General features: G+C 35.3%; 6 protein-coding genes across 6 annotated transcripts; all 6 read left to right on the forward strand.

The window, feature by feature from the left end:
• Positions 1–9,983: 9,983 nt before the first annotated feature.
• Positions 9,984–10,794, forward strand: LOC130936777 (uncharacterized). Its single transcript, XM_057866930.1, has one exon. The coding sequence runs from the start codon at positions 10,063–10,065 to the stop codon at positions 10,528–10,530; it is 468 nt and encodes a 155-aa protein (XP_057722913.1). The 5' UTR covers positions 9,984–10,062; the 3' UTR covers positions 10,531–10,794.
• Positions 10,795–12,606: 1,812 nt separating this feature from the next.
• LOC130933624 (uncharacterized) lies at positions 12,607–14,837 on the forward strand. Its single transcript, XM_057863246.1, has 2 exons — positions 12,607–12,946; positions 13,027–14,837. The coding sequence occupies exons 1-2, from the start codon at positions 12,607–12,609 to the stop codon at positions 14,835–14,837; spliced, it is 2,151 nt and encodes a 716-aa protein (XP_057719229.1).
• Positions 14,838–33,502: 18,665 nt separating this feature from the next.
• Positions 33,503–35,508, forward strand: LOC130933625 (endoglucanase 25-like). Its single transcript, XM_057863247.1, has 3 exons — positions 33,503–33,890; positions 34,032–34,976; positions 35,057–35,508. Exons 1-3 carry the CDS (start codon positions 33,503–33,505, stop codon positions 35,506–35,508), a joined length of 1,785 nt encoding a protein of 594 aa, XP_057719230.1.
• A 1,350-nt stretch (positions 35,509–36,858) lies between these two features.
• Positions 36,859–37,977, forward strand: LOC130936380 (GATA transcription factor 15-like). Its single transcript, XM_057866444.1, has 3 exons — positions 36,859–37,108; positions 37,239–37,338; positions 37,426–37,977. Exons 2-3 carry the CDS (start codon positions 37,243–37,245, stop codon positions 37,654–37,656), a joined length of 327 nt encoding a protein of 108 aa, XP_057722427.1. The 5' UTR covers positions 36,859–37,108; positions 37,239–37,242; the 3' UTR covers positions 37,657–37,977.
• Positions 37,978–44,826: 6,849 nt separating this feature from the next.
• On the forward strand, positions 44,827–45,908 carry LOC130936693 (uncharacterized). Its single transcript, XM_057866824.1, has 2 exons — positions 44,827–45,031; positions 45,108–45,908. The coding sequence occupies exons 1-2, from the start codon at positions 44,870–44,872 to the stop codon at positions 45,657–45,659; spliced, it is 714 nt and encodes a 237-aa protein (XP_057722807.1). The 5' UTR covers positions 44,827–44,869; the 3' UTR covers positions 45,660–45,908.
• A 9,712-nt stretch (positions 45,909–55,620) lies between these two features.
• Positions 55,621–56,073, forward strand: LOC130933626 (uncharacterized). Its single transcript, XM_057863249.1, has one exon. It carries the CDS (start codon positions 55,621–55,623, stop codon positions 56,071–56,073), a length of 453 nt encoding a protein of 150 aa, XP_057719232.1.
• Positions 56,074–72,089: the final 16,016 nt, after the last annotated feature.

The following is a 72,089-nucleotide window of genomic DNA, read 5'->3' on the forward strand; positions in this document are numbered from 1 at the left end:
TGGGTGGCGACGAGGAGGTGGGCTCAGCCGGTGGTGGTCGCTGTTGCTGTCGATGGTTGGTGGGTGAACGGAGGCTACCACCGAATGCTCAATTAGGTTAGGGGAAAGGGGGAAGAAAGGGGGGATAACTCAGATTAGGGTTAGTGGCTTAGGAGACTTTAGCGAACGCCTTTCTCCCTTTTTTTTTAAAATGCCAAAACGACGTCGTTTGGCGTCTGAAGTTGCAAACCACTGAACCATCAAAAAATCGGATGGTTCTTCCGGTTCGTCGGTTAACCACCGGTTCGACCGATTTTTCTACCAATTTTTTGCCAGACGGTTTTTAACGTTACCCGGACCGGCTAGATAACCGGTTCCCAGTTTTTCCGGTTAAATTGGCCGGTCCGGTCCAATTTTCAGAACCATGGGAATAGCTTCTCCCATTGCATTAAGCAATACCTGTCTACCACCCGATGATAGAAGATTGTGCTTCTACCCTTAGATTCTTTTCTGAACCTTCTCTTTGATCATACTAAAGGAAGCCTTTTTCGATTTAGAGACTGTATAAGGCAAACTAAGGTATCTATTTTGTGTCCCAATATGATTAATATTCATAGAGTTAACCAGTAGTGTACAAGTAGTGGAGGTAGGGGTGTTCGCGGTGCGGTTTGGTTCGGTTATTTGAGAAAAAGTCATCCAATCCAATTTTATATTTATTCTTTGGTTCGGTTGGTTCGGTTTTTTATCAACACCAACCAAATCAAACTAATTAAAATCGGTTTGGTTCGGTTCGGTTCGATTTTTTCGGTTTTTCAAATAATTAAAAAATATCCTGATCTAAACTTTTATCTATACCTGGTGTGCTAAAATCAAATACCATAGCAGAACTCAAATCAAGAACAAATATTAAAAAACCAAAATAACAGACAATCAGTAATCACAACTAAAGAAGAAGTAATCAGATCCAAAATCCTAAGCAAAATTCAAAACAAAACATACAATCAAAATAAAGAAGTAATCAGATCCAAAACCCTAAGCAAAACTCACAACCAAGAACAAATAATCAGTAATCAAAGCTAAACATCAAAATAACAAATTAGAACATATACAAGTATCAGATCAGAACCCAAAAACAAAACAACAACAAATAGTTAGATCCAACAAATTTAGAACTGCTAATTAGAGATGCGAAGAACCAAAGAACTATGAAGATGACGACACAAGGAGGACAACAGGAGGATGACAATAGGAGGAGACGACGGCTGTTGTGCATGGAGGAGACGGTGGTTGCTTTGCGTGGAGGAAGGGCAGCGCGGAGGAGAGGGAATCACAATGAGGAAGGGAAGGGGAGAAAGGGTCGCGTCGAGAAAAGGGAAGCGCGACGAGGAAGGCCACCGCGAGGGTGCTGCCCGACGACGTCAGGGGCTTAGAGGACGATGGCGTGTGAGGGTGGGATGTGAAATTTTCTACGGTGTGAAAAAAGAGAGTGGAGAGTAGGGAGAGGAGAGAGTTAGGGTTCATGAGTGGCAACTGTATCTTACTGCGGGGGGTGGGGGTTTGGTTTTTATATGGGGTTTTTTAGTAAACCAGTTCGGTTCGGTTTGGTTAGAGCTTTTCAAATCAAAATTGAAAATCGAACCGAACCGCAAAAAAAATTACAAAATATCATTTTTTTCAATTTTTTATTTTTGGTTTATTTGATTATCGGTTTTTTTTTTGCTCGATTGGTCAGTTTTGTTCGGATTGGATCGGTTTTAAACACCCCTAAGTGGAAGGAGTGTTGTGGCTAAAGAAAATCACAAATTTATTAAGATTTACCCTCTGACAGCTGATGCTTTTATAAGAATTTAATAAATGCAGGATGTTTGAACATGCCTCAGGATTATCCTTACGGAATAAGATGGAATCATCAGCAAAGAAGAGGTGGATGACCTTGGGGCATCGCTTATATATCTGAATACCCTGAATTAGTCTGTTTTGTTCTGCCTTGTGTAGCAAGAAGGAGAGGCCTTCTGGACAGAAAAAAAAAAGCTAGGAAGATAGATGATCTCCTTGTCGGATACCTCTATTTGGTTTGAAGAAACCATAGGGTTGTCCTTCCACAATGACAGGATAAGAAACAGTTGTCACTAATTCTCGAATCCACATAATCCACCAGGAGTCAAAACCAAACTTCTCCAATATGAACCAAAGAAAGTGTCATTCCAACCTATCATATGCCTTACTCATATATAATTTTAGCACCATTTCATTTTCAAGTCCTTTTTTTCTTCAAGTAATGCATACACTAATGAGCAATTAGAATATTATTAGAGATTAATCTACCTTTAATAAAAGTACTCTGCGTAGGGCTAATTAGTCTATTAATTATACCCTGAAGTCTATGCACAAGTACTTTAGAGATAATCTTGTAAAAGACTGAGGATAGACTTATTGGTGTTACTTGAGTCATATCTTTAACATCAGAAATCTTGGGAATAAGACAGATCTGAGTGTGGTTAAAACCCTTCAAAATTTTACCCCCTGAAAAGAAGCTCTTAACAGCTTGAAACACATCACCACTAAGGATGTTCCAGAAGCTTTAAAAGAACTTTGCTGTCATGCCATCATCTCCTGGAGCACTCTGAAGATGAATGCTAAATGTTGCACGTTTCACTTCTTCCATAGTCACTAGTCTTTAAAGCCTACAGTTCATGTGAGCTGTAACCTTAGGTTCAAAATCAGTAAACAAAGGTTCAGGGTTCTCATGACAGGTGGAGGAGAAGATGTCCTTGAAATAAGATTCATCCACAAAAGCAATACCAATATTTGAAGTAGCCACTCACCATCACTACCAGTTAGTTGCCAAATTTTATTCCTTTGGCTTCGATTTTTAAATTTCTGATGGAAGAAAGTTGTATTTTGATCACCAGATTTGAGTCATTTGATTCTAGACTTATCTTTCCAATAAGATTCTTTATTTTGCAATGCCAAGTTTGTCCTCTAGTTCTGAAATGATGTCGCCTCCATGAATTCCTGCTAAACGAAGTTCCTCTAATTCAGACTGTAGTGAATCAATCTCCACTTTCAAATTAGATCTATTTTCTTGCTGCCATCTGAAAATCTTATGCTGACAACGCTTTTTTTTAGCTAGGATATACATGGCTAAACTATCAATCTGTTCGTGCAAAACCACTATAACAATATGCCTTAATTCATTATTAGAACACCATCTTTTTTGGAATTTGAATCACTGTTTAGATCTCTCAGTTCTCGGATTAAAGTCTAAGAGAAGAGGGTAATGATCCGACCCTGATTCTGACAGTCTAAGAACTAATGCATTAGGATAAAGTTACTGCCAATCAACTCCTACCAGAAATCGGTCCAGTCTCTCCTCCTATATCAACTCATCACCATACCACCTATTCGACCAAGTGAATGGTCTTCTGACCATACCAATATCAATCAGGAAATTATTGTTAATAAAACTATTAAAAGTTTTAATAGAAGAAGGAGATTTAACACCCCCACCTACTTTCTCCAATTGATTAGAAATTGCATTAAAATCACCCATTAACACAACCTTACCATGAACTGTTGTGTGACTGAATTTAATTCAGCAAACTGAGCCATTCTATGTTGATTATTTGAACTGAGATAAACACCTAGAATACCATAGGGATCATTAGAATTAGCTGTCAAAATTGATGCCGTAATGAAGAATTTACATGCTGTAAAATCTGGACAGTGTCATCCCTCCATGCCATTGCCAAATCCCCAGATAATCCATCTGGATCTACAATAAACCATTCCTTGAAACCACAAGATCTTAGTTTTCCTTCAACTTGTTGAGATTGATTTTTTTTACAAATAAAACCAACCTCGGAGGAGTAGGATTTACAAATCCCTTTAAGATTGTGGATTGTCAGGAGTCTCCCCAAATTCTGACAATTCTACTAGAGCAGTTTCATATTCTGTTGGGTGCCACTTGAAGGCTGACACCCTCCACCATCATAGCATCAGGGACAATATCATTATGACAAATTTTCTTTAAAATATCTTCAGTTACGTTACCTCCACTCCTCCGTTTGAAATCTATCATGGACTTTCTGGCAAGTTGTCTCAGGTTTGATTTTTTATTCTCCTTTCCAAACTTGGACATGACATTGTTATTGTGGTGGACATTATTCAGGGGATAGGATATCTCCAATAAAGCATTAGAAGAATAATTAGTATCAGTAGTTGTACCAATGTTATCTGATTCACCCTCATTTTTAGCTCTAGAACCCGAATTGGCAGCAATTTTTTCATTATTTTTTTTATCATCTTGTATACTCAATTTTGAGAAACTATTAAAAAGTCAAGCAGGTGGAGATTTTTTCTTCGGTTGAGCTGGAACAGAATCATCCTGAGGCTGATTAGGATTGAAGAAAGCTCTCTTTTCAGTTAAATGCCTTCTGACCCGATCTGCCTTAAGTTATTCACCAACTCTATCTTTCTTGATATTATTTTGGGCAGAATCATCAATAAAAGATTGGTGGTTCTTAGGTTCATGCCCCAATTTCGTATAATAAGTACAGAACACTCCTATATGTTCATAGCGAACTCCAATTTTCAACATTTTCTTATTAGGATCAAGCAATTTCAGTGTATCCCTTACTCTTTTATCACCGTTCAGTTCCACTTACAGAGTGAATAATTGATGATTTCGGAGAGAGAAAGAAATATATGAGATGAGTGAATTAGAAGAGAAAACCAGCGTAGGAATGAATTAGAAGGGAAAACAAAAATTAGAAAACCAAGTGGGAGTGAAATAGAAACAGAAAAAAATTAGGAGAAGAAAGTAAAAGGAGATGGAAAAAAAAATTGACGAAGCAAGGGCTAAGAGAAACGAAACCATAGAGGCGGCATAGTAAAATTCTGACAAAGCGTGAAAAAAACCCAAAGGGTCGCTGATCAAACTCTCTTTTGATTTCGATGGGAGTTAATGACATATATAATATCAAAATAAGATGTATGTAAATAGATTATATAATATAAGATGTATTATAGAAATATATTGATAGAAAATATATTTTGAAGTATAAAAATTGTGTATAATTTTTATTAATGAAATAATACACGATTATTTTTCATATCATATAATTCATCGATAATAAAATATGTTAAATATTTCAACAATCTTCTTCTCAATATAAATCAAAAGACAGTTTTAACAATAAATTAATTTTCTATTTTTGTTTCTGAGTTTATTATTCATCACGATATATTTATAATTAAAAAAGATCTCTCAATTGTAGCAATTGAAATATAAATATTTAATACCAAGCGAATCAAACGATCAATCAATCAAATGATACGTTAAAAACTTTTTTTATCTTCGTTAATCCTTGATATAACTCATAAATTGTGTACACATTATTTAATTCAACATGATTAAAAACATCAAATTTTATAATATTAAATGCGAACATTTTTTTTTGGTCACTTAATTCAATTGGATAAAATTATTCTATTATTTCACTTATTTTTTATATATTAAATATTATTAATATTTATATAATAATTATACTAAAATAAATACTAAATATATTTTTTTAAAAAATAAAATTATATAATAGATAATAATTTATATACTTAATAATTTTTTTTTTAAATTTGGAGGCCAAGGCTTTCACTTGCACCCATACGTCCGTCCATGCTAAGAATGCCCTCTAATAAAAACGGGTAAAGGGACAACAAAGTAAAAAAAAAAAAAACTATCGCTCTTCTTGATAATTAAAAGAATAAATGGCTCAAGATTTGGAGTGATAAACGGACCAAAATCTGCTGAATTGGCTTTTGTAATCTACCAAAAAAAGTGAATTAAGCTAAAAATTTAAAACCACAAAACTTAAAAAGCTCACCTAACCCATATTGTCTAATCTGTGGGCTTTGGTGGGTGAGTTTTTTCGACGGGCCAATAGCTGTTTTTTTGTCAATGCATTTTTTTTTACAAATTTCTATCATGTTATTGATCTACAAGAAAATGAGTATGATAATTGACGATGTTTTATGTTATATTTTAGATTATATTTTATGTTTGATTGATATAAATTTGAAGATGTTTAATTATATCTTTTAGACAATGTTTGTTTTGTTTTGGACTTTGGACAATGTTAGTTTTATTATTTTATTTCAAAAAACTTGGTTTATGATTATATTTATTACATATTTATAATTATAAAGACTTTAATGTTTATGAATTTAGAAATTATAAATTTATTGAAATGGTTGTGAATTATATATATTTTTTAATATTTAATAATTTATAAAAAAAAAGATTTGACAGGCTTGCCCGCTAACCTGATCAAGCCAAGGTAGTGTGTCGTTAATAAAAAATGGGTCAAGGACTAACGTAATACTTTTTAGTTTTTACCAATTTCAGATTTATAATTAGTGCAATTAAAATTTCAGGGACGATTTGAGTGCAACACACTAGTCGACTACTTTTGGATTTAACTCTTTAAGGGTGCGTTTGTTTTAAGGTTTTAGGACAAAGACTGGGAGAGTGAAACTCAATATTATGTTTGTTAGTATAGAGACTGGAATTAAAATTTTAGTCTTTGTCCCCAAAATTTTAGTATTTCAGTACTTTTAAAAGATGAAGACACAGAAAACTGAATTTTTTAAGAACGAAGACTAAAACTTTAATAATATTTTATATCTAAAATACTCTCTTCTAATTAATTAATTCAAACTTTATCTTTTATGCAAATCAAATTAGGACTTCATTTTTAGGAGCCTCACTCTTTCAACTTTTCATTCCTTCTTCCAAGACCAAGTTGAGTCCAGGAAGCATTTGTCTCAACTTTTGAGAAGTTACATTCAGCTTTGCATTGAAGTTGATATTATCATTGTTGAACAACCCATTATCGTGCGGATTAAACAGAGAGTTATGGATGCTGTAAAACAACCCATTGAAGGCGATGGTGGCGACGTAGACTTAGAGGCGCACAAACGACAACAACGACACGACTCTTGGGAGATATTTGGCAGTGCAATGGTGAAATGTTAGAGACTTATAAACGCGCCGTTGTCGTTCAGAATCTTTGGCGGTGCTACTCGCGGCGGAAAACACTAGAAGATTCCTTCTCTTTTCGGTTAAAATTTTAGGGAGTAGGAGAAATGGACTAGATTCTGTTAGACTTGCATTTGATTGATGAAAAAATAAAATTGGATTTGGATTAAGATAGCATTTTAAATTTAAGAGTATTTTTATAATTTCAAACATTTCAATTTCTAATTTTATTTCAAACCAAATAACATATTAAGACATAATTCATTCTTATACATTTTTACTCTAAACACGATACTAAGATTTATTTCAATTTTTATCTCTCAATCTCAGTTTTTAAATTTCAATTTCTCTACCAAACCTTATCTAAAAAACACCAACTCTCTTTCTCTCGTGGTCAGCGAACAGTGATGATTTGCTGTTTTCAGTCAGACTACCGGTGGAGAAGGCTTATAATTTTAATTCCGTACGTGGACCACATTGAAATTTTGGGGCATTGGGACTTGGGAGTTGCCCCTTGCCACCGGCTACCAAGAAATGTTTTACTATAGCCAAGCTGTAAAACAAAATGTGATCATGTGATGTTATGGCTCCCAATATTCCATCATTTTTGTTCACACTAAATTCAATACACGTTAAAATTGTGTCAATGTTATTATACACTATGTTCCGCATATGGTGTATTGCTAGTCTTTTGTGTTGATTTTGTAAATTGTAAAAGAAAAAGTGTATGGAACGATATTAATTCAACCAACCAACTAATTAAAATAAAAATAATTATTTAAATCAGTCTCTCAAAATTTTAAAATATATAAATTTATTCTTTTAAATTTTAAAATACATAAAATAATTATTAACGTTTATTTTTATTAGACAATACTATTTTTTTATTAGTTACTAATGATAATTGTTGATATAAAATATTAGCTTGTATGGTCATTAAATGTCCACGTATACAATCTGAACAAATCAGTTCCAACAATAAAGTACAAAACAGTTTTTAAAGAGTTTAAAAAATTTTAAAATAATCCTTAAAATTTTTTAAAAAATCTAAAATAATTCTTTCAAATTATTTGTATATAATTATTTTTAAATTGATAAATTTTAATTTCTAAAATTTTAATCTATTTATATCTAATTTAATTATTCATATATACAAATAAATGTATCCTAAATTTTAATGAACTCATATTCATTTTTTATCATACAAAATATAAGTATTATATTCTATGATATTTTTTAACGATGAAGAGAATGAACTAATAAAGAATTTTCATTTAATATACAAATTTTCACATAAACAATCTCGATCCTCTTCATCCAGTCTCCTGCCGCAACCATTGACGCATTCAACAACTCCACCACACTACTTTAGAACTCTAGATTGCTCATCAAGCCACACCGGAACGATGCCGTTGCCGCAACCTCCATACATCCCTCTCCATCATTGTCGCATCTGCTACTCTATCCTGTCTGCATCCTCAGTTTCACCACCGGTCCGAATCTTTAACTGGATGTTCTCTTTCAATAATTTTAAATGTTTCTTTTTATTAGGTTTTGAATTTTCTTTTTGTTAGGTTTTTAGATATCATTATATCAATATTTGTTTTCAATTATTTTGGATTTATTTTTGTTAAGTCTTACGTATTCTTTTGGATAATTTTGAATGTTTTTTTTTATTAAATTTTGAATGTTTCTTTTTATTTGGTTTTAGATATTTTTTTTAATGATTTTGGAAGTTTCTTTTGTTAAATTTTAAAAGTTCTTTTCCAATGATTTTGGATTTTTCTTTTCCACTAAACATCCACAAGAAGAATAGACATTATTCCACCGTTGATGCTCATGCCGTCGCGAGCTTTGCCGCAAACAAACAAACGGACCGTCGATGCGTACAACGATGAACAACTCCTGGCAGGGAAAGATGCTGCTGGGGAGTAATGATTCACGCGAGGCTCATGGTCATTGCAGTTGCAAACAGAAGGAGAGACGGCGGTAGGGAAGCGCACAATGCTGAAGACTGAAGAGTGATGATCAATGGATGAACACAACAGAGAGGAGGAGTGGCATGTAAATAGGCATAATTGAAAGGCAAATAAGCGTTTTATTAAATAAATCAGCGTTTTGTTATAAATTTGGATGGTTTATTAAAAAGCTGGCAAGAGAGAATGTTGGTTAATTCCAGACATTTTAAAAAAAAAAATTATTCAAAATTTTACCTTGCAACAGAAATGATTAATCAAATGAAATCGGTTTCACTTTAGAAAAACGATTTTGTTTTAGTGGAGAACCAATTAAATTTTCTCATCTTATATGAATTTAATCGAAACTATATTAATGCATATAATTTCACAAATGTTGATGTCGCATAATACATATTTAAATACAAAATATACATATATATATATATATATATATATATATATATATATATATACTAGTAAATGATTTGGTGACGGTTCTTTTGTGTGTAAGTAACATTTTTGAAGATCATGGGTTGTCATCGAAGTATAAAGAACCCTAAATACAAGCAAGAGGTTCGTGAATAATACATCTAAACTAACAACATTCTGGGGAAAAGAAATACTTAAAGTGAGTGGTTATTGGAAACAGAATTCCTTTTTTTAAGTGCCGAAAAGAAGACTGGTTGAAATTAACCGAATGCATCAATGCAAGCAACAGAAAGCAGTAAGAAAGAATCCCAATTCATTGTGTGTGTTCCAAATTCTTCGCCTCCAAAACCGCCCTCTCACATACATACATACATTATATTTTGGCTCCAAGCTTAGGCACCTACTCCATCCAATCAACTATTTGAATTTCATACCATATTGTATATTGTATATATTTGTTAGCCGTGATTAAATATTAACCTATCTTAGTTACACGAAATTAAAGCAGTGCGTGCTTTGTTGTCGCATTCTATTTTAATAGTAATAACAATATAAAGTTAATTTGTTGCAACATTTTAGGTGTGCCTTAATATCATTCTCCCCTGCCTCTGCAGGGGGCGATCACCATCCCATCTGTGTCTTGGAAACTAATCGATAATGGAAGGAAATCTTGAGGCAAAGGACGGTGGTGGCACTCCGCGTCGAAAGAGGGTGCTTTCCATTAAGGGGGCCCTCTCAAGAATTAAGAGGAAGAAGCTTGGAGGCTCCACCAGATCCCTTAGCAGCCTCAGCCAATCTCCTTTTGATGGTGACGGTACCCTCAAGATTCCATCCAGAAGCAACAACACAGACTTCTTCGCCGACGACTCCTCCTATTCGCCGTCTCCGTCCAGCAGCAGCCGCTATTCTTCCAACCAGGCGCTGAACGAGATGGTGCAGGGCGACGACGACGGCGAGATCAAGCAGGACAATGTGGTTGCTGTTTCTCTTGAGGATGGTGATTCGATGATTGATGCTAAGGCTGACGAGTTCATTGCTCAATTCTACAGGCAGATGAGGTTGCAGCGCATGGATCACATGGATCCTCTCTACAGGGAGCGCAGCCACAGATCCTTGGGATGGTGATCCATCTTCAATCAAACAACACAAACAAACATGCTTCTTCTTCATTATTATTATTATTATTCTGTTTCGGTTATACACTACAATTCCCTTTCACATGTATAAGATTTAATGATTTAGTTTCACTTTTTTTTCTTATTTATGTTATTGGGGAAATTCAAGTTTCATTTGGATATATTAGCAAAGCTAGCGGCGTGTTTGTTTGTGTGTGTGAAGATGAAATGGAGAGACAAGCATGCATACCATGGACCTATTTGTAATATTAGGGCGGAGAAGAAACAAATGAATCAAAATTATTGTGTTATTTATTTGTTTCCTTACTGTGAAGGAAATGCCATGGGTAAGTATTATTTACCATCATCTTGTGCTGTTCCTTTCTGGGCCAGTTTTCAAAATAACTAGATTAATGTCCATTCTTAGAAGAAGGAACAATGCCCCAACCCAGAGAGAGGAACTGTGTACACTAACATAATGTGTTTGGACACATAAGATTAAGAACAAAGAAATCCTGTTTTTTTTTTTTTTCAAGGATCAAACAAATTTAAACGCAGCCGTAAAGAAATAATTTATTAAAGCCGGTATATCAACCTCTATAATAAAATCCTTAAGAATGCGTCGAATTGTTGGTGTAACATTGTCTCTATTCTTGATCATTTGAAAAAAGATTTTTCATGTTGTATAAGTTCTCTTAATCAATCAATTTGGCATGATCTTTTGAGAATATTTGTATTAATTCTGTCTAACAGATAATTTGGTCACTTTTTTTTATCTCGTGACATCAAAAATTTAATTCTTGTCTTCTTGATATTGGGCTCAATCTGATTGATGGTGGGTCTCACATTTTTAAAAAGTTTATTCTACTAAAGATGGTTATAATTGGTTCTTGCAAAAGAACTTTTATTGGGATAATAATGTTAATTGAAATTGGTTGTAGCGTTTTAAACTCTCAAAAAAATATCAAAGTTTTTGTTTGGCTTTGTATCCTGGAAGCCTTGCCCACAGCATCAAAGTTTTTGTCAGATTATAAGATTGCTTTTAATGTCAAAAGACTTGCGCACGACCTTCACAAGTCCAGAAATCTTCAGACTCAGAGCACTGATCTTGTTTGGGTTGCTCCTCCTCCTATAAACATGGTCAGAGCACTGATCTTTCAGGATCATAATCTCGCCGGTTTCAATTGTGTGCTTCGAACGGAGAATGGCTCTTGGATAAAAGCTTGCTCTGACTCTCTTTCAATTTAGAGCATTTTCCGGAGGAGTGAACTATTTGCCATTTGGAGGGGCTTGTTCCTGTTTGGGAGGGTGAATGCAAGTCAATCATTATTGAAATTGAGGCTGATTAATTTAAATATGGAAAGCATTATGGTGTAAACCCTGAAAATGGAATAACTGTGTGTATAACACAAAGATGGACGTGTCAGATGGAGGAACAACACGCAGGGGGCGTGTTGTGTGAACCACGTGGGGGGCGTGGAGGCTACGTGGGTTGATCTGGTTGGGCCAACATGGCAGCACGCGGGGGGCGTGCTTAGTCAGCACGCAGGGGGCGTGCTGACGTGGCAATCACGGGTTGGATCATAATTGGAAACACGCAGGGGGCGTGCTGATCAATGGTTGGCGGGGGAGCACGTGGGGGGCGTGGTGACGTGGCGAACAGGCATTGGTCCACGCATGCAACACGTGGGGGGCGTGCTGAGTCAGCACGTGGTCACGTGTTAAGTTCACCTCTCTATATAAGGCAGAGCGCGGTGGGAGTTTGCATAGTGAAGAAGATTTGAGTGTGTTTTGAGTGTTCTTTGAGGATATTGTTAGTGTAATGGAGGGAACCGCAAATTTGGTGGTGTATCGCAATGGTGAGATAATACATAATACTCATGAGGGAGTGAGGTTTGTGTCCCAGAATCCATTTTCGTTTGTGGTTCCATGCACGATGACGTTAATGGAGCTGCAGAACGGCCTCTGTCAAAGCATGGAGAACGGTACATTAATGAGAGTGAGCAGAATTCTGTATCGAAATCCGATTGTAGTTTTTGGTGGTCTAATACAGTTTGATGTCCTGCCGATTTCTGATTAAGCGAGTATGGAGAATATGTTTCAAATTCATCGGCAGACTCAGATGCGACACCCACAGATTGAGTTGTACGTTGAGTTTGAAACTGTGGAGGTTCAACATGATATAGACATACATGACGATAGAGCTGCAGTGGACGAAGGAATGAATAGTGACAGCGAAGAGGAGTTCGAAGCCACTTATGAGGCCGGCGACGAAGATGAGGATGGTGACGTGGGAGTTGAGGCAGCAGCAGAGAATGTAGTGGTTCATCCGTCTAGCAGTCAACCGATGGACGTTCCACCTTTTATGTGTGAGTTGGATCTCGAGGCCATGCATGCCCCCGAGTTTTCGGAAAATGCAAACATAGGTACGTGTTGACTAAATAATAAGTTTTTGTTAGTTTAGACATTGCCTTTAGCAATAAATGATGATTTTGACTTTCTGTAGGCATTGCTGATCCTGAGGACGGAGAGTTCCGGATTGGAATGGAATACAGTAGTAGAAAGTCGGTCGTCGCAGCAATTAGAAATTTCACTATATCTAAAGGAGTTGACTATGAGGTCTATGAGTCTGAGCCACAGACGTTCTATGCAAAATGCAAGATGTACGGGCATGGATGTGACTGGCTTATCCGAGCTAGCTTGATACGGAAAAAAGGTTGTTGGGAGATACGAAGATACAATGGTAGGCACACGTGCACGATCGGAACGATTTCACAAGATCATTCCAAGCTGGACTCAGATACAGTTGCTGATGCTATAAGGCCATTGGTCGAGACGGACCCGTCCATCAAGGTGAAATTTATAATTGCGGAAGTCCAGTCAAGGTTCAACTATACCATTAGTTACCGAAAGGCTTGGTTGGCAAAGCAGAAGTCCATAGCCAATGTTTTCGGTGGTTGGGAGGATTCTTACCAAGCCTTGCCATGGTGGCTCTCAGTCATGGTGCAGAAGATGCCTGGTTCAGTTGTCCAAATAGAAACACGACCACTGTACAACGGGAATGAGGAGGCGCAAGGTGTAAAAATACTTCATCGTGTATTTTGGAGTTTCAATCCATGCATTAGGGCATTCAGGCATTGCAAGCCCCTAGTTCAGGTTGACGGCACACACCTATACGGAAAATACAAAGGTACACTTCTAGTTGCTGTTGCACAAGATGGGAACCAGAACATTGTGCCTATCGCCTTTGCCTTGGTGGAAGGGGAGACAGCTGATGCGTGGCACTTCTTTCTCAGGAATCTGCGAATGTATGTTGTTAGAAAAGACGGCGTGGGTATGATCTCAGACCGACATGAGTCAATAAGGGCAGCAGTAAATCGTTCCGGTGGCGACTGGCAACCTCCAAGAGCATGGTGGATGTTTTGTATAAGACACATCGGCAGTAACTTCTTAAGGGCATTCAAAGTCCCTCACTTGCAGAAGTTTGTTGTCAACATAGGGTATTCAAGAACGGTGGAGGAGTACAATATCAACTATAAGAGGTTGGAAGAGCGAGGCGAGGCATATGCTAGGTGGTGCGATGCCATTGGACTAAGACATTGGGTATTGGCATTCGACGAGGGACATCGATGGGGGCATATGACAACGAACCTTGTGGAGTGCATTAACTCAGTGTTGAAGGGTGCCCGTAATCTACCTGTGTTGGCGCTAGTCCGAGCAACATATTATAGGTTAAATGAACTTTTTACGCGGAAGAGTGCCGAGACTCACGAACGCAAGCGTGCCGGATATATGTACTCCGCATTTGCGCAACAGCGGATAGAAGCAAGTATGCATCAGGCTGGGAATATATTTGTGCACCGCTTTGATAGACGAAATGAGGTGTTTGAGGTGCGCGAAATGACTACTGGAAAGGTTCTAGTTGTTGATCTTGCGCGACGGACGTGTGACTGTGGGCACTTTCAGGTTGAAAGAATACCATGTCGCCATGTTATTGCTTGCTGTGCTAACCAGCGTCTCGATTGGCAGTTGTATGTGCATGATGTGTACAAGATGACAGAGGTTCGTAAAGTATATAAGTTTGAGTTCACACCATTAGGTGATCCCGATACATGGCCTGCTTATGAGGGACCCACATTGGTCGCTAATCCCGCGCAGAGGCGAACGTCTAAAGGCAGGCCCAAACTGACCCGATACTTGAATGAAATGGACTCACGCGACATGCGAGGTCCTCGGATATGCCGTCTCTGTGGTGCTCAGGGTCATAGTCGGAGTAGGTGTCCTCATCGTGCTGGACCGAGTGGTGCTGCTTCGTAGTTTAATATTGTCATGTTCGTATTTTCTAATTTATATTTTATTAGTCGATGCTTTTGAAATTAGACGTGTTTGTATTTTTCAATTGAAGTCTATACATTGATATTAAAATGGTACCTTAACATTGTCATTAACTTATTACATAACTTAATAAACCAAACATTAAACTGATATACAAAACAAACATTAACTGATTACATAACTTAATAAACCAAACACCAAACTGATATACAACACAAACATTAACTGATTACATAACTTAATAAACCAAACATTAAACTGATAGACAAAACAAACATTAACTGATTACATAACTTAATAAACCAAACATTAAACTGATATACAAAACCAAACATAAAACACGATTCACATTAAATTAACAACCAAAGCTCACTTCTTTCTAACGAACCAGTGCAGTCCCTTACGCATAATGCCCGTCCCTAAACGCGATGGAGTATACCTATCAGGTGGATTTCGCTCCGTCCGTAGGTCATATGGGTGACCTCGAACTGAGTCATCCACCACCGGAGCTCCCGAACCGCCTGCCTCTGTAGGAGCGGCTGATGCACCTGTCGGAGCGGCCGACCCGCCTACATCTGTCGGAGCGGCCGACCCACCTGCATCTGTCGGAGCGGATGGGCCGGGGTTGAACATGTCAACAACTGCGTATGCCCGCTGACGCTGGATAAAACCACTATCACATGACGCACTCTCTGACGTGTGGTCAGAAGTACGATCCCGCAAACTATGTCCCATATCTACTGATGCCCTACGTGGATCAGCCAGCACTGACGGTGAAGGGATACCACTAAAATCTGACCAGCCACCCAAACCAGCATCAGTCCAATGCTGTAGTTGCTGATCTCCGGGTCCGTCGCCAGAGAAGTCAAACCAATCATGACCGGCAGGGATGGTAAGTATGGGATCATGAGGTTGAGAGGGGTGGCTGTGCTCGGACTGCTGAGCGTGGTGGCTGTGCTCGGACTGCTGAGAGTGGTGGCTGTGCCGAGACTGCTGAAAGTGGTGGCTGCCCTGAGTGTGATGGCTACCATGACTGTAGGCCGGTGGCTGTGGTATATAATAAGGAAACGGCTCAAACACTGCATGCTGAGGTGGCTGTGCTGCATGTGGCTGTGGGGCAGGTGGCTGTGGTATATAATAAGGAAATGGCTCAAACGCTGCATGCTGAGGTGGCTGAGGGGGATGTGGCTGTGGATGATGAGGAACGTACCCTGTCAATCTCAAGAGATGTCCGTAGGAGCGCATGTACCAATCCCGGTACTCAACCGTCGATAAAAAATCCCATGTCGGAAGGGGGTGCAGGTCTCGCAGTTGGCTGTGTCGCCTGTTGGCCCACTCCACTATCCATGGCCCGTGCAAAACTGTCCAGTCATGAAGCTGCACGCCGCGCAGAACCATGCAATGCTGGTCAACTGGAATATCCCTAGGTACCCTCGGAGGAGGTTGTACATATCCAAACTGACGCATCACTCGGTCCGCAGGGTGCCACTCGACACACTCGAAGGACAACAACGGAGCAACGATGTCACACACCTCAAGATGAAGATGCAATTCGTCGGGGATGATCAACCCATCATAGGGCCGCCACTCAAACTGCCACAGTATTATTGGTATATTAGAACCCTAACAATAATGGTTGAAGAGACGAATCAGAAGAAACATAACTATTTACCTCCTGCATATAGTCTATATCATGCCTGAATGTCTCTACGGTCTTCGATGTCCACGCTGTGGTCCGTTCCGAATGACTCCATCTGAAACATTGTTAGTTGAAATAAATTAAATAACTCGTAATATGTCAAACATACATCATCAAAATAACACATAACTAACATAACACTTATTACCTCCTGGCAACTGGTATCTCGGCCGGTGGAAGCGTTTGTCTCGGTACGGGAGCAAGACACGGCATTCGCTCCCATGCCCAAACAAACAACAAATTCAGAGGGCCATCCATCTCCTTTGTATCATATCGTGATGCACAGCATAGTGCTCTGTAAAGATGTGCCAGACATGCTGACCCCCAACTATAAGTATGGATCCGCTCGAAATCACGAAGCAATGGTAGATATTTCGCATGGGCATATGCGGTCGACTTGTCCGTGAATAGAGTCGACCCTAACAAACAGAAGATCTGACATCTCACATATCGCCTGATGGACTCCTCAGTGTCCAACAGCTCGGCATCTCTAATACGTCGAACCCAACCCAGCTTTATATAGGACTTCGCATTTTGACTGACTGATGGCACACGACCGAATATCGCTATGCCCTGACTTTGAACGAACTCGTTACTGCTATCTGTCCATCCACTGACAGGCTCTCCATCAATGGGTAAGCCGAATATATTAGCGACATCCTCTAATGTCACTGTAACCTCACCGATCGGCAATACAAAGGTGTGGGTCTCAGGCCTCCACCTTTCAACCAGAGCAGCTAACATGGGATGAAATCCTCTTATGACTCCAATTTTAGATACGTGGTAAAATCCCGTGACGCATAAGTGGTTCTCTACCAACGGATTCCACGTCTGTGGCGGATCCAGTTTACGCACCAACAAATTCCTGTTAAGCTGCATCAACAAAAATATCTGTTACATTAATTAAATAATAATCCTTATAAATATATTAATAAACATTCACATATTTATTAAAATATTCAACATAGCTTATCTATTTATTTATTTATTTATTAAAAAATTAAATTCTTTATTCACTTATCCTATAAAATATTTAATCCTTACCGACAATTTTTTTTTTATTGCTATAATATTTAATAATAACATCACGTATTATTATTATTATTATTTATTTTTCAAATTATTATTTCTTCAATTTTTTAATAACAACGTATGTTTTATACAATTTACACATTTAATTTATTATAATATTTATTTATTACTATACGCAATATATTATGTTTAAAACGTAAAAAAAAATTATTTATTCCTGAATATATTTCCTAATAACAATATTAAAAAAATAATATTATTATTATTATTAACGTTTATTTTATAAAAATATTATTAAAATATTTATAAAATACACAAATTAATATTCTCATTACAATTTATATATACATAAAACAAACATAAATACATAAAAAAAAAATTAAATACAAAAAATAATTAAAACTTGCTAACTTACGTAAATAGGATGATCCAAATAGTTGATAATATGTTCTTCGGGCGCCAAGTAATTACGCACCATTTTTTTTTATTATATCCCTTAAACTAAAAAAATTATTTTTTGCACTACAGTCACTCACTACTACTACTCACTAGTCACTCACTACTACTACTCACTACTCTTACACCGAGTCATTTTTTTCAACTCCAACTCACTACACTGAAGAAACCCCAAAGCTAACTTGCTTCTCTTCTCTCATTTCATTCCTTCAGCATTCATCGGTTTATATAGAAGAAGGAGAAGAGTTTGCTGGTTCCGGAGAGGGGGGGGGGCTGTCCCCTGCATGCAGGCAGCCTGCAACACGCCCCCTGCGTGGTGGAGCAGTGCCTTGGGACTCGGCGAGAATCTCTGCTGCGCTGCACGGTTCACCAGGCACCACGCCCCTGCGTGGTGAGTCAGCACGCCCATGGCGTGTTGATGGAGCTGCGCCACGTCGCAGGCACTACGCCCCCCGCGTGTTGCCACGTCTCTCCACCCCCCCCCCCCCCCCCCCCCCGTGTTGACCCTGCACCCATATTCCGGCAATACTCCTCTTTCCTCAATATTCAGCCAATACACCACTCTAACATCCATAAGAAAAATAATTTCTGTGAAATTGACTCCATGAATGTTTTTTTTTTTGTTGGTTCAATTTGATTTTCAGCAGCCACTTCGCTCTCACGGCGACTTAATAATAAAGATCAGAAAACTATTAAGACTTAATTGGAAAGTTTAATTCAATCTTGTTAAAAGAAAGGCTAATGTTGTAGCTGATCTGTTAACAAAGAAACAAATATGGAATGAAATATAAAAGAAAGGCTAATGTTGTCTTATTACTAAATTTTTCTTATTTTTGAGACTTAGTTTTCTGTTCTAACTTTTTCTTAAACACCAAAAGAAAAAAAAACTAGTGGTATAAAATTATAAAGATCAACACAAATGTTAAGTGAGCAAACTTAATTAGTAACTAAATTCAACTAACTTACACAGAGTTAAGCCCCAAAATGGTCTCTGAGATTGGCGTTTTGCACTGAAATCGTCATTGAGATTCCAATTGCACCAATTACGTCCCTGAGATTGAAAAAAATGCACCATAGTAGTCTCTGACCCATTTTTCATTAACGACGTGATGACATGGCATGATGACGTGGACTGTAAGTGACACGTGTCACTTCATGATTTGGCCACGTGTAATGGTAAGATGATGTGGTGACCAGTGATACGTGGTATGCTGATGTGGATGGTTGTGCCACGTGTCACAATGTTATTTGACCACGTGTCCAGTTGTGCCACGTGTCGCAACAGTATTCGTCCACGTGTCATCCATCATGTCATCGTTGTATATGCACCAAATTAGTCCCTCACTTTGCATTAAGTGACTCATTTTAGTCCCTGAAATTGAATGTCGTGCACCAAACTAGTCCCTTCACCAATTTTTTCTCATTTTTTTAAATTTAAAATTTTAATATCTTGGATAAACTAATTTCAATTCTATTTTTTCATATATCGTTTAAATACAAGTGCTTTTATAAAAAATTTTAAGATTTTAGTTTTAATTATATAACTTTTTTTAATAATTTAATATTGGTAAATTTTGTAATATATAAGGATGTTATTATAAAAAAATAATTATATGATTGATTAGACACATTTTTTTCATAAAAAAAAACATGTGTTTTTAACAAGAAATTAATAATTAAATAAATATTTTTTCTTATGAAATATACGTTTTCGTTATGTATAAATGAGCTAGATTGAAGGCACTTCAACCACCCTCACTACCACTTTTGATCTCTGCAGTCTAGACGAAAGAGGTCGGAGATGATAATGAGGAAAGCTTGAAATGCGTTCACGTCAACTCCAAGACAGCAGCTATTAGAGGTATCCGCAAGAAAAAAAAATATTTTATAAAAGTACTGAAAAAGGTTGAAGATGGTAGTGAAGGTGCTTGAAAAGCCTTCACGTTAACTCCAAGTCGGCGAATAGGGTATTCGCAAGAGAAAAAATATTTTATAAAAACACTTTTATTTGAAGAACGTGTGAAAAAATAGAATTGAAATTAATGCATTCAAAAATATTGAGAATTTTGAATTTATAGAAAAAAATAAGAAAAAATTGATGAAGGGACTAGTTTGGTGCACGACATTCAATTTCAGGGACTAAAATGAGTCACTTAATACAAAGTGAGGGACTAATTTGGTGCATATACAACGATGGCATAATGGATGACACGTGGACGAATACTGTTGCGACACGTGGCACAATCGGACACGTGGCCAAATAACATTGTGACACGTGGCACAACCATCCACGTCAGCATGCCACGTGTCACTGGTCACCACATCATCCTACCATTACACGTGGTCAAATCATGAAGTGACACGTGTCACTTACAGTCCACGTCATCATACCATGTCATCACGTCGTTAATGGAAAATGAGTAAGGGACTACTATAGTGCATTTTTTTCAATCTCAGGGACGTAATTGGTGCAATTGGAATCTCATGGACGATTTAAGTGCAAAACGCCAATCTCAAAGACCATTTTAGGGTTTAACTCAACTTACACATACTGTTTTATGTTTTCATGCCTATTCTAGTGGGACCTTTTTTTTAGAATAATTTCTGTATTTGCTCCATTGTTTATAGAAAGAAAAAAAAGGTTAGACATGCCAATTTTTCGTTTTTATTCAATCCCGTTAGGGAGTCAATAAAGTATTTATACAATGTGTATAATTGACTGTTTATTTGTCTCAATATGAGTTAAAAAATGAACATTCAAGATAAAATACTACTAATTTTTTAAACACAATACACTCATACTATCCAGAATAACCATCCGGGTACTAGAGATAATAAACATCTGATATCCTACTGAATCGAACATCTCTAAACCCCCATTATACACATTGTACAAATACTCAATTAGCTCTCTATACTTCTTCTTTCAACATAAACTGTTTTAGACCTTTTAATTACTCTCATACTTTTATTCTCTTTTCCCAAATCTTGTACGTCTAATCTTGAAATCCTTAATTTTGTTATTCTTTATCTAATTTTTGCCTTTTTTTTCCCCAAACTTTCTCTACACGTCATTATCTTTTTCCAAATTAGAGATCCATAATTTTCTTCACATTTTATCCTAGTTATTCATCATCAATCTTCAAATTCTATCTTTAACAATGGATGCTTGTAATGTAAAATTATTAAATCAATGTCAATTAGTTCCATTATCTCAAATAAACCTATCTTGCAGCTACTTTTTTGAATTAATTAAAATGTAATTCTAGTTTAATTTAGTTAGGACTTGTATTAATAGGTTGAGGGTTTTTTGGGGTTAAAATTCATGTGTTCGATTATGAAAGAATTTTATATTTAGGGGTAATTAATTTATGTATTTGTATTCTGTTTTTCAATGAGATTGATGACCATTGTGTTCAAACGTTAGAATGTCTTTCAATATATTTGAGGAAATAGAAAAAATCTATATATATTATATTGAACAAGTATAATTTGCTACCAAAAATAAAAAATTCAAATAAAAATTAAAAAAAATTGATAATTTAATATCTAATTAATTATAAAAAAATATTTGATAAAATTTATAAGTTTAAAAAATGATTTAAAAATATGAAAAATACTAAATTTTTTTGTCTTTTATGTAAAATTTGATAGGTGCCACCAACTACTGCTTTTTTTTTTTTTGGACAAGTTTTTTTTTTTTGGACAAGTAACTACTGCTTAAGCATGAATGAGTTTGATAGACATTTGTTATTTCACAAGACTCAATTTTTATGCCCAATCCATTTTTTTAGTGGGTTAAACAGGTCAGCGCAACGAATTTCAACCCATTTACTATTTGTGTGTGTTTTCATGCATTTAGACTATAATGTTTTTTTAATGAGAATTTTGAGCGAGTGAGAACTTGAATAAACTTGATTGAACGTTGATACTAAAAAGAAAAAACCTTCATTGTGTAACAAGCCTGTAAATATTAGGATAATCTTATAAGCTCGCCTAACACTACTATATATATACGATTTGATCATCGATCATATTATATTATGCATTAAGTTAAATTTTGCTACTTAAATTATTAATTTCATTAAAGGATGTCATTTGGTGAAGTAATTCGTATAAAAATTATCACTAAATATTTTTACCTTTATTTTAAATCTTTTATTAAATATGAATAAATTATAAAAATATTTTTTTTTAGAAAGAGAAGCCAAAATGTAAAATTCAAGGGGCCAAAATGTAGAAGTTTGTTTTGTTCCAATGTTTCTCAAGTTTAGAGGGCGACTGTCCCTCCCTCTTGTGTAGCTCTCGTCACGATGGTAATTAAAATATTTACAAATATTAGAATAAGTAGTTTAGACACGATAGGAATATGAGAAATTATTATTTTTTATTATTATTTAGTGATTAATTTATTTTTTTTATTTAATAATCTAACAATATATTTTATTTTATATTTTTAAATATTAATAATTAATTAATAATAAAAAATAATAAATTATAATTATCTTCTAATATTTATTTAAGTAGTTTAATAAAAAAAACTACCAACCTTCTCAATTATTCTCTTCAGAAAAATAATACCTTAGTGTGACTTATGAGTTATGAGTAATAAAGGACAGTATTAGTAACTGAGGAATTAGTGTATTTACATCCAAATCCAATTTCTTCTTTGTCATTTTTCCTTTAAAGGAAAGGAAAAATTCTACTCATCGCTCTAATTTCGTGGATGCTTCTTCTCTTCTTTGCCTCTTACAGAAACACAATCAACAACATAGAATTCCCATATGAAATTCATGGGAAAAAAAAAAAAGAAAAATAGTGTAAAACTTGAAAGGCATCATGAATTGATCATGTTATCCCATTGGCAACAATTACAGTTGTTTGGATAAAACGGAACCAATCAAAGACGAATAAAGAAAGAAACATACTCAACATACAACATCCACCTACTGCCACATCAGCAGAAGTTCATCTGACGTGGCATCATGGTGAATGCATGCTAGTAATCACCGGCGATCTGAGAGCACTTCTTCTTGATCCACCGCAGCCCTTTTCGGAGCGTGGCCTTCACCTTCCCTTCCACGCCGTAAACGTTGTACTTGGCTATCCTCTTCTTCCTCTTCGCTTCCGGATCGCCAAACCTCCACGGCCTCTGATGATCACTCGGCTGAGTTGACCCGTTCGTGTAGCTCTGACTTGAACCGTATCTTTTCCCGCTCACAACCTCCACCCTACCGTGACCCGACCCGTACCCGTCCATTGTGGGTCGCTGCCGCTGAGTAAAAGGGGCAAGGAGTTTTTATTTAGGGTTTCTGGAAGTGGAAGTAGTTACTTAAATTTGAAAGGGGTATATTGGGAAGGAAATATATATAAGCGAAGCACGGAAACGTGTCTACGGCGGGAATGTGTATGATCTCTGAAAAGTTGTCTCTGCACTTGGAATCTCGTCTGTTACGTATGTTCCATCATTAAACAAATAAAAAAGTACCTTTAAGGGCAAAAAAAAAAAAAAAACAACTCGAGAGCAATAGTTAAAAGAGTAAAAGACCAATCAATATTCTAACGCCGTGGTAAAGTTAAATGTTAAAACCCATGAATTGTCGATTTTTTTGTTGTTTCAAAATGCGTTGCTTTATATATGGCTTCGGGCTTCAACACGAAGGAACTCTTAATATTTTAAGTTCTCTACGTAAACATGAAGCAACTCAAGGAGTTGTTTCACCTCGGCTAATAACCAATGTGCTGGGATATCAAAGTTAATAGGAGAGAGGGACGCATCTTAAAATTTGTGGAAGAAAAACTGATAGAATTCAACTAAAGAATTAGAGAATAATATAATTAAATAATAAAATTATAATTTTTTAAAATATATAAAAAATAAATAATATTTGTTTCGAAAGTTACCTGAAACGTTGATTTGGGTCTAAGCGTGAGACCCAAACTCCCTTTAGGGCAGCATCCGACTTGTTTTGGTGCCGAAGTGCTGCCGTTCAAGTTTCTCGTAAGGAGGAGGGGATTGGTAAGTTAGCAAGGACTTCAAACAGAATTTTAGTAGAATAGAATGTGAATATAACTGAAGGGATGTTAGTGTATTTATAGAATTTATCTTTTAACGGAGGTAAAGATAGGATTTATTTGTGTGAACTTCTAAGAAAAGATCTTTTTTCGAGTTATCTTTTTTAAAAAGATCTTATATAAAAGTAAAAGTAATTTTATGTTTAGATATCTTATGCAAAAATATATTTTTATCTATTAATTGTGTTTGGGTATAACAATATAAAAATATTTTTTGTTTATTTATTATATAAAAAATATCTTTTTCTAATAAAAAAAAATCTTTTAAAAAAAATGTAAATTACAGTTTCTCAAAAAAAGATATTTTTCTGATTTTTCTAATACTTTTATTTTTACTACTAGAAATTTGTCAAACATACTAAAAAATAAAAAAGATCTTTTTTTTTAATCAAGATAATAACGCCCAAACAAGCACATAGTAGGAGAGATTCGTGGAGATAATTACTTATTTGGATAAGTGAAACTGTTCTTTGTTGCTGTGTCTGACATCTTTAAAGAGGTCGAGTTAACGGCAGAAGGCCACCCTTTTTGGGTGGACCTTTTTGTCCTTGTTGGGCCTGACTCTATATTTTGGGTCAGGGTATGAACAATATTCTTTTACATATTATAAAAAAATTAAAAATATAAGAGAAATCTTACTATTTTTCTATCACATTTTACTCACTAATCTATTATTATCTATCTATTATATATTACTAATTTTACAACCAAAATATGTCATATATGTCATGTTCTCATTGCAATTAAAATTAAATATTTTCCTCTAAAATTAAAGAATTCTCCCATCCTCTTTATTAATTTTAATGTACTACATATCTGTCACAACCCAAAGTGAACCATGACTGGCGCTCAAGAAAATAGTTCCCTAACAAGCCTAATAGATTTGAATGTAAGATAAATAAAAAGGTTACAAATATTTTTGATAAATTTACAAAACTGAATAATTACATATTTTTAATAAAAATAAAATAAATAAATATGGATGGATCCTGTGACATATGAAGCAGATGACGTCTAAGAATTCAACAAAGAATAGATACCCATTGTAGATTCTTGAATAGAAAAACTCACATAATCATACATTTATTCCTAAAAAATATTTTAAAAAAATAATCATAAAAATAATTTTATTTAGAAAATAATAATTTGTATGAATATGTGAATCAATAAGGAAGTTCTCATACAGAAATAAAATCGAACAGTCCACACTTGGGCGGCTCCACCTCTAAGGGTAGCCCTTTCCTCTCGTGTGTTCATACGAAATAACAGATCCAACGTGTGACCTACACGTTAGGCTAGCAATACCCCTGTTAGCTGAGGTCTGAGCCAGATGCATCTAGATTAACGTCATAACCGTCGTTAACTATGATTTTCTAATACGAGCCTCCCAAACCAATTCAAAACATATAATTTCGAATATAATCAATTCTACAGTCTTTCAAACATACGAGGTATCAAATTAAATAAAATCAAATAATACTTTCTCATCTAATCCTTTTCAATCATATTTTTTCAATCTTAAGGTATTTCAAACATATTTTACCATTTTAAAATAAGTGAGTACTAACAAATATTTCAATGCTTTAAAAACAGATATTCAAGTAAAATCAAACATTTTGAAAAAATGCAAAACTTCATCAAAAAAATATATATGGTCTCATTTATAGTTTTGAAAGTATAAACTTCATAAAAACGAATTATTTAATTCTAATAAATCAATTATTCTAATCAATTTAAAATCATTCAAGACAAATACAGTGAGTATAATTCAAAGATCATAATAGTAAAACATATTCACAAATTAGTCCCAAGGGACTGAAGAGACCAAACCGGGAGTTCCAAAATAAAAAGGTGTAGAAGGTTGAAGTAGACTGGAATGAAAGAGCACGAATTTTTGGGTCGGGGCAGTAGAAAGTTGCGGCTACAACAACATAAGCTTCATTCCTACCAATATACACACAAATCAAGGGAGCAATGACAGTATCATCGCTGGCAGCCCTAGTAGCAACAACATGGGGCAACCACAGTAAAAATGGCAGCGAATCCAACAAAAGCAAAGGCAGAAAGGGAATCAAGATAGGATAGAGTCAATAATAGAGCTTTACAGCAAGAGAAGGCAGAACAAGATTAGTCTTACCGAAGAAAATAAGGGGATGGAGCATCAGTCGCTCCGGTGATCCTCACGGCAAGGACAGAACCGGCAAAAGCAAAGCAGAGCTAGGGAAAACTTGCAGAATTTCCGCCAGTGGCTTCCGGCGACGTCAGCGTGGTTCCCGGTGACAAGAGGCACGGTGCCACAGCCTGCAGCAACGGCAGAGGCGTACTAGCTCCCCCTCCTCGCGAGACTCTCTTCTTTCTGACCATTGTGTTTCTCTTTCCTCTGCGAGCTCCTCTCTTTCTCTCTCTCTTCGAAGTCCCGTACCCACAACCGCAACTACAACAACGAAGCTCCCCTTCCAGCGGCAGGGACGGTCTCCAGGGGTGACGGCGAGGACGGTGGGACAGCACCTCCCTCGCGCTTCTTCCTTTCTCCTTCCCTCATTTCCTATTTTGATCTCCTTCTCCCTCTCCCTTCCTCGTCTCTCTTCTTCCTGATCCTCACTCTTTCTGCTTTTCCTGTGTATGCGCGTAGCATGTGAGGTGAGAGTTGAGAGTGTTATTAATTTTGAAATTAGGGTTAGATTTGGAAAAATAATAAGAGCAGTTTGGTAATTTTAATAAAAATAGAAGATAAAATAGTAATTAAAATGAAAATTAATTATTTTAGAATATCCTTTATTTATAAATTCGTTAATTAGTTTTGATTAGATATTCTAATTTTAAAAAAATTAGAGATAATTTAATTAATTTTCTTAGTTCATAAAAGTAAATTTAAATATCTTTAATAAATGATATCTCTAATAAAAATCTCAATTTAGTAAAATAAAACATAACTCATTCATAATTTAAAATTTCTAAAAATAAGAGGTGTTACAATGTCACTTTTTCATTGTAATTGAAATCAAATCTTTCCCTCCAAAATTAAAGAATTATTCCTCTCTACCTACTAATTTTACAACTAAAATGTGTCACATGTCACTCTCTCATTGCAATTAAAATCAAATCTTTCTTTCCAAAATTAAGGAATTTTTCCCTCCTCCTTACTAATTTTAATATGTCACGTGTCACTCTCTCATTGTAATTGAAATTAAATTTTTTTCTCCAAAATTTAAAAATTCTTCCCTCCTCCCTACTAATTTTATAACCAAAATGTGTCACATGTCATTCTCTCATTGCAATTGAAATCAAATCTTTTCCTCCAAAATTAAAAAGTTCTCCCCTCCTCCCTCTTCCTTTCTCTATATCTCTCATTTTTTCTACCACTCTATCTCTTTTATATATCATTATCAATAAATTGAATTAAAATTAAAATTAAAATATTAAAATTGAAATTAAAATATACCTATATTATGTATCATATATTACTATCTCAAATAGGATGCAATTACAGCAGGTAAAATATATAGCAAGTAGACATAGTAATTCAAATAGGCAAACTCAAGTAATGCAAAATTGCAAATTCAAACAAAACAAACATATATGCATATGATGAATGCCTTTCTTATTGGCCATGAGCTCACGTGTCGTTTACTTTTCCAAAGCGCGACACATCCGGTAGCTAACACAGACATTGTCTCTAGGTTGCGCATCCCTAGGAGGTGTTGGAAATAAGGAGTATGACCACAATCCAATCAATCATGTGTCAAATAATTTATTATTATTATTATATTAAAATGTTAATATAATAAAGTCCTTGATTAAATTTAGAGATTTATCATTGTGATAGTGATTATAATATTGAGAGATAAATCTTTTATAATTTAATCTAAATTGTTCTTGGTCATAGGATTATTAAAAAGGACATTAATAATCCAAAAAAGACCAATATATATATATATAATGGTCTTCGATGAAGATTAATAGATCTCATTTATTAAATTATATATATAGATGGTGCATATAGAGATATGACCATTGAACTGACTCACTTTGAGAATTCCTAATGGTTATAATTACCGCATATTTGTCAGTAGGATATTCTCAAGATGAACATAGTAATAGAGTTTCCTTTGACCTGCGACTGTCATAGTAATTAACAATGTATTTATTATACTTTGATTCCGGACACCTAATACCCTAGGGTGCTAGTTGAATGGATATTGAGTATGATTTAAATACTTGTAGAATTAATAATTAGTCAATAAGAAATCCGTCAACTCTCGGTAAATAGTTTGAGCTCTATGATTATAATGACTGAGAGGAATAAAACCTTGGCTAAGGGGATTGAATGAATGAAGAAATGAGTTTCTTAGGTCATTCACAGTTCATTATAATAATGGTAACAAGTTAGAGTTTGACAATTAAACCATACTCTAAAGGTTAACCAAGAGCTGGAAAGATGGAAGGAATTATACTTTGTTCTTCTGAGGTTCTTAGTAAAAATATATTACTTCATACTATCGGGTCGTTGAGGAGTGTTGCTAGACGCCAATCTTGATTAGTAAATTTAGTACGACTAATTTACTACCCGCTTAGTATTGAACCTATGGGGTCACACATTAACGAGTGTTCTAACCTTTGCTATATAGTTATTTAATTATTATTTTGATTTGATCAAATAAATAATTATATTAATTCAAATAGAATATTATTATATTCTTTACTAGCACCAAGAATATAATAATAGTATGATAATTGAGAACATTAAATGAGATTTGAGAATAATTAGTTATTCTATTTCTGAATTTGGATGAGATCTTAACTGATTCTATTTTCAAATTGAGTTATGATATGATTCATAAAATTTGAATGATTCAGATTTGGAATTTCAAGATATGATTTAAATTTGAATTGAGAATCAAATTTAAAATCAGTAACAAATCTCATACTATATATATGTACGTCAAGAGTACAGGAAAGTCACGAGAGAATCAAACAAAAGGGTTTTATTCCTTTACCTCTACGCATATAAATGTGTGTGAGCCTAATTCTTGGAGAAGAATTTTATGGCGTGCAAAGAGTTGCAAGAGGTTTCTCAATTTAGATCAGATTCATTGGTCAAAGAACTGACAACAAAGGTTGGTTTCGGTGTGGATACGCATAGCGCCTTCGTACCATCGAAGGAGAAAGTGATTTTTACTAGCGTACACAGGTGTTTAGATCTGATCTATATATTGTATATTATTGGAATAAAGTTTAAACACAAAAATAGATCTTTAAGGATTACTTTCTTTTCTTCCGCTGCGTGTTATGAACACATGATAATCCTTCAGGAGGAACTTTAATGAAGAAGAGTGTCTTTCCATCTTCTATTGGAGGTATCACGAATGAGCGTGCCTTTTCACATCAAAGGAGTGTGTCTTTCCACCTTGCAATTAGAAAGGAAAGTAGGGAAAAACAATACGAAGAAGAGTGACTTTCTACCTTCCCCACATCCACATCACGACAAGAGAGAGGAAATCTCTTATCCTCAACTTGCCAACCTCGTGAGCGGGATGAAACCCTCATCCTCACCACAGGCGGGATAAAACCTCCGTCCCCATCATGATACCACAACCACGAGTAAAACGGGATGGAACTTTCGTCTTTGCTTGGTGTAAGTGTCAACACAATTTTTGAGGTAACATGCAAGCGGGATCATACTCAGACCTTGTCATCTTAGCCAATCTGGCCATACTCTATTATCGCCAATCTCAATATTTACCTCTCAATTCTGTCACATTTTATTATTATTATTATTATTATTATTATTATTATTATTATTATTATTATTATTATTATTATTATTATTATTATTATTATTATTATTATTATTATTATTATTATTATTATCTTTATCAATCACATCTCATTCGACGTTACCAACACCTCATTAATTCAGTTAATACTTTGTAAAATCCTTCCAACTATCTCCTCAATTTGTGTAACAAACTCATCCTCAATCTAAGGTGTAAAGGCTCACTAACAGACCTTAAACAAGTGTACATGAGGCTTGAAAAGATGGAGGATTGACTTAATATTCAAAGATCTCATTTTTGGCTAAAACAGGGGGATCGCATACGCGAGACTATTTCCGCGTACGCGAGATTGCGAAATAAGGAGAAGTGCTCGCATCGCGTGTACTGCCCGCGCACGCAAACGTTCGGATTAACAGGTCCGCATACGCGAGACTATGTCGCGTACGCGAGATATCAAGGCAGTGAGCATCTCTCACGTTGGGTGTGCATGCTCGCGTACGTGACTCCCCCTTTTCTCTAAAAAAGTTGCTAAGTGCCTAAGTTGCAGAATTTCTAAATTTGACACCAAATTTCAAACGCGCATAACTCTTTTGTTTTAAATGATTTTTCATCCGTTCTTCGAACGGCATAAACTTCACAGACCAAATTTTCATTTGAAATAAGTTTCACATAAATTGGGGGACCCGAAAGCGGAGTTATGGCCCGCCAAATTAGTCAAAAACTCACTTTTACAAAAAATATCAAAACCTTTATTCTTTACAAATTCTCAATTCAAAACCAACCAAATCATAATCAAACCATCTCAAGCCATATCATAACTCACCAAACATCAACCCATCTCAAATAATATCGTTAGTTTTCAGCTTTGTTTATTTTAAAGACTCCTGTAATATGTAAATAGGTAATATATGGAATACACGTCGTACTTTTACCATTAGCAATATTATGATTTAAGCATGATATTTTGAGAGTAAAGATGTTACATTATGGTATCAGAACAGTCCTTCTCGTAGAGGTTGAGGAGCAGTTTGACTATACTTCATTGCATACTCTAGATGCCTGTCATACATTAGATCTTGTCAAGGAGGCAGAAATTAGAGTTTTATGCACATAACCGTCTTCTGATTAATGCTATTGGCTTACCTTTGCATAATTCGTAGTATTAAGTTTGGCCAACTTAATGTCGTTGAATTGTATATATGTGGATGTTAATAGATTGTCGAAAAAAACTTAAAAACGTTAAGAAACTAGTGATGACAGATTGAAAACATTAGAAATCAAAGGAAGTTAGAATTAGAAAGCTGTAGTTGCGTAAATGCTAAGTTACTATTGTTAGAATTTATTTTCTTTTTGTCTTTTTTATTTAAAATTTATATTTTTCTCAGAGGTCGACTTGTATTTGTTATTCATTTGAATAATTACAATGTATTAATAGTAATTATGTGAATATAAACTTGCTAGTTTATAATTTTGCTTGATGATTGGAACAAATTGAAATGAAAATTTTTGACGAATGATTTGAAATAAAAATAAAAAACAAAATTTATTGATTTTTTACTAAAATTAAAAATGAGTTACCGATATAAAGATTCGGTATTAAATAGCTAATATTAAAAAAAATCACGTAATAGTATTTCTAATAAAAGTACTATAACTTAAATAAGGTATTTTATTTAAAAGAACAATTACATATGAAAAGTAACATACCTAAATTTAGACCATCTATTTATAACATCGACCATTTTGATTAAAGCCAAGGTCATTTCCACCCCTAATCACCAGCCACCATTCCACCCATTTCACCTCACCATGCACCACTAAAACTACCTTCCTCAGCCATTCACCCATCACACACCGCTACCCTATAAACAACCCCCTCCCTTAAAAGCGACCCCGCCCCTCTTCTCTAAAAACAAACACTGAAAGCAATTTCTCTATTTCCATTTCCCAGTTTCTCAATCCCTTTATCTTTAATTTCTTGACACCCCACCATGCACCCCTTATTTTGGACAAAATAATTTCAAATATCATATACCACAAGCATGTTAAACAAACACACACAGAATGCTCCATAAAAAATAAACATTGTAGAGTGTCTAAGGCTCTATCTTCCAAATTTGATACAAGTATATATGCTATCTACAAATTATATATATGAGTTTCCTTTTCTCTTTTCCCCCTTGGTTTAAGATCACAGCACATGATAAATTGAATTCATTGCTATGCATGCAGTTACATAGAGTAGTGAAATGCAAGGTTCGAATTAGGGACACTTGATTGTTGTTGATTGTTGTCCTTTTTTATATCTACTGTAAGTTTATTATGAAAACTTTTGGGTTTCTTTACCAGTACAAGTTTACAACTTCTCCTGCTACTCCTCATTCTTAAAGCAGTACTCAATAGTCAATACTACTGATTAAAGCGAGTTTATACGCTAGATAAAGAAAACAAAGAAAAAGGGGGCACGTTTTGTACTGTTTTAAACGATCAAGGTACATGTAGAAACAGCAACGAAAATTTGAGATGGTCATGAGCTATGTTATGGACTTATGGTCATCACTGTGTGACATTATTAGGAGGAGAAGTAACAGCACGGCATAAGCATGCATAGGTCGAAGAAGGAAGCAATATGTGGTTGGCACTTGGTAGTGTTATTGTTGAGTGTTGGTGCCAAATTCTCTTTCAGACGTTACGTCGTAAATGTGAGATTTTTCAATTCCTCTTGGCACTCTTATCATCAGCGTATCAAATTCGCGCGGTTCAACTCAAGTATGAGATTATGATATTTTTCGTTTGCAAGGATCAAAATTTCCTATAGAATCATATATTTTTACGGTGATATTAAAAAGAAAATAATTTTAAATTATTTTATTTAATTTAATATTCATAAGATAAGGACTTATATGTTTTATTTTTATATAATTTAGAGATCTTAATATAATAATTTTTTTTTTAAAATGACAATGTGCAACACAAAATTCTTCGGATATTTATTTAAGTATATATTTTATTTATGAGAAAGTACATAGAGCCAAGGTCTAAATGTAGAATGGAGTTTTAGAGATGTTCGATTCAGTATTAGAGATATAACAATTAGTGTTACATTTTCCTATCTACTTGAGTTTTTGGAATGAGTGGTTCATGACATGGTATCAGAGCTCTAGATCCGAAAGGTCAAGATTTAGTTTATTGTACACTTAGACCATTGGCTCTCTAAGAGTACTCTTTATTTATTATATATGTATTTTAAAAATAATTAATATAAAATAAAATAAGTTTAAACTGATTTTAACTAGTTTTTATTATTTTTCAAATATTCGTGGATCTTTGATCCCATAAAGGGAATTTAATCAAGGAGAAACGGTAGTTGAGTGCATTCGAAATGAGGAAGAAACACCAAGTATGTACCAAAATTAAAAAAGAGAATCAGGAAAGATAAGAATGAAAGTAGAATGAAATCTGCAGGGCAATATTTCCTTATTTAATTAGACAGAATAATGAAGATTGATGGTGAAAAGATAAGAGTGATCCTGATATACGCTACTGCATACAAATGAAAGCGAAAGATTGTGGTGGCGTATGTTATGATCAGTGAATTTGGATTGAGAATGTCGGGAAAACACAACATATGGGGTGGTCCACTGGAAATAAACGTTGAGGAGCATGGTCTGTGGCATGAAGAAGAAGAAGAAGAAGAAGAGGAGGAAGAGTTCCGGCGGCGAAGGAGGGGGTTGGATAGGGCGCCGTATGAAGCACCATCTGATGAAGTGAAGCAAAGGTGGCTGCGGAGACCGGACATCCTTGAAAAGTCCAAGTCATCATCTTTCTATTGTAATAAGAGTTCCATTTCCACACTTGTTTGCCTTGTAACCATTTCCGCCATTATCGTTCTCATAATCAAGCTCAAGCCACATTATCATCCTCCATCTTCCCCCACTCTTGATAACTACACCCTTGCTCTCCCCAAGGCCCTCCTCTTCTTCAACGCCCAGCAATGTATCATTCTATATTCCTCTAACAAAAATAAGTCGCTATGTATTTACCTAATTATATACGTGTTATTTTTTTTTTTTAATATGTATTTTATATTCATTATTTATTTGATACTAGTAGAGGGAATTTTTTGTTTTGATGCAGCTGGAAAACTGCCTCTGAACAACAATGTTTCATGGAGGGGTGACTCGTGTTTGAAAGACGAGCAGGTTGGTGGCTACTACGACGGCGGTGACTCCACCAAGTACAATTTCCCGGCGGCATTCGCCATGACCATGCTAAGTTGGAGCGTACTGGAATACAACCACAAATACGAATCAGCTCTTGAGCTTCATCATGTCAAACACACCATCAAATGGGGAACCGATTACCTTCTCAAAACCTTCACCGCTTCTGCAAACTCGACAACCACCGTTGCTTCCCAACTACCTTCACCGACGACCAAACACAACAACAAGTGTTGGATCCGTCCCGAGGAAATCCAATCCCCTCGCCCTGCATCGCATTGCACCACTTGCCCTGCTCTCGCTGCGGAAACCGCAGCCGCTCTAGCAGCTGCATCCATCGTCTTCCATGATAACGAGGCCTATTCCAAGAAACTGATCCATGGAGCAGACGTGATCTTCCGATTCGCCACGCAAGGATTAGGAGACAAGTACTCTGGCGGGGCCGATCCGCCTTCGCTTCTCTATAACTCGAGCGGCTTCTGGGATGAGTTCTTGTGGGGCGGAACATGGATGTACTTGGCTACCGGAAATTCTTCCTACCTCAATCTTATCACTAGTCCTGAATTGGATGAGAAAGTTGGTTCCATGCGGCAGAGTGTGCTTTCTTGGGACAACAAGCTTCCTGGTGCTGCATTGCTTCTTGCTCGCTTGAGAATGTTCTTGGATTACGGCTATCCTTACGAACAAGTATTGAAAAATTATCAAAACAAAATCGATGACATAGTGTGCTCTTATCTCCCAAATTCCAACAAATTTAACAGAACAAAAGGAGGGTTGATCATGTTAAACCATGGAAATCCACGCCCTCTTCAGTACGTTGTGAACGCAGCATTCTTGGCTAAGCTATATAGTGATTACATGGGTAAGTAGTGCTAATTATACTATACTATATTTTAAATATGTGATAGTATCATAGTACTCACATTGTTGTGTGCAAGGTAGGTGCCTTATACGTACCTGGAATAATGTGCGGAGGTAAATTCTACCGTTCAGAAGCATTGGAGGATTTTGCTAGGACTCAGGTGGATTACATACTTGGGAAGAATCCAGAGAAGATGAGCTATGTGGTTGGGTCTGGAGAGAGATACCCTGAAGAAGTTCACCACATGGGTGCATCTATTATGAGTGAGAAGGGGAAGAAGTATGGTTGTGGTGGTGGATGGAAGTGGAGGGACCGAAGGAAACCGAATCCGAATGTGATTGTAGGAGCCATGGTTGGTGGTCCTGATAAGCTTGATGGTTTCAATGACTTGCGTTCCAACTATAACTACACTGAACCATCTCTTGCAGGGAATTCGGGTCTTGTTGCGGCGCTTGTGGCTTTGTCACAGAATGCCACTCCAAATAATGGGATAGACCACAACACCATATTCTATTCAGTTCGACTTCCCTAACATTGCTTAAGTTGCAAGAAACATTAGAATTTCATTATATCTTTGTTTCTACTTTACTATTTATTTATTTCATATAACCATTTTTCCACCCTTTAAGAAAGAAAACTTCTGAAATTCATAGCTAGAAGAACCAGGGGAATACAGAACTATGTTGGTAACTGTATTCTTCCTATTTGTTTCATGTGAAGGGTCAAAGTGTATGACAATATAATACAATGTATGTCTGGTATGAATTTGATGTATCTTATCAAATAACAATAAATATTAAATAATATCTGATCAACTCAAGACTCAAGTCGTTTCTGCCTGTTTTTAATCACAGGAGTAAAGTTTCCATGTTATAAATACAAGAGTACCGGCTCCATATTTTGTGTTTTCTTGATATATATTCTCGGTGCAAAACAACTAAATATAGCCACTATAGTGAAGACAACAATATGTTAAATTTGTTTACAATATGAGCTCGCATTTTATGACCGACTGTTTTGTCATTTCCATTTGTGACGATTCTAATTATTGGGGTTGGCTCAGTGGGATTAAAAGGCAAAAAGTAAACATTATTGAAGAATGTTATAATATAAAAATCATGTTATAAGTTGTTGGTGACGTTTGATACCAAATATATGGGTCGGACATTGTCTGTTATTGCATCTTTTATGCATAGCTGTCTCTTTTGGAGCCTTTCATTTGAAGCCAGACTAGCATCATCGTCGCCGTGTGGTATCTGACTGTAGATACTGTATTAAAACCGTATATTATCACACATTCTTTCTAGCTAACATGATAATATCAAATTAGCTTGTAAAAACTATTGGAGTCAATGCTTCAACACAAACATAAAAAAGAATTGTCAAAGCTCAACCAATTAAGACAAACAAGTATGAACCATTAAGTTACTGATTCCAATTTTAGCAACTACCTTTTATTTCTTTATTCTCTTTTCATTATTTTTCAAAAAAGTTTAGTGGCCAAAGGAATATAAATTTTAGGATTCTTTGTTCATTCAAAGACAAGGGTTTGTTGGAAATGCACAAATTATTAACAAATAATGATTGTCTACAATTATTTATGCTTGTGTATATTTATGCTTGGTATATAGAGGAACTTTTTATTATTTTTATTATAATTGTTATTTAACTGTAGTTCTATTTTACATTAAAGAAAAAGAAAAGTTCCTGTTTCTTTTTGTCTTTTTACTGGAACATCCCTTAAAATTTTGTACAGATCACCAAAATTTCCGCACACATGTACTTATATTTTAATTTAACTGTTTCAGAAATAAGAGTTTAATTGTATATTAGGTCCTGTTTGCCGTCGATCTGGAAAGTATATATAACATATTACAAGAGGTCTTATCCTTATTGTTATAGTATTCTAGACCTTGCTCTAGTTTCTCCTTTTTTTTTTTTTCTCCAAACTTTCACTTGGCTTAAACGTGCAAATTTTCTGAGTAGTAGCAACAGGAGAATCAGTGGTCAATAGCCAAAAGCCCTGAAGTATTAACATTCAATCAGAAAGAAGCTTTTGGTGGTGCTGATTGACTCTTATAAGGCTTCTTTGCCTCTTTCTGGATTCAACTTTATTGTTGAACCTTGATCAAGTGAGTAATCTGATGCTCTATCTTGTTTTGCTTCTCTTGGAACTCATTCATTTATTCCTCCTCCTTAGTTCTTAGTATCACATCAAGAACAACAATAGCAAAGTAACTAATAATTAGCATGATGACACAGGATAATGGAAGTTCAAGTTGGAGCAGTATCAAACAGAAGCTGTAACGATTGCCACACAACCACCACACCTCTATGGAGGGCTGGTCCAGATGGCCCTAGGGTATGCAAACAAACCAAGATTTTTCAGTATTTCTGGACTATTGATATTTAATGATATTGATTTTCATTGTTTTTACTTTTTATTCAGTCTCTTTGCAATGCATGTGGGCTAAGGTACAGGAAGAGGAGGAAAGCCCTGGATAAAGGGGGAGCAAAGAAAAGCAGGAAGAGGAATAATAGAGCAACAAGTGAGCATGATGATGAAGTGGATTTTGGTTGCAATTTGGAGCCTTATACATTACATGGAAGAAGTCAATTCAAGTTAAAAGAAGAAGAAGAGGCTGCTATATTGTTGATGGCCCTTTCTTGTGCTTATTAGAACAACTTCACACAATTACTCATATCAATGGTTGTAAAGCACAAAATGCCAAATGTTTCTTCATTTGTGTTCATTTCTTTTGCATACACTGTTATCAATTTTCATTGCAGACAAAATAATATCAATCGCTTTGTTCTGGGCACCGAGTTGCCCAACGATCCCAAATTCATGTATCGTATGGACTAGATACTAGTAAATCTTGCCTCTGCCACAGGGTTTAATTGTAAAAATTCTTTGCTTCAAAACTTATACCTGTCAAATCAAACTGTATTAACGATTATTAATTATTAATTATCAGCACCGGATAGATTTTTGAAACAAGCATCATTCAGTTTTGCAGACATATTAGTGGTTGTTTATCTTAAAGAGATAGAAAATTTGTGGAACAGGGAAGACTGGCTTAATTTATTGATTAGACATTAGAAAAAAAATTCTAATAAGGTCTATAAGTTTCTATTATGCGTACCTGCCGCTAGAGGACAATCAACATGATTTGAGTTTATCCACTAATCATGACGAAATTTAAATTATGTAAATTCCATGGGGGCATCTAGTGTACAGATGCATTTTTAAAGATTTTTGTCTTTTATGGTTTTAAAAGTGTGTCACAAAAAGTGTTACTTAAATGTAAAGTGTTACCCTTAATCGTTAACTTGGCTCTGATACCAATTTTTTCATAATAGGTTTTTGAAATATCTTTCTTGGGTTGGGTTTGCATTATTAAATTCTTCTATTTCTTTTAGCAATTTTTCTATTTCTCTTGTTATACATTTTATACAATTTTTACAGAATTGTTCCACTTCTTCTCTCTTTCTTGTGTAAATGTTACTATTCTGTAATCTTACTTCATAATATCTTTTTTGACTTTTCTGAAAATCTAAATCATTTTTTAATTCTTGTAGTGTTTGATTTGCTAAACCAGGCATTTTATATGCTTCTTAGATTATAGGATTTTGTAAAGGTGATAAAGGAACTTGTAATTCTTGTTCAGATTCAGTTTGTACTTGTTCTAGGGGTTCAACCTGTAGAGGTTGTATTACTTGAATATTTTGAACATGTATTCTTGATTCAAAGGCTTGTAATGCAATCATATTTTGTATGTGGAGATAGTGCAGTCTACGAGCACGGTAAATTTGTTTATTCTTAATATTTTCTTTTAGACTTTTGACTGATTTTTTAATTTTAAAACGTTGTATTAATTTTCTTGTTCTAATTATCTTCCTATTTACCTTTTTGATTTCTGCTTCTAAATCTGAGGATTCAGTTGCCAAATTTCTTATTTTTATAGCTATAGCCATTATCCTTGTTTTCATATTTCTTTTGATTGCTTTTAAAGAAATAAGATTTTTTTTAAAATCTTTCATATCAAAATTTCCGCATCTTCTGCCATAGCTTCATTGTTATTTTCTAAAGATTCTATTATTTTTTCTAATTCTTTAACTTCTTTTTTCAGATTATTATAAGATAATACTAAAGCTTTGAAAGCTCTTTGATTTATTTCAGAAAACCTTAAATATTTCAAATGATTTTCTCTTTCAAAGAGTTCTTGTTTCTTATTTTGATAAGACACATATATTTCTTCTTTATTTATTGTCATAGCTTGTTTTTTAAGGTTTCATTTAGTGTTTCAATCTTTTTTGTCAATTCTCTTATTTCAGAATCTTTTTCATCGTCTTTTAAATGGGATAAGCTTAAAGGACTGTTAATTTTAGATTCTCTTATTCGAAAACTAGAGGAACATGATTTTCTTGATGGTTCCCTTAATAGTAAAACTGGTTTTTCAATAGGTTTACGCCTTGGTGTTTCAGTTTTAACAACCTTCTGGAATAAATCATCAATATAAATTCCTTCTTTGTTTTTAAGTAAATGGCATAGATTCCTCCTTATCCCGTCAGGAAGTTTTTCCAGTAATCCAGAAAAGTTGTAAAATGCTGATTCAAAATCTACTAGGAGTCTCATCTCTCTTGATTCAATTTGGTTTTTCTTACTAGAGACAATTAGAGTGTTTCTGCTTTTGTAGTTTATTCTTGTTCTGGATTCTTTGTTTATTTTTTGGGCTCTTTCGAAGACTCTTGCCAATGTGCTGGCCAATCTTCCTTCGTCGCTATAAATTGATAGATCTTGAACTTGTTCTATTGGTTGAAAATCTCCTGGGAAGACTGACATGAAAACTACTTGAAATGCTGGGATCAAACATTCTCCTTCTTCATTGAAGATTGGCTGACTACTTGTAAATTTTAAGGATATATCCCTTGGTTCTCTTGCATCAATCATATTTTTAAATTTTTTCACTGCATCTATAAAACCTGCAGGAAATTCTTTAATGATATTTAAATTGTCAAAGATTAGGATTGTATCGATTAATCCGTATTGGAAAAACTGATATGTATCAGAGGGTGAAGCCTCTGGGAAGATTACCAGCTTTGTTAGCTGTTCTTTATTAATGGGATAATATCCCAATATTGCTCTTTTGTCTAGAGTCCAGTTTAGAACCAGATTAAGGGTTTCTCTACAGTTTGATCTGCAGACCCTTTTCTTGTCATTTATTTCGGCCCTTGTGGGAATATTTTTCAGCATTCCTGTTCGGACTTGGACTGGAGTCCTTTGGGCTTGGGCTGGAGCTTTGTCAGCTCTTCTTAGAATTTGCTCTGGGTGGAGCGTTTCATATTCTCTAAGGGATTCTTTTGCTTCTTCTATTGTCAAGAATCCTCCTTTGTGAATAATTTTGGGCTGGTGAGTGAATGGGGCTGCTTTAGCCCAATCGTCGTAGACTCCTTTCATTGGGCCATTATAGATGACATAATATTTTTTGTCCTGAGTTGATTTTTTAACTATTTCTGCCAGAGTTTTATTTTCAGGGATTTTTTCAGAAAAAATTGGTTTTGGATTTTGTGGCTGGTCCACCACGCTTAGCTGAGTGAACTCTGATGGTGTTGCCAGCATTGGAGCAGGTAATGTTGCCTGCTGAGTTACTTTCATGGCTTCCATGGCCTTCTTGATGGATTGAATTTGAGCTCTTAACTGTTGACAATGATTGCATCTTTCAAGCTCCTGCTCCAGCTTCTGGATTTCTTGATTCATTGTGTTGACAATGAACTCCATTCTCTTGTCAATATATCTGCAATAATATTTTTATTTCCTTTAATGTACTCGATTTTTAGCGGGTATTGTAATAAAAACATTTGCCATCTTACCAGACGACCCTGATTATAATCAGCTTGTAAATTATATCTAATAAAACCTGTTAAATAACTTGAGTCTGTTCGTAATGTAAATTCCTTGGGAAGTAGATCAATCCTCCATTTCTTAATAGTTTTTATTGCTGCTAGAGTTTCTTTTTCATGGGTAGTATACCTCTGTTCTGTTGGTGTAAATGTTCCAGAAATATATCTGCATAGTAGTTCCTTTGAGGAATGTTTAGAATCTAGTGATTCTTTTTCTTTGTTCAAGCTTTTTTCAGCTTTTTTAGCTTTTAGACAGCCTGACCAGGTCTTGTCTGAAGCATCTGTTTCTACTATTAAATAGTCATCTTCTTTTGGAATATAAAGTTCCGGAAGATTTTTACAAAGTTCTTTAATTTTTTGAATCTGCAGGCTATCCTTCTCTTCCCATTTCCAAATCTTTTTTATACTTATTTTTTAAAATAAATTTTTAGTATAGTCTGTTATATTCTTTAAAAATCCTTGATCAGAAATATAATTTATGCATCCTAAAAATCTTTGTAATTGTTTTCTATCTTCCATTTTATCAGGAAATAAATCTATTTTTTCTAAAACATTTGGTTGAAGTTTTAACTTTCCTTCAGTAGATAGAATTAATCCGAGAAAATCTATTTCTTGTTTTGCTAGTTTAGCTTTCTTTTTACTAAGGACTAAACCTTTTTCCTTACATCTTTCTAAGACAATTAGTAATTTTTGAAGATGATCTTCTTTATCTTGTTTTGTAAAAATTAGTATATCATCAATGTAAACTAGAACAAATTCATTTAAATCTTTTAAATTTTCTTCCATAAATCTTTGATAAATACCTGGAGCTTGTTTTAGTCCAAAAGGTAGGACATTCCATTCGTAGAGTAATACTCCTGTTGATTCTTTCGTTGGACAAGTAAAAGCAGTTAATTTCTTTGTTTCCTCGTCTAAACGAAGTTGCCAATATCCTGATTTTGCATCGAGCGATGAAAACCAAGTTGCTCCTTTGATCTTTTCTAGAATGGAATCCTTTCTTGGGAGCTTATGAGCATCACCTATGGTTGCTTCATTCATTTTTTTATAATTAATAACCATTCTTCGTTTTCCTCTTTTAATTTCGTTATTGTTTTCAACATAGAAGGCCGGGGCCGCATGAGGGCTTTTACTTAGTCTTATAATTCCTTTTTCCAAAAGATCCTTACATTCAGATGAAAATTCTTCCTTATCTCTAGCTGAATAGGGAATTCTATTTGGAACATTTATTTCCCTTGTAGGAACTTTTAGCTTAATGCTTATTAATTCTCTGTTTGTATTTTTAATATCTAAAGGATTTTCAGCACAAACTTCATTTAAAAGTTCTTCTATTTTGATTTCAAGGTCGTTTTTTGGTATTTTTATCGGGAAATATAGGTTCAAATAACATTCTTCTAAAATCGAAAATATTTTGAATTTTAAAATTTCGTTTATAGTAGTAGTTGGGATTTTTATTAATTTTGCCCTTTGATTTAGAGAGGAATCATATGGGGCTTTTAGAACTATATATGTTAATTCTTGGATAAAAGGGTGATATAGTTTTAGGAAATTATTCCCTATAATTAAATCTATTCCAGATTCTAATTTATATATAGATGGAATAATGAATCTGTAATTTTGAATGAAGACTTCAACCATTTCTGCTTTTAAATTAATTTTGTGTATAGATTTATCGGCTATTCTAATTCTTAGTGGATTTTCTAACCTCTTCCAGTTAAGTCTTATATTTGAACTTGCAAAACATTTTGTTGCCCCTGTGTCTATGAAGGCATTAATAAATTTTTCTGTAATTTTTATAGTGATAAACGTAGCGCTATTACTCAGTTCCTGAGTTTGTTTCTGAGTCTGTTTCTGAGACATATTCAAAAATATATTTCAGTTCATCATCAGATTCTTCTAGAGGTTCCATAAAACAAGTTTTTGCAACTTCCAGTTGTTTAGTTAGGTCTTTTTTATTCTTCTTTTTTGGACATTCATTTGCATAATGTCCTTCTTCTTGACAATACCAACATTTACAGTTTTCTTTTTTATTTGGGCAATAGTTCTTTTGTTTTTTATTGATACTTCTTTCTCTAAAATATCTCTTTTTTCTCCAATTTGGATAATATTTTCTTTTTCTAAAGTGATATTTTCTTTTTCTTTGGATATTTTTATAAGGATGGTATTTCCGAATATTTTTACTAGAACCATATTTTTGAGGAATTTTCTCATTATCTTGACAACAAATTCTAATTATATTATTAAATCTTTTCTGAGTAGCTTCTTGCATACAGCGATCTTTTATTTCTTCTCTTATAGCAAATGTTGCTCCACCAAAAAATCTTCCCATAATAATTTCGTTAGCAGGATATGGAAGTTTTGTGATATACATGTTAAGATAATGATTTTTATCTTCTTCTTTTAATTTATAATAATATATTCTATATTCACAAATATAGGATTCTATATAGCATAGATCGAATATTTGAATATTGGCCAAATGATTTTTTGCTTCTAAATACTCTTTTTCAGAAATTTCTTTTCTATGATCTATGACATTTTTTCCAAAAAATTCTTTGTATAGAACTCTCATTATGTGTGCTATTCTATCATAAGCTGTTGTTTTTGCAGCTAATTCTTCTATTATTTTATTATCTATTGATAACATATAGTTTCTTATAGTTCCTTTAGTGTGGAAACCTATGAAATTCCAGATATCCATTTCAGATAATTCATTTAATTTTGGGTTTGTATAAGCTTCTAATAGAAAAGAGTTCATCCAATCTTCGAAAATTTCTTTTTCGTTCTTTTTGCAATCTAGATCAAGCATTTTTTCTCCTTCTAGATCTTGAATTTTAGGATTATATTTTGATGGTATTTTAGTATATTTTGAATTTTTGCTTATAAATCCTTTTTTGAAGGCATAATTTTCAAAACCTGTTTCCCATTTAAATTGGGTTTGATCATTATTCCCAGATGTTTCAGCTTCATCTTTTACTTGTACTGGATGTACTGGTTCATCATCACTTGAATAGTCTAAAACATATTCTTCTCTTTCAGAAATTTCTGGTTCTTCTTTAATCTGAAAACCTTGTTCCATAAAATTGTCTTCTTGAGCCATTTTTAATTGTTTAAAAAGCATTGTAACTTCTTCTAATTTTTCATCAATATTCATAGTTTTAGAGGTGGTCTAACCTTTAGGTTTGTTGTATCGATTTTATTTTGGACTTCTTCTTTCTTAGAAATTTCTTTTTGGAAATTTTTATCAAGTATCTGTTCAATTTTATTTATTATATTAGGCTCTTCTTTTTCTTTATTTTTCTGAAATTTTATAGAAACTAATATTTCTTCAAGCATATCTATTATAGAATTTAATTGTGGATTGAAAGTATGATGAAGATGGGGATAATTGTCTCCATGATAACATTTTTTTGAAACTCCGTGCGAAATATAAGTTTTTTCAGGTTTTTGAATTCTTTCAATAAAACTTAAAGTAAAATTAAGATTTTGGAAAAAATCGTTTTGTATTGATTTTAAAAATTCAGTGTCATTACAATTGACATTAGTTAAGATCATTAGTTTTTGATCTATTAATTTTGATAGATTAATTATTTCTTCTCTTAAATCTTCTAATTTACTAGTTTTTTCCATTAGGTGACGCTTTTCTTTGTAAAGGGCTACGGTTTTAAGTTAAAAGTGTGGTTTTAGAATGTGTGGTTCAAATTTTGCCACATAGCACATCTTTAAAACAACATCTTTACCATATATTTTACCAAATTCCACATTCCAGAGGCAGAGAGTATTCTAGAAAAGACATCACTTAATTATAGTCTGCGTGGCATCATAGAAAGCATGCCACGTAAACAGCTTGGAACACGTGTCCTGGAGGAAATTCCAGAAAGTCCGAGGAGTGTTGTCTTCATCCCCAATCATTCCTTAAAGTGATAGCACCCACAACCGAATACAGAAACATTGCACTGTCAGTTACCAAATCCAAGTGAGACAAGAAGAAGATGCAATCAAGGGTAGCATTAGCATACGCAGCAGCAAGAAGATGGTGTTGGAAATCATCGCAACGAGGCTTATGCTCCGCCACACGTAGCAGAACAGCAGACCCTGAAGTTCATTCGGGAGAATTAGAAGCTGGACCTAAAGTTCACCAATCACCACCCAAAGTAAGCTATAATAACACCAAATTCAAATTACTTTATCAAAATTAAGTAGTTAACACTATTCATATGAATATTGCAGGGTACAGAGAGTAATAATACAAGCAGCACCAAGTTTGTGGAAACGGATCATGCATCGAGCAAAAAGGACGATCCTCTTGCGGCGACTCCAAAATCTCCAACTGAACCATCTTCGAAACTGAAGAGCACTGGGGTGAACCAGCCATTGGAGCCTAGCCTTCAACAGAAGCGGCAGCAGAGTTCGAAAGCTTCCGTGTTGGAAGAAGCGAGTTGCACCGCTGGTATAGACGAAGCTCCGTTTCCGGAAGAGAAGAGCCGGAAGGAACAGGAAGAGGATGACAGAGGTTACTTCAAAGACCACAAGGCGTCGCCCTTGTCGGAGTTGGAGATCGCGGACACGAGGAACCCTTTGAGTCGTGCATCAGATAGGACGGCGGATTCAAGAAGGGAAGTGGGGAGTGGCGGTGTAATAGTGTGGCTGCCGGAGCAGCTGGACACGGCGGAGGATTCTCTGAGGAGGGCCACTGAGATATGGCGGCAAAATGCTATGCGTGGTGACCCTGATGCCCCTCATTCCAGGATTCTTAGACAACTTCGCGGCGAAGATTTTTAAATCTCTATGTAATGCCTAATCAATCAAAGTAATTTCCCTAATGGTAAAGAATCAAGATCAAGAAAGGTCTAATGCACTAGAAAACGGTTAGTTCAACTGCTAAAAGAGTAAGTATTATCTAGAGTATTAAGTTAGTTATAGAGAGTTGTTATAACTTACAAGTCTTTCTATAAATAGCAGTTAGCTTGCATTGTAAAAATACACTTCAATCAATAATATGAACGCGTACTCTTATCTTTTTTGTTTTCACCTTCTTTTCATTTCATTTTTTATTGATTCAATTCAATTTCATTTACTACATCATATGTAAATTTTCACATGGTATTCAGAGCCAATTGTTAACAACAATGAAGTCTTTTTTACTACCTCAATAAAAGCAAGAGTTTGAAATTTCAACTCAAATACGTAAAATTATAATTAAATACAATAGATTATCTAATAAGAATTTAACAGTTAATAGATGTAATGATTGTCTTGACTCGTCATTATTTGAAGATGACTACATATAGGTCATTTTTTATAGTCTTACTGATAAACTTAATGTTTACATTGGTTCAATCATGTCAAAATTGGAAAAAAAAATTACAATAGTGGAGGTTGAATCTTTTTTTATTGCATATGAAGAAATGCTAAATCGATCTAAAAGACCAGATCATTCAATCTCAATTGTCAATTTATCTCAATCAACAATGCCTTCAAATCAGAATTTTACAAAGAACAATCCACCAAAAAGAGGAAGAGGTGGCAGGTTTATCAGAAAGAATAGATTCAATAATACAAACAATCAATCATTCTATCAAATTCGCGATCAAACTGGTCATGCTGCCTGGAATTGTTATTATCGGTTTGATTAGAATTATGAATCACCAAATGCTTCATCGTCAGCTCAATCATATCAACCACGAGCTCCACCTTCTTCATTCCATCAACCAAGGGCATTCTTAACTGCACTTTCAACCTCTTCATCAATGCAAAACTCAGCTTGGTACCCTGACTCAGAAGCTAGCCACCATATTACAACTGAAGCAAGCAATCTTTTCAATCTGTAGAATTTCAAACAGGTTCAGACCAGTTATACATAGGTAATAATCCAGGTATTCACATTTCTAATTCAGGTTCATCTATTCTTTATGATTCTAAATCAGATCTTTCGTTCAAATTGAATCATCTGTTACTTGTGCTACAAATAACTCAATTTACTTAGTGTATCAAAGTTTGCTGCTGATAATGCTGTTTTTTAAAATTCTGGCCTCAACATTGTTTTGTTTGTGATCAGGCTACCAAGAATCACCTACTTCAAGGGATAGCTACTATCTCCAAGTGTGTAACAAATAAAACAGCATTGACTGCTACTACTAGTTCAAATAATTCTGTGGATATGTGGCATAAATGTTTAGGCGATCCCTCTATTAAAATTGTCTTGGAAGATCTTAACAAAAATTATATTACATATTCAATTTGTTCTAATCCTATTACAGTGTGTGAATTCTATTCTATGGCAAAACTACATCAATTTTCCTTTACTGATTCTACATTTATGTATGCTTATCCCTTAGAATTTGTCTATGCAAATATATGGTGCCAGAAATTTAGAAATGGATATAGATACTATATCCCTTAGAAAATTCAATTTCTTTCTTGGCTTAGAAGCCACTTATATCAACTATAATCAAATTTTATTACATCAAAAGAAATATGTTACTTAGGTATTAGAAAGAACTAATATGACTATGTCTAACTCTACTACTACACCTATGGTTTCTTCCTCCAAATTAAGTGCTAATGATTCTCCACATTTTGAAGATCCCAAGTTATTCAGATTAATTGCAGGTGCACTGCAGTATCTCACACTCACAAGACTAGATTTAACATTTGTTGTCAACAACATTCATGTGTGCACAGTCCTACAGTCCATCACTGGAGAGCTTTAAAACGAATTCTCATATACATTAAAGGGACTATGGATCGAGGAATCTTATTTTCTCCTTGTTCTGATTTGCGTTTAATTGCTTTTTCTGATGTAGATTGGGGTGCTGATGCTGATGATAGGAAATCAGTAACAGGCTATTGCATATACCTTGGCACAAATTTAATTGCTCGGAAGAGCAACAAACAACAACGAGTACAGAGGCAGAGTTTAGAGCACTAGCAGCAGCTCAATCTGAACTTATCTGGACACAGAATCTGTTTACAAAATTGCATGTCTCACTCATAGCTCCACTAACCTTGTATTGTGACAACCAAAATGCTTGTTTGCTTGCTGCTAATCCTATCTTGCACAACAAATCTAAACACTTTGAATTAGATCTCTACTCTGTTCATGATCAAGTCACTCAAAAAAAATTGTCACTGATATCCCTTTTCAAGACCAAGTAGCGGATATATTTATAAAGTCACTCGCTGTTACATTTTTTAATAAATTTTATACTAAACTTTGAATGTGTTCATATTCCACTCTTAATTTGAGAGGGACTATAAAAGATCAAAATCAAAGAGATGTAATACACTAGAAAATAGTTAGCTTAACTATTAGAAGAATAAGTATTATTCTAGAGTATTAAATTAGTTAAAGAGTTGTTACAAGCCTTTCTATATATAACAGCTAACTTACATTACAAGAATACACTTCAATCACTCCATAATATGATATATATTTAGATAACGTATACTCTCTCATCTTTCCTGATTTCACCTCCTTCTCATTTCATCCTTTATTGATTCAATTCAATTCCATTTACTGCATCATATACAAATCTTCACACTAATGATAGAAAACGAAAACCAAAGAATATAAAAAGAAGAGAGGATACATCACAGAAATTATTTTTAATATGGAAAGAGAATTGGTGTTTTGGTTGAATATTGACATTTGAAGTATATTATAATATTGTGAAAATTATTCAACACGCCCTCACCTATTGGCTAAGATGCTGCCACGTGTTGGCTCAGATGCTGCCACGTGTTCAACACGCCCCCACGTATTGGCTAGAATGCTACCACGTGGTGACCACGCCCCCCACCTGTTGCACCACGCCCTCACGTGTTGACTTCCCACAAAAAAATCCACTCATCTCTAATTATACCAAATACTCCTATTTTCAACAAAAACACCAATATTTTTTCCATACAAAAAAAATTAGCCGATACATCATAGATGTACTACTGTGACTTGGCATAATGCAAATGAATTAGCTTGGTACCAACGCGACTGAAATTTTCAGTAGTCGGTCAACGTGTTCTATATGCATACTCCTCACATAACATAAGGACACCTCTCAAGTCTCAATCTATGTAAATCGTTTAGTACGCTACATCATACAACCTCAAATAAAAACAAAAAGAATAATATTCAAAATGTCAAACAGGTATTAAATTCAAGCACGTTCACAACTTAGATATATATTGCCCCAGTCAAAATGGGTGAATCAGTTGCACTATTTCATTTAACTATTTCATGTAGGCAGATTTTTCAGTTTAAAATAGATCTATAAATAAGACAAGTTATAACTTTTTTTTTCCCTCTAACATTACCGGTATTTTTATAGGATCGCACACCCCTAAGTAATGTATAGTTGTATTGAATGCAATGACATTTAAGAGCTGAGCACATGTATATGTATCCAAAACTGAAACGTTACATATTGCTCTATGCATTGTTTAGTAATAGTGATTCACGATCATGTGAGCAGGGGAAAGCGATGTGCATGGATCACGGATGGATGCACCCAGAATATATATATATATCGGCATGTATCTTACCAAGATAGAATCTGCCGCTTCACTTCCGGATCCAACTTTGCAAACCAACGTTATATTATTACTCATCTCAAAAGAATTAAATTAATTAAACAACAATTATGTATATAGTTACAACTTTTAATGATTCATCATATGGCTGAGATTGCAAGATTTGATGATGAAACGATGGCGTAGAAGATAAAACACCGACAAAATGGTTCACTCACCAAAAATCGATCTATATATATATATATATTCACACCCTTATAAATTAAAAACCCTACACTACTGCATATTTATATTCTTGTATGTATATATATTATTTCGTCCAAACCTTAGCAATCAAGTTCAATTTTGCAACAATAATGGATCGGAAAGTGATGGCTAATAATAATTTGGTTGCTTTGGTTTCCTATGTGATTGCACTAGAATTATGCAGTTCAGCAACTTCAACAACGACGGTGGCAAAAGACCTTGTTCCATGCACAATGTGCGTTGAATGCGACAATCCCTGTCAACCCCTCTCACCTCCACCTCCCCCTGCAGTAGTAGAGTGTCCACCGCCACCTTCGTTGCCACCGCCACCACCACCGTCACTTCCTCCGCCAGCGGTTGTTGAATGCCCACCCCCACCGCCACCCCAACCAACATGTCCTGATAATTGTGGACAGACGCAAGGGCAGCCATATCCACCTCCGTATCCGGTGGGATCTTACTATTTTCCGGGAGGAACGCCATCCTCATCAGGCGGCTATGCACCTCCTAATTATTACAACAATGGAGAAAGAATGGTGCCATTTTCTGCCATGCTGTTTCCCAGTCGCTTTCTCTGCTTAGTTTATGTGGCCTTTCTTTATTACTTGTTCACTTAGCTCAGTTATTTAAGTTAATTTTTTCTTCTAGCTATTTCACCTTATTTGAATATTTGTACTGGACTCACATGTTTAATTTCCGTAACCAAAATAGATGAGGAAATACATCCTAGTCCAATCCAAAAGCAGGTGTTTTATATATAAATATACATCTAATTTTACTACTCGTTCTTAAGTGTCTAACTAGATGTAGGTATATGTTAGTTGAATCAAATGAATTGAATGATGGCATGATGCTGTAACGAAAGTTTAAAGGGATATCCGTTTGTTGAATCATGAAGGATGAGATAATTATGTAAGCCCTTTTTACTTTCTTATATATCTTAGTCTGCAAGTGATTATGTTAGTGCTACGTAATTACAAAATTGAACTACTTCTATTGTGATTTTATTATTATTATGTTTTTTTTATTTACGGTATCTTTTAGCCCAACAAACCAAAAACTAATCCTCCAAAAACATTTTTACTAACTCTAGAAATGAGTAATCTCATAACAAAAAATCTAAGTCTAACTCAATATTCTTTTTAGTTTTTAGTTAAGTAATTGGCACATCTATTACTTTTTGTGTATAAAAAAAATTCTCCAATCATATTTCTTCAGCTTATTTATCTTTCTAATAAGAGAATTTAGAATCCATAATCCATCTATGTCAATGTAAGACGGAATAAAACTAGATAGCTCTATGTTGAGAAAGATCCACGGATTTAGAATTGGAAAGCGTATCTCTAATTGGAGAGTGAATTGCTCACAATTTTTGTAGTTAATTTACCAGGTAATATTTCAAAGAATGAATTGTTTCATATATTTAAGTGGATATGAAGAATAAATGATATCTATTTGACACGTAAGGAGAAGTACGGCTGGATTTATCTGTTTACTTTCATCAGGTATACTACAAAAGGAGGGGTATTAAAGGCCATCAAAGAGATTAATGGAATGCGATTAAGGAGTAAAGAGGTTTTTGTGGGTAAGACTAAGTATAGGAGGAGGATTGATGTCCGGAAAAAAATCATTACGCACGATGAAGATGTCAGGGAGTCTCCTGATCGAAAATAGAAAAAAATCAAAGAAAAAGATATTGAGGTGAATAAGAAAGGGAGAGTTGTCTTGGAACACCATGAAAGTAAAGAACTAGAAGCTCATCGTTGGAGTTGGGATGGGATGCGGTGGTAATGATACCACAGGGGCTACGGGAGGCAGAGCATGACAATGATAGAAAGGTAATTGCCATTGAGGATTTGGATGAGTGGCATGAGGGTTTTTGAAAACGCACATGGATAATCCTTCGATGTATCCGACAGTTATAGTGAGTGCAAAATCTATGAGATCTCAAACAATCAGTAACAAAACAATCTCTAAAAGAATGGAGACTTAAAAATATGGGGATAAACGAAAAAAAGAGGTTGATTTGATTTTGAACAAAAGTTTAGTTGGGGCTAGGTTGAAGCATATAAGGCCAATATGTTAGTGGGGTGCGGCAAAATGGCTGTGTGGTGCGACGGAAAGTACGTGATTGTGTATTTCAAAAGAGCCTTCTTGCTGGCTGTTGCGAGTAACGGTGAAGAGAGGGGCGTGGCTGGTTATGGAGTTTGCGAAGGGTTAATGCTATGGCGAACAGCACTGACGAGGCAGATCGGGGAGCAGCATAGAAGTCAACTGCTGATGGCGGAGGTGATAATGTCCGCGTTGAGCTTGATGGCATGGAGAGTAGGGAGGAGCGTGAAGCATCTGATGCACCCGATGAGTTGAATCAAGTCGGAAAGGAGATTGGCAGAGGTGCAGAAAATTGTTCGAACAACACAGCAGAAAGAAACATTCCACCAAGTGTAGTTAATGAGATCCATGCTAGTTTGGACAGGAATGGTAAGTAGCATGTTAGCATATGTCTGATGAAGGGTGATACCGTGCAGGATTCAGATTTAGAGGATGGGAATACAGTGGTTGAGGAAACTGGGTTGGAAGATCAAGGGGCTGTAAGGAACTTGGAAGATTCGGGAGACTTAGAGTAGGATGCAGATGGTGAGACTAATCAAGATGAGCACCAAAGAAGTTGGGATAAAGATATGACTGAAAACAAAGCTGCTAGGGATCTGGCGGTTGAATTAGGAGTTATTTTATATGACGAGGACGAGGACATTATGGCTATTTTTCAAACTCAAAATGAAGTATTGGCACAAAAGGAAAGGCGAATAAAAAAGAAAGAGAAAGCAAGAAGGAGCCACCCTAAAAACCAGAATAAGGTGTGTAATAAAATTTTTAAATAATTTTAGTTCGTGGAATATGAGGGATTTAGGGGGTGTTGTAAAGTGAAAAATGGTAAAAAATTTGAGCGTAAAAATAATGTGAATATGTTAGGATTGATAGAGATAAAGAAGGAGATGATTAATAAATTTGATGTAGTACAATTTTGGGATAATGATGTGGTGGGTTTGAAATTTGTGGGATTGGAAGGTGCTTCTTGAGGTTTATTAATAATGTGGGATGATACAATGTTTAGGTTGAATAATTGTTACAAAGGGGAGAGATTGTTGTGTATAAAAGAGGAATTGATAAATAATAATTTTCATTTGTGCGGTTTGCTTAGTGTGTGGTGCGCATACAAGGAAAGAGAAGCTTGCTGTGTGGAAAGAGTTGAATTTTTTATCAGGAATATGTCAAGTTCCTCTTTACTACATGGGTGTCTTCAATGAGGTTGTGCAGTTGGAAGAAAGGAAAGACGCTAGTGTGTTAACAACAATATGGAATTGGTGGATATAGAGTTGAATGACCGTCAGTTTACGTGGTTCATGGGTTAATCGTGCAATTGAATTGCTAGAATGTTGGTGAGTTTGGTTTTATTATTATCATTTGGAGCACTTGATTAAAAAGGAATGACAAAATCTTCCGAAATCAAGAAACGGGTATTGCGGGAGTAGTCAACAGGTCGATTAGGAGTATTTTTTGAATTGTTGATGGCTTTTGACGAAAATGATTAGGAATTAGTTTATTTTATCTATTTAATATTTTTTTGTTGATGCTTTACCTTGCTGTGTTGAATTTTTTATTTTTTATTTTTTTAAAAAAAAAATTTAGATGCTTATCTAATCTATTATTTTCATCTAACAGCTTCACCAAAAAGTTAGTTGATTTTTTTTGGTGATTAGTTGGTTAATTTTATTATTAATTTTTTTTGTTGTTCACGATATATTTTAACCTATGGATCAAAAACTAATCCGTCGCAGAGATTTTATTATTACTTTATTGGGACAAGAAACGTAAAGTAGAAAAAAGAGTTTTTTGTTTGGTAAAGTAACGGGGACCAAGGCCCAAGAAGAAAAAGATTTGAGCAGTAGTATGTGGTAAATGGACCGATGGAAAAAAACATATAGGCAGCAACAATGACTTAAATTTGGGCCGGGCACACATCAACAGCACTCAAAGCACCACGTTACTAGTTTTATCTTTCATTCCCAAAAAAAAAAAGCATGCTTCCGTTTAATACCAAAAAGGAAAATAATAATATAAAATAAAGGGAGGGGTGTCAATGTCTCTCAAAATCTCATATATGTAGATGGAGTGTGGTTAATTATTACTTTGAAGGTTCTTAAAAAAAAGGTTTAGATATGGATTGGGACATATTAAAAAGTGTAAGGACAAGTTGACTTCAAGCAAGGGCAGAATCCCACCACCTCAACTTCCAACCGAAGGATCAATAATGGAGGATGCAACAAAGAGTCCATGCATTTCCTGCGGACTTCATTAATCCAATATTTATCTTTCCAAAAAGTCCATTTTCTTTAAGCTTAGCTACCCCACCTTGCTCTATGCTCTGCTGCTTCATTAATTTCTCCACCACTTTCAATTATATATTCTTGCCTTCTAAATTATAAATTCATCAACAGCACCGTCAAATTAACTTAATCGGACATAGACTTTACACATGAACAGAGATTAAACATATATAACGATACATACTCGTGTAATTTAATTTCACTTAATTATTAGAGAAGATGTGATGTCTTATTTTACTCCGTATTATTCCTGATTATGGACTTATAGTACTGGTTTTCACTTTAATATCTCTGGAGAGAGCATAAAAAAAAGCACCTGTTCATAAGTCAATATCATTTATGTAGATTACCAGTGCATACTATCATCTTTGTACAATTGTACATTTACTACGTTAATTATTTTTTATATGATGGATGAAATAGTGTAATACGTTAATATGAGTTAAAATAAGTGTATTTCACAAGTGTGATATATAATATAAATCGTAACTTACGATTTGCATAACAAAAAAAAATGTTATTCACGATTTCATAAATCACATTTTTTTAATTAAAAAATTAAAATTGTGACTCACGATTTTTTTTTTGTCTTATCTAAAATCGTAACTCACGATTTCTGTTAATTTTTTTTAATTTTTTGTCTTATTTAAAATCGTTATTCACGATTTCTTTTTATCCCATATCACTGCATTACACTTAAACATCATAATATTAATGAAAAACACTAATAACAACACAATATAAAAAAAAATTAGCCTACATATTATTAGTTAACAGAGAAAAAAAGAGAGATTGATTTGACAGTGAGGGAAATTAATGAATCAAGATCTTTCCTATAAATTAAATGAAGGATTACATACTATTGAAATGAAAAAAATTGACACACACATAAAATCATCCTTTTAACTTTTTAATTAGTACGTATGTATTAGTAATTATTCTATTAGCATTTTCTTTTAAAAAAAAAGTACTAGATGACTATTATATTTTTCTTATTTTTATCTTGTATTTAAATTGATATTAACTAACCCTTTACTTTTCTCTATAAAAAATATTGGCTTGTATTTTTTGATGAAAGGTGTATAAGAAATTTAAAATTGTTTGTGAATAAGATAAGTGAGAGTAAGAGAGTGAAATTTGGGTTGACATACATTTATTAAACCGAAAAAAGTTTAGGTTATGTATGGATGGATAGTTACAAAGAGGATGATGGAATTTATGATGCCATAAACCCATAAAAGAAAGCATTAGAGTCCAACGGGATACTGCTGCCCCAGCCTACTCGATCTCTTTCTTTCTTTCTGGAAAGTGACATGCATCAGATTATGACAAGAATATATGGCAATCACCAATTAAGTCATATACACATACACCGTCATTCATTTAATACACCTCCCACCTATAATCCAATACTATATGTAACTTTTTTCATATAACTGGATTAAAATATTATTTAATAGTGTTCAAATGAATGAATACAACAAAAATTTTTAGGGAGCCTACCCCATTTACTTTCTCACCCACCCACGCCTACGCCATTTCTCTCCTTCAATTTTGTAAGAAGAGAGGAAATGGAAAGCATGCGGAGGTACTGGAAGAGAAGAGGGGGATACCATAGACTAAATGGATCCAATTGGTGGCGGAGGAGGCACAAGAAGCAAGTGGAGCAGCTTGGAACCACCGACACCGGCGCCACCAACACAAGGCGTAGGACATGGAGGATCAAGGTGTCCCGTAAGATCAGGATATCCAGAATCCCTTCGCCCAAGAAATTCTTGCTGTGGCTGAGGGATTCTTACGTTAGAATGATGCTTGGGGTGGCCAACTCTAAGGTCATGAGCATGAGCGGTTCTGCCGCCGGCTACGGTGGCAGAAGCGCAACCACGTCCATGGCCCTCGGAGTGGTGAATTCTAAGCCCATGAAGGAGTATGATGAGAAGATGATTGTTCATATCTACAAGTCCTTGGTCATGGCGCAGCAGCAGGGACATGATGAACCACACAAATTCCCTTCTCAAATCACTTGTCCATAATCATTTCCAGAACTATATATATACGTCATCTCCAATCCAATAACGGCTTTAGAAAATGGATATCTAATGCCTGCTTCAATTCCAATACCATCTATCTCAAGCAATGTTGATAATTTCCAAGCTACTCTCTTCTCATCTCCTTGCCAATTCTGTTTTTTTTTTTTTTTTTATCTTTTTCCTTCCATAATATTACTCTTATTATGTCAATACTATATGTCGATATCTGTTACGTACGGTGTTCTCTATTATATATTACTTTACTGCATCAGTTATATATATTCTCATACATTATTCATCAAACCTAGTCAAGAAATAGACCTAGCAAAAGATGTGTCAGCATATACATACTACTAGTATATGTACTGTGTATATGTAGATTGCTAGGATTGTTTAATTTTCACACTAATAGATGGAAAAATTTCAAATGTACTGATCATCTACTCTAAACTTCGGAGGACATGCAAAAAATGATAATAGGTCTCGTTAAGGTGAAATTTCATGTTCTTCTAATAATAATAAGATTACTAAAAAAAATATTGGCGCGCATGTAAATGAGGTGTTCTACTTAACTGAGTTATAGTCCTTACGTTTTTTATATATATTTGATCATATTATATCCAAAAATTCTGGTCAAGATAAATATTCCGTCATCAAATTCTTTTTTATTTATATTGCCTTGATATTGTGTATATTTAATATTCTTTTTATAATCCATTGATTTAATAGACGAATACTCCCTTCTCTTTTTAATTATAAAAAATATATATAATATATATAATTAATATTAATAATTAAAAATTATTAAAATACCGATATACCTAAAAAATTTTCTTAACAAAGTACTACATATATATCAATTTTGACCATCAAATTAAAATTGAATAAAATCTTGTCTAAAAAATATTTCTTTTTAAAATTATTTCTTTTAAAAACTTAAATTAATAAAAAAATATAACATAAATAGTTGTATCACTAATACAATCAAATGTAATTTCATCAAATTTGGACAACGATGATAAATATTCTATGCAATAATACAAATAATAGCAAAACTCCATATTTCGTCATTTAATTTTCCACATGCTGTGTATATTGTTTAACCAACAAATTGTCACTTGTCATTCTTTATGTTAAATTTAACATCATAAGTTGTAAATGAATGAATATATATATAAACCTAATAATGACTACATTCTTATTAAAAGATTTTCTAAATTATGAGCACACATATTATATTCAATTCATTTAAGAATAAACTTAACTATTGAGATATAGTTATTAATTTATGTATAACACGCCTCATCTGGCTTTATGCATTTGTCGCACTCAAGGTTCCAAAAATCGAATCGGTTAATGAATTAATAAAGTGACTGATTTAACGGTTCAACAGTTTAACTGAAGTTCAATTGGTTTACTTAAATATAAAATAAAATTTTTATAATCAGCAACCATCACAAACACAATCAAAAACTTACACAAATTAAATACAATCAACAACTAAATATAAATTATTAACAAAAATTTATACAATTTGTAATCATATCAACAAATTAGCATACATGCAATTTTAGAACACAATCAACATTTAACAATTATATCCAGAAATTCAGAAGCAAACTCAAAAGTTAAAAGTTACCTGCAATTTCAAAACACAATCAACATTTAACAATTACATCTAAAAATTCAAAAAACAAACTCAGAAGTTAAAAGATACATGCAATTTTAGAACACAATCAACATTTAACAATTACATCCAAAAATTTAGAAGACAAACTCAGAAGTTAAAATCCATTACAATTTGATAATAAAATCAGAAATCAACAAAAAATTAACAAAAAACCATCAACAATCAACAAAATTATTTTAGAAAAATTAACTCAAAATTAAAAAAATTAACTCAGTCAGAAGGACAATGGACTTCAACAACTGTCGGAGGATGAAGATGAAAGCAAGGGTTGCTACTGTGAGTAAGCAATCGTGGGAGAGATACAGAGAGCTTGAAGAGAGAGAGATACGACGGTGAGAAGAGCTCCGAGCGCGGCGACAGCGAGAAGAGGACCGATCTATATACCACTTCTGGCGGTGATGGCACGATGACAGAGACACAGGTTCAAAGTGGCTGACAACGACAAAGACAGAGGCGGAATTGATGACCAGGGCAGAGATGACGATGAAAACAGTAGCTCCGAGCAGATTTGCTGAGGGAGGAGCCAAGCTGACAGCAAGGGAGAAACGTCACCGGAGACGAAGATCGAGCAACCACGAACAGACGACGAGAATTAGGGCAAGAAGAAGATGAACATTGAGTGACGACAGCACCCTCCCGCTGAGGAGAAGAGTTCGGCGATAAAGAGTGGATGGTGGCTAGGTGCTGCTGTGAAAAAAGGGTTAGGGTTGAATTCACCTTTGAGTAAGAGAAACAGAGGGAGGATGGTGGCTGCGGCTTTCAAGGGAGTTTGGGGCTGGATTCTTCTCCAGAGATCAAATTTTAGAGAGGAAGAGAGGGGTGGGATGATGGTATGGGATAGCGGCTAGGGTTTTCAATCTTCTGGGTGTTTTTTTTTCATATATATGACACTAAAAACGGCGATGTTTTAAATGTAGCCCTGAACCGAAAATCTTTAAAAAACTCGGCCGATTTTAACGGTTTATCGGTTAAGTGTCAGTTCTGCCGATTCTCTGAGTAATTTTTTATCAACCAATTTTTAGAGTCAACCAAATCGATCATACGACCGATTTTTAGTTAACCCAATTGAACCGATCGGTCCAATTTGATTTTCAGAACTATAGTTACACTCAATACAGGTACTACAACCACAAGGGCGGAATCGTTACGAGCATTGTTTTATTTAAAAAAAAAGTTATAAAGATATAATTAAAATATAAAATTTAAAATGGGTAAAAATTTTTAAAAATAAATTAATATTGACAAAAAAAATTAGTTGCTTATCATTAATCTTCTAAAATTCATTCTCCACATCTAGTAGCTCGCCAAAACAACTTCGATCGGATCAGTCAGTAGAATATAGGCTCTAATAAAAATGTTTTATAATAAAATCATGTTAATTTATGAGGTATTCTATAATTCTATTAATTATTAGCCAATATAATAGTTCCAGTGGTAGCGCAAAGCATTAGTTTGGTATCTTCTTTATGAACTGCAATGAATAGAAAAGCCTAATTGTTACCAAAATGAACCAATAAAAATTCATATCCACGAATCATTAGTTTAGGTAGTTCTAACTGTTGACCACTGAATCACATGCGACCAGCAAGCGCCACATCATAAATTTGAGGCAAAGAAGCTGTTACGTTTATTATGAATGCATTTAATGAAACTTGGCGGAGGATTAGGAAGTCTTCTATAGTTGATACACACTCAATTTGTTTCTGAATTTTTTACGAATTATATCTCGTTTTTCTTTTTAATTATAAACATTTTTCTCATTTATTTTTTTATTTTGTTTTAATTTTAACCGATATTTCCTCCAAATCCATGTTGTGTGAGAAACAGTTGTAGAAGTACTTTTCTAAAAACCTTTTTCAAAATGAATTCCTATTTACTCTTGTTTGTGAAACTCTTTGGAAAGTGGTTTTTTTTATTATATTTCTAATATTTTTTTAAATAAATTTTATTTTGGTTTGTTTGATTTCTACATTACATTTTTATTATTTTTTTTAGGTTTATCAAAAATTTATAAAGCGATGATATTATTCTGAGGGTTACCTGAAACCATAGTTGTCAGAACTGAACTGGTGATCGAACCGGTCAGGTCACTGGGTCACTGAGTCACTGGTTCAACCGTTGGGTTACTGGTTGAACCGGTTGGCCCGATCCTATATAAATAAAAAATAAAAAATAGCAATCTTAAATTCCCTAATTCTTATTCCCTATTCAGCAAGACAGCAACTTTAAAGGCTTAAATAGTTAAATTCACAACAACCTCTTAAATAGTTAAATTCATAGCACAAGGCCACAAGCATATTCATAACAGAATAGACAACATAAAAACATTAGTCATATATTCATAAATTTTTGAACAAGCATATTGAACACAGAACAAATCAACATAACAACATTATTCATATTTCATAGTTTTAAGCTTTCAACAAGCATCTTTATTCCAGAAATTTCAAGTTTTCACAACAGAACAGAACAACTCCTGATGCATCAGTCAAGAAAGTGCATAATAGAACAACAGAAAATATTGTGAGAACAAGTTTTCGCAACAGAATAGAACAACTCCAGAAAAATTGCATTGTTTAGGAAATATTGATTACATACAGAAAAGAATAAGGAGGTATTCAACTTATGCTTGTTCTTATGAATTCCAGTTTTTACAACAGAACAATAGAAAATATCTGTATTCAACTTGCATTAGTCAAGGAAGTGCAGAATATATCCTTTCAAGTTTTCACAACAGAATAGAACAAGCATAAGTCACAATAGAAGTGCAGAACAACATTATTCATTATTCATAAGTTTTCAACAAGCATAGAGCAGAATTGCAGAAGTGCAGAACAGAAGAACTGGAGAACAACATATTCAACTAACATATTTGACAGAGCAGAAGAGCGAGGCAACAGCGAGGGTGACGGTGCGGCAACGGCGAGCCAACGGCGACGGCGATGAGAGACAGGGACGAAGTGGAGCCGTGGGTCTGTACTCTGTTCTGTTCCTTTAGACTTCAAAGTTCAGAATCGGTGTCCGGCGGTGAAACGAAGGAGACGACGGCAGGCGGCTGGCGGCGGTGGCTGGGAGTGACATTGACGGAGTGAGGTGAGGTGGTGACGGGTGGGTTCGCCGTTAGGGGATTAGGGTTGGGGAAAAGTGGAAAGTGATTGGGGTTTGGGGTACTGTAGCGTATAAGAGCACTTTTCATTTTTTTTAATAAACCAAAACAACGTCGTTTTAGAAAATGAAGCAAAAAAAAAAATCCAAACCGGTCGGTTAATCAAAAACCGCCGGTTTTCTGATTTTTATCAAAACCGGCCAGTTCAATCTAGTTTTCAACGGTTCTTTTCCTTATCCGGTCATATCACTCAACCAGACCGGTTAGGGGTTCGGTTCACCAGTTTTTCGATCGAACTGGCCGGTCCGATCCGATTTTTACAACTATGCCTGAAACGTTGACTTGGGCTTGAACGTGAGGTCTAGATTTCTTTGTATGGCAGCGTCTGACTTGTTAATGCCGAGGTGCCGTATGTCCGAGTTTTTTGTGAGGAGGTAGGGGTGATACCTATAAGAGACTCCGATACTTAAGTTACCAAGGGTTTTAGACAGATTTTTAGTAGATTAGAACGTGAATATACTTAAGGGGTATCAGTGTATTTATAGTAGAGTAGATAACCACCTTTGTTGAAGTAGTTCCATTTTTATTGATGAGTAACCGTTTCCTTTATCTTGGGAGTTTGTTAGGATCTATCTTTTAGGGAAGATAGAGATTGTTGGAGAGATTTGGGAAGGCATTTACTTACTTAGATAAGCATAAGATGTCCCTTTTCATCATGTCCAACCTCTTTAAAGAGGTCGAGTATGCGGTAGAGGCCACCCTCTTAGGTGGGCCTTTCATCCTTATTGGGCCTGACTTTTGTGTTTTAGGTTAGGGTATGAACAATACTCCTGCTTGAGTCCTGATCTTTTCATAGGTCGAGCTCGAGCATTTTGTGACTTCTGCTTGGATATAGTTTGCTTGACTTTGAGTCTTAGCAACTTTTGTTAGGTTACGAGTTCCCTTTCATAGTTCCGACTTCGAGTAGTTGGCCTTTATTAAGTTACTTTTATAATTTGTTTTTTATCCGATTTCATTGAGGTCGCTTTGTACGAGGAGTTTATATAAATTCTTACATTAACTTGTACCTCGTCGATTCATCTTGCCAACCATTTGAGGTCGGACAATAATTTTCACGGTTTATCGAGTTTAAGTTAATGCGTTTTGGATAGGAAACTTTTGAAGAAAGAAATAGGAATAATAATAAAGAAATTCCTTTACAACTCTGCATACTAGGGGATTGGGCACCCCTAGTTCTCATGTTGGTACCTCGTTAAAAAATTCTTATAGTCAAGGAAAATGTATACCAATACAAAAGGTTTTCTACTTAACTGTAGTACTTCTTTATGTTACAAGCGTGCCAAGACCTCGGGAGCTCCCGCCCATGGAGATTGGACACTTTGTAGTAACCTTTACCTAGGACCCTAACTATTTTGTAAGGTCCCTTCCAATTAGCAGCCAGCTTTCCTTATCCTGATTTTTGTACTCCAACGTCATTTCGGATCAAGATGAGGTCGCTGGTTGTAAAGTTCCTCTTGATTACCTTTTGGTTGTATCTTAGAGCCATCCTTTGTTTTAGGGTTTTCTTTTTATTCTGAGCTCTTTCTCGGGTTTCGGAGAGAAGATTGAGCTCTTATTTTTGTACTTGGACGTTGGCTCTTTCATTGTAGAATATGACCCTAGGTGATTCTTCAGCTACCTCTATGGGGATCATTCCTTCCATTCCATAAGCAAGTCAGAAAGGTGACTCCCTCATTGTAGAGCGTGGGGTCGTTCGATACGCCCACAAGACTTGAGAGAGCTGGTCAGCCCAAGCCCCTTTCATGTCTTGTAGTCAGCGTTTTAACCCGGCCAGTATGGCTTTGTTGGCGGCTTTAGCCTGTCCATTGGCCTGGGGATGTTCTACTGATGTAAACTGGTATTTTATTTTTAGGTCGGCCACCAAATTTCTGAAGGTTGAATCGGTAAATTGAGTCCTATTGTCCATGGTGATGGAGTAGGAAACTCCAAACCTTGTGACAATGTTTTTATATAGGAATTTTCAACTTCTTTGGGCAGTAATAGTTGCTAAGGGCTCTACATCGATCCATTTAGTGAAGTAGTCAATCCGTACCATGAGACATTTGACTTGTCCTGGTGTTTGTGGAAATGGTTCGAGCAGGTCGAGGCCCCATTTTACAAATGGCCATAGCGATGTAAGACTGATGAGCTCCTCAAGTGGCGCAACATAGAAGTTTGCATGCTTCTGACAGGATGGACACTTCTTGACAAACTCGGTTGCCTCCTTTTGCAAGGTCAGCCGGAAGAAGCCAGTTCAGATCACCTTTTTGGCCAATGACTAAGCTCCCAAGTGATTTCCACATATGCCACTATGTACAGCTTCTAAATCTTCCTTTGTATTGGAGGTTGGGACGCATTTCAAGAGGAGTGTTAAAATACCTCTTTTGTATTAGATATTGTGGAACAATGTGTAATTTTGTACTTCTTTGATAAGTCTTCAGGCTTCTCTTCCATCCGTAGGGAGGACATTGAATTTGAGGTATTTGACTATAGGAGTCATCCACCCTGATTTTTGTAACAACCCAACTTCTAGCATGTCATGATCGATGCTAGCCGCCAAGCACTACTTCACGACTTTTCTTAGAGACTCTAGACCATATATTAAATATATACATATGAGCCTGTAGTGCTAGTCGAGATCGTGTGCCAGATATATAGATATAACAAAATAGGTAATAGATAAATAGATAATATATACATAAAGTATATAAAATACATAAAACATAGTAATATCATACATATATGCCCGAAGGCTCGTTTAGTACAATAATTCACATTGAGTTACATCGTTGCTTATTCATGAAAATATTTACAGACTTCATATCTATACTAGCAGACCTCGACTCACAAGAGTCACTCTAGTCTGGGACCCATTCTAACTTGTTTGTATAGGTATTTACAAAAGCACATAGCCCTCTAAAAGTCTATACAAAGTGATGGCAAAGACTACTACTACTACTGCTGCTATTATTATAACTACTGCTGGTCATCGATCCTTGGCAGTTGAAGAAACACGAAAGTGCGGTGTGGAAGTAAAAGAAGTCGCTCTGACTCTCTAGTAATGCTACTGCTGCTTGTGTAACACCCTACCATACAAAGTCTTATGCTTAAGTCATAATTCAGAGATGGCAAGGTATTACGACCTCTAAAATAAAAATTTAGTAAATATATTAGTATGAATGATTGATTATAACTAGGAGCCTTTGTGGAAAAAGGGGTAAACAAAAACCGCAACTCAAAAGCGCATTACTCCGATCGATAACGTATCGAATAAGGATAGATCAACGCGAGATTATATATATACAAAAGAGTGTCAAAAACAGGAATATCAAGACTCAAGATCCGGCTGCGAAGATAACCGGTCCGAGCATAACAATATATACATATGATAAAATAAGGAAAACCCCAAAGGAAACCCAAAGGGACACAAATACATAAAACCTATTCTCCAAATTCTCCCATAAGAGGAGTCATCACAGTTTGTAATATCTAATGGAGATAAAAGTATCTAAGCAAAACATATGAACCAAAAACATAGCCCCGAGAATAAAGGATCTTCGCAATATAGAAGTCTCCAGCATGCATCAGCGGGACACCTCACGTCCTGCATCTGAAAACCACAAAATCCGCATGGGTGAGAACCAGAGGTCCCCAGCATGGTAACAGTTTCCACATATATAATACATAATAATAGAGGAAAGCCAAAGGCAATCCTATAACTCCCTCCAGATAATATCAAAGCTTATAAACAAGCTAAACCATATAAGGGCATCTGACTAAAGATTCTTCAGTCTAACTAATACTTCCCTTTCCAATTCCTTCAAACCTCCCAACCACCAGCAGGAGTATATTATAGCAAACACAGATATATCAAACAAAGAATATACAAATAGTAGCAGTTAAGACATTTAGACAATTAACAAGTAATATGCAGTCAAATAGGCAATCTCAAACAATTCACATAGTATGCATATGATGAATGCTTGTCCCTAGTGGCTGATGATATCATCTTGTCGGTTATAGAGCCAACCCGACAAGTCCTGGTCGCTAACCATTGGACTGTCCCTCTGTCGTGCATCCCCAAACTCGAGTTATACTCGTTATAAACTTGATCATAAACATGATCCATATTCATCACCCTCACTGGTGAATATTTACGGGGGTTCGAGCTCATCCGGGCCTTTCACAGTGCCCGGCCACACTTACGACATAGGGTTAACAGAGCTTCGAGTCTCAACCTGGAGCACGTGGTGGCTAGCCACTGCTACTACCCAAGGAAACTCGTACCTCAGATAGTGGAAGTGCAGATCACAATTATCAATAATTCAGCATCAACATGCATGAATTCTCATCCATGGATCAACATCCATATCAGCCATCCCGGCTCACGGTTAAATCCATAACCAGCCAATATTCATAGCATACACAGCTATTCCGGCTCACGGTTAAATCCATAACCAGCCATTTCAGTAACAATTCCAGCCTTTCGGCCCATGGCATAACAAGCACTTCCACCACCATCCTCCGCATCTCACATAATCATCTTGATCCTCATTGATCATACATTTTTCCCTTGCTTCACTCGCAAGTTATCACATTCACTAGCCCCTTTCTAATAGCTAGGCATATTATGATGATTTAAGACATGAATGGTGAGATCGGAGGCTTAGAAGTATGAGATTTGGCTTTTAAAACTCAAAAATCAACTTTGGGATGAAAACAGGGCCACGCGTACGCGCACTCCACGCGCACGCGTGGATGGCCTCGAAAACTCATCAACGCGCAAGCGTCATGCACGCTAACGTGTGGATTCAAAACTTGCCAATCGACGCGCATGCGTCAACCACGCGTACGCGTGGGTGTTCTCATGCCCTAGGCACAACACAGGCACAGTTCTGGCATAACTCTCGGGAAAATGATTGGGCATTGGGTGCAGCACAATCGGCGCGCCCGCGCACATCACGCGTACGCGTGGATTGCACTTCATGGAAGATCGGCGCGTACGCGCCAGGTGCGCCCACGCGCAAGGGGTCATTCTGCTAAAAATTTTCTAAGTTAAAAGCTGCAGAATTTCACAGATTTAAACCCCAATCTTCCAACGGACATAACTTCCTCATTTTAAATCGTTTTTCACCCGTTCTTCGAACGGCATGGACATCCCGGATCCAATTTCATTTCTAAACAGATTTGGTACAAAACGGAGATCCGTAGTCCAAGTTATGTCCCGTCAAAGTATACCCAAAAACCATATTTTCATACAAAACCACAATATGCCATTTTCAAAACAAACCATTTTCAACTCCTTTCAAAGTCAATCAAAACATGCCAATTTCATCCCTTTTCTTTGAAACAATCAAAATGTATCAAACTCAACATCAAGCCTCCTCAACCCACACATTGACACATTACCACAATTTACCAAAATCACTATCTCATCATTTTACCCCACTTCACCCAAGTGGCTCAAACTCAAACACATTAACATATCATATACTATACCTCATGCCAATTCCCAACAACACCAATTCCAATAAATCATTAGTGTACACAATCAACACCATACTCACCTTCAACATGGTTCAACCCACAATGCAACCATAACCAATCATCAAGCATATATCACAACATGTATATTTCTCATACATCATACCACCAAGGCATCAATAATCATCATCACATATATGACCACATCATATATCTCAATCATTCAACAACATCAACCATTCAATGCCTATCTTAGGGCCTCTAGCCTAAGTATTTCCTACCACATTACATATTAGATACGGGAAGCCGAAACCATACCTTAGCCGATTTTCCCAAGCTCCACCGGAGCACTTCCAAACCACTTATCCACAAGCTCTCAAGGCCTCAACACCTCCAAGAACAGATTTTTCACCACCAAACCCTTTCCAAGCTTTTCAAAGTCACCAATCAAGCTCCAATATTCACATACACACAACCTAAGCCACAATCATCATACCCATACACAACATCTCAAAACCCAAGCATCATAAAACAACAAAATACACTAGGGTTGAGAATCTTACCACACCCAAGGTCCAAGGAGACAAGATTAACCTTCTCCTTCAAGAGAGTTGGGTCCTATAACATCAAAGAACCCAAAATCTCAACATTTCACCCAAGAAACTCGAAAACAAGGCTGGAATTTCGAAGAGCAAAACGTGGCTCACCTCAAGATTAATTGTATGGGTTTTGTAGAGCTCTCCGCGGTGAACGCGTGGCCGCAAACGGGGCGGCAATCGGAGCTCTAGATCAAAAGTTATGGTGGTTTGAAGATCAACCAAGGGAGAGAACTTGAAAGAGTGCTCTTCCTCCCTTTCTTTCTAATTCAGCTTGTGTGTGTAACAAATGAGGAGAGAGAGTGCTGAAAACTAGGGTTTTGGTTAAGTTATGTTGGGCCAAGGGCCCACTTTGGGTCCAATTGGCCCGGTTTGGCCCGTTCGGTCCAATCTTGGTCCGAATTCTATAAAATTGGTACCAAAATTCTCGTCTCAGTCTCCTCTATCACATTTAGCCATAAAAATCACATTTTAGGCTTTCTAGAATAAATTCTCATTTATGGGTTAATTAGCCGTTAATTAACCGGGTTTTACAGCTTGCTAGTCCCAAGGCTGGAAATTCAAAGAAGATCTCACTGGTTTGCATCTGCGGAATGGAGAAGTAAGGGGTGAGAACTTAAGATTCCCAACAAGGTACTACACGGGAAAAACTAAGGGGTTCTGCAACCTAACTGAAAAAATTCACGCAGTTAGGTCGGTAAGTCACACAAACAAGTACAAGCACAAGTATATAGCAAAATAATAATCAAGCACGGAATACAAGAAGTAGAGACAAAATACAATCACAGGTACAAGTAAGCAATCATAACATAGAGAATGCAGCAACAAAGTATGATGCATGCCTGGTCCTATGCAGGCCCATGAGCTCATGCGTCAGTTGACTACCCGCAACCCGACGTTACCTAGAAACTAGTCCTAGATATGGTTTCTCACTTACATCCGTCCGTGCATACATGTCGATGTGGTTAAGCATACCACCAGTCCATGACAATAAGCAATCGTCGTAAAATTTGACGCAATAATATACACATAAAGGAAAAACATAATTTTAGCAGTCAGTGGGTAATACCCACCTCCAAACAACCTCTAGCACCTTGGGGTTTACAGTTCTTTTTTCGCAGCATATTTCAATAAAATTTATCTCTAAGGGACTTCTCTTCCCTTCTTTTTGAAAACTTGTTCCTGGTCCTTTCTTAAAATATCTCATCCTTGTTACATATTTTACCATTTTGTCCTTGGTATTTTGTACATTTCTAATTTTAGTGACGCTTTCCCGACTAGTATACTTCACCATTTTTTACTCTCATATTTTTTATAAAGGACCTTCTTATCTTTTATTAAGTTAATTAATAATTTTTAATTTTGATTTTATGCCTAAAATTACTAATATATCCCTAAGTACTTTAATTTTACCATTTAAGCTGATTTACCATCAAAATGTTACTAGATAATCCTAATATTTTTCTATGACCAAATTATCCATAATACTTTTAATTAATACCAATTCTATCCTTGGGGACTTATTAATCCTAAAAGATCATTTTACCCCTTATTAATTTATTTACTTATTCTAGTTATCGCTTTTTACCGTTTTACTTCTAATTTTTACTACACCTTTTATTTAGGTCCGAAACTTTATTGTAGTTATAATCTCGACCCAAATAATTTACATAATTACTATTTTATCCCTAATGACACTAAATTCATATTTTTACTTATTTTTTATTTAAATTATATTTTTAACTCTCTTTTTGTTCAAGAATAATGAAAGCGCTTTTTTTACTTTTACACATTTGTTTCTAGGATTAAAAATATTTTTCTAACTACTTTTTTTTCCATCATAAATTTTGTGCTCTTAATGACCGAAAATTTCAGAGGTACAATTTTTATATTTTTCTTCACTTTTTGTGACGTTTAAAGCTCGAAACTTAAACCCCAAGTGCTTCCATATTTCTGGCTGTTTTCACACAAAATTCAAAGGCAATATAACAATATATTACACATATTGAGCAAGCCAAAACAGTAATAACTCACAAAATTTCTAGGAATTCAAAACAATATAAATTCACCACAAAGTGGCTCATATAAGCACCGAAAACAAGCACAACCATACTCTAAGTAATCATAATCCTTACCTCTTATGTAATTCAGTTATTAAACCTTTCACACACTAGAAAATGTGCACATAAGTGCAGAAACACAGCTGGTGGTGGTGAGTTTCGTTTTTGGCTTAAAGCGTCGCAAAACGTTGAAATTCAATCACTTTGATCTCGAATCTCTCTAACTCCTTAGGCGTGCTCCATGGGTGATTCAAGAGGAATTCTCTATACATGAAGGAGAGTAATAATTCATCTTGGTTACTATTTTTAAAAATAAAAATAAAAGGAGAAAGAACAAGAGTTTACCTAGCCGAAATTTCAATATAAACGCAAGAATTAGCGAAAATGGACAAGAGTTTTTGCTTGTATGATTTGAGTCCTTGAAAAAGACACGAATAACAATGGAAGAAGAGTTGAAATATGGGCTGGGGCGCAAAGAATAGGTGCAAGAATTTTCTCTTTTTCTCTCTCAAGAATTTGGTCAAAATAGTGTAAAAATGTATAAAGTATTTTGTGAATTTTGTGGCCAATGCTTTCTTAAATAAAATATCAACGTCTTGCTGAATTTATGATGGTAAAAGTGGCTGAAGTTTTCGTGGTCAAAGGCTGGACTTCAATGAATGGCGTGAAAACGAAGAAGCTTGGTCAGCGCTTGCGTGTCGAGCTAATCCACAGTTAACTGCAGTTAGTTACTCGAGGTTAAAAACATAGCAGATAAGGGTGAAAGGCTAAGTAGTCTCAGCCCAGAAGCTGAGAAAGAGAGATAAGTTACTTGGGTGGCAAGTAAGAAGATTTGGGGTCTTTAGGAGTCGTTTGTGAAATACTAGTCAAAAATTCGGTTCGGAGTAAATTTTACCGTGGTAAAATAATTAATGGCTAATATTTATTCTTAAAGAAATAAATCATGAATGGATGGATAATATTAATCTTGGAACAAAATTATCAAGATAGATATTTTTTTTCCACTGGTTTCGAAGTTTTTGGTTACAAGATTTTTTCTTGGAGCACGCAAAACTGTCACTAAAAGTGAATTTCTGGCTCAAAAAGTCTCTAGTGAGAAAAATAAATTAATGGTAATCTAATATTTATTATTTACTAGTCAAACTTGATTTAGAAGGATTAATTACCCTCATAAAGTCAATTTTGACTTTATTAATGGCTTTTTTCTATTTATTTTTTTCTTTTTTCCTTTAATTTTTATTTTTTTTACCATTGGACCAGTCTCACTATTTCTTATTGATCCATGGTTCAAAATTTTGCAAAATAAATTTTAAAATAGCCAAAAAAGTTTGTTTACCAAAAATCGAGTTCTTACAATTTTGGTTGGATATTGTCATCGCTTCCAAATTGTCCTCCTTTTTTGATATGGATGGTGCTTGTAAAATCTCTTGAATAAGACTCTTATTATTGTCCTTTGACTTGGTGCTAGCTAGCTTGAAGAGCGCATTAGCTTGGGCATTAGGCTTCCGAGCTATATGCCAGACCTCTCCTTTTATAAAGTGTGCCTGTTGTTCCTGGGCTTCATCCAAGTACTTCTTCATAGTGTGGTCTTTGGCTTGATAGGTGCCGTTTATTTGCGAAGTTATTACTTGAGAATCAATGAACACTACCAACTTTTCATCCCCCACTTCTTTATCCGGCTTCAAGCCAGCGAGTAATGCCTCATATTCTGCTTGATTGTTGGAAGCAGGTAACTCGAACCTTAGGGAGAGTTCTATCCGAGTTCCTTGGTTGCTTTATAAAATGACATTTGACCCATTCCCAGCTTTGTATGATGACCCATCTATGTAAAGGCTCTGTGTAGCTGGATTTCCTGGGCTTTCAATGTATTCAGCGACAAAATCAGCCAGGTATTGTGACTTAATTGCTGTCCGAGCTTCGTACCTTAGATCGAACTTGGACAGCTCCACAACCCATTGCAACATCCTTCTTGCCAAGTCCATCTTTTGTAAAATGTGTTTCATTGACTAGTTAGTGCAGACTTTGATGGTATGAGCTTGGAAGTAAGGTCGGAGTCTCCGAGATGTGAGGATAAGGGCTTAAGCAAACCTTTCTATTTTTTGATAATTCAACTCTGACCCTGTAGGGCTTTCCTGAGGAAATAGATAGGTTGTTGTCCCTTTTTATCTTCTCGAATTAAGGCTAAAGTTATGGCTCGGCTTTTTACTGCCAAGTATAGCATGAGCTCTTACCTTTTGATAGGTTGGGTAAGTATGGGGGGCTGTCCCAAAAATGCTTTGAAGTCCTAAAAGACATGCTCGCATTCTGGGATCCACTCAAATTGCTTCCCTTTCTTTAGGACTTAATATAAGGGAAGTGATTTCAGAGGTGACCCAGCTAGGAATATAGATAGAGTTACCAATCTTCCATTTAATTGTTGGACCTCTTTGACATAAGTCGGACTTCTCATGTTGAGTATAGTCTGACACTTGTCTGAATTTACTTCTATACCTCTTTGGGTTAACATGAACCCCTAAAAACTTTTCGGCTTCTACCGCGAAGGTGCATTTTGAGGGGTTTAGCCTTATTTCATGCTTCCTTATTGTAGAGAACAACTCGGAGAGATCAGACAACAAGGTCGTGATTTCTTTTGTTTTGCGAGCATGTCGTCTACGTATACCTCTATGAGTTTTCCCAAGTGAGAAGAAAAAACTTTGTTCATTAGGCGTTGGTAGATAGTCCCCGCATTCTTTAACCCAAAGGACATTACTATGTAACAATAGTTTGCCTTGAGAGTTATGAACGGGGTCTTTTCTAGATCTGGCTTGTACATCAGGATTTGCTTGTATCTCGAGTAGGCGTCCATAAACGACAGATACCAGTAGCCTGAGACTGAGTCGACCAGAGCATCAATGATAGAAAGAGGATAAGGATCATTGGGGCCAGCTTTATTGAGGTCATTGTAATCAACACACATTTTCCATTTCTCGTTTTGTTTTTTTTTTTTTTCATCAAAATGACGTTAGCTAGCCACAATGGGTATTTGACCTCCCTTATGAACCCTG

Source organism: Arachis stenosperma, chromosome 6 (genome assembly GCF_014773155.1).
Source record: "Arachis stenosperma cultivar V10309 chromosome 6, arast.V10309.gnm1.PFL2, whole genome shotgun sequence".
In the NCBI taxonomy this organism is placed as follows: domain Eukaryota; kingdom Viridiplantae; phylum Streptophyta; class Magnoliopsida; order Fabales; family Fabaceae; genus Arachis; species Arachis stenosperma.

What these genes read in the sequence shown, in the direction of transcription:
- LOC130936777 (XM_057866930.1), top strand. Translation starts at nt 10,063, where the DNA reads ATGGAAGGAAATCTTGAGGCAAAGGACGGTGGTGGCACTCCGCGTCGA.
- LOC130933624 (XM_057863246.1), top strand. Translation starts at nt 12,607, where the DNA reads ATGGAGAATATGTTTCAAATTCATCGGCAGACTCAGATGCGACACCCA. An exon ending in TTCGGAAAATGCAAACATAG is followed by an intron (nt 12,947 to 13,026) that starts GTACGTGTTGAC and finishes GACTTTCTGTAG; the next exon opens with GCATTGCTGATCCTGAGGAC.
- LOC130933625 (XM_057863247.1), top strand. Translation starts at nt 33,503, where the DNA reads ATGTCGGGAAAACACAACATATGGGGTGGTCCACTGGAAATAAACGTT. An exon ending in CTTCTTCAACGCCCAGCAAT is followed by an intron (nt 33,891 to 34,031) that starts GTATCATTCTAT and finishes GTTTTGATGCAG; the next exon opens with CTGGAAAACTGCCTCTGAAC. An exon ending in GCTATATAGTGATTACATGG is followed by an intron (nt 34,977 to 35,056) that starts GTAAGTAGTGCT and finishes TGTGCAAGGTAG; the next exon opens with GTGCCTTATACGTACCTGGA.
- LOC130936380 (XM_057866444.1), top strand. Translation starts at nt 37,243, where the DNA reads ATGGAAGTTCAAGTTGGAGCAGTATCAAACAGAAGCTGTAACGATTGC. An exon ending in CTGGTCCAGATGGCCCTAGG is followed by an intron (nt 37,339 to 37,425) that starts GTATGCAAACAA and finishes CTTTTTATTCAG; the next exon opens with TCTCTTTGCAATGCATGTGG.
- LOC130936693 (XM_057866824.1), top strand. Translation starts at nt 44,870, where the DNA reads ATGCAATCAAGGGTAGCATTAGCATACGCAGCAGCAAGAAGATGGTGT. An exon ending in TTCACCAATCACCACCCAAA is followed by an intron (nt 45,032 to 45,107) that starts GTAAGCTATAAT and finishes TGAATATTGCAG; the next exon opens with GGTACAGAGAGTAATAATAC.
- LOC130933626 (XM_057863249.1), top strand. Translation starts at nt 55,621, where the DNA reads ATGCGGAGGTACTGGAAGAGAAGAGGGGGATACCATAGACTAAATGGA.